The sequence below is a fragment of the Leuciscus leuciscus genome (assembly GCF_965113295.1).
Source record: "Leuciscus leuciscus genome assembly, chromosome: 10".
NCBI lineage: Eukaryota > Metazoa > Chordata > Actinopteri > Cypriniformes > Leuciscidae > Leuciscus > Leuciscus leuciscus.
This window is the reverse complement of record NC_138734.1, coordinates 3,982,117-4,054,205: the sequence shown is the minus strand read 5'-3', so window position 1 is coordinate 4,054,205 and position 72,089 is coordinate 3,982,117. Positions and strand designations below refer to the sequence as shown.

At 37.9% G+C, this 72,089-nt stretch overlaps 2 protein-coding genes and 1 long non-coding RNA gene across 6 annotated transcripts; 2 read left to right on the top strand and 1 right to left on the bottom strand.

Annotated features, from left to right (window-relative positions):
* Positions 1-22,011: 22,011 nt before the first annotated feature.
* Positions 22,012-55,564, top strand: fli1 (Fli-1 proto-oncogene, ETS transcription factor). Of its 3 annotated transcripts, none has more exons than XM_082182241.1 (10): positions 22,012-22,173; positions 24,473-24,587; positions 33,241-33,452; positions 33,597-33,748; positions 34,809-35,012; positions 43,104-43,172; positions 51,308-51,367; positions 51,656-51,718; positions 52,304-52,351; positions 53,318-55,564. In XM_082182241.1, exons 2-10 carry the CDS (start codon positions 24,516-24,518, stop codon positions 53,833-53,835), a joined length of 1,398 nt encoding a protein of 465 aa, XP_082038367.1. In that variant the 5' UTR covers positions 22,012-22,173; positions 24,473-24,515; the 3' UTR covers positions 53,836-55,564. The 3 variants fall into 3 exon arrangements, with proteins under 3 accessions (XP_082038367.1, XP_082038368.1, XP_082038369.1); XM_082182242.1 differs by having other exon boundaries at positions 22,015-22,173; positions 24,473-24,560; XM_082182243.1 differs by lacking the exons at positions 22,012-22,173; positions 24,473-24,587 and adding an exon at positions 28,262-29,230.
* On the top strand, positions 29,237-29,766 carry LOC309507881. The gene is made up of 2 exons (XR_014209276.1): positions 29,237-29,653; positions 29,684-29,766. It is a non-coding gene; the product is annotated as an uncharacterized lncRNA (long non-coding RNA).
* LOC309507828 (ATP-sensitive inward rectifier potassium channel 1-like) lies at positions 54,821-60,438 on the bottom strand. 2 transcript variants are annotated; one of them, XM_082182270.1, is made up of 2 exons: positions 60,233-60,438; positions 54,821-58,606 (listed from the first exon to the last, which is right to left on the bottom strand). In XM_082182270.1, the coding sequence occupies exon 2, from the start codon at positions 58,591-58,593 to the stop codon at positions 57,475-57,477; it is 1,119 nt and encodes a 372-aa protein (XP_082038396.1). In that variant the 5' UTR covers positions 58,594-58,606; positions 60,233-60,438; the 3' UTR covers positions 54,821-57,474. The 2 variants fall into 2 exon arrangements, with proteins under 2 accessions (XP_082038396.1, XP_082038397.1); XM_082182271.1 differs by having other exon boundaries at positions 54,821-58,602.
* Positions 60,439-72,089: the final 11,651 nt, after the last annotated feature.

Here is a 72,089-nt window from a genome sequence, read left to right as displayed (position 1 = left end):
AAAGTAGATGAGATTTTTCTTAGTTTTGACCCGTCTGTTTAGATCCGATCAGTTAGAAAAGTCTGACTGTCTGACCTGAGTTTGGTGGTTGTAGCTTTAAAGCTCTAGGAGGAGACTAAATTTAGACTAAAATTAGGCGCTGTTTATACAATATCAATTGTGAAACATTTTATGCGTTTTGTCCCTTCATTTACTCGACAACTCGTTTTGGGGGCCTGAAAACACAAACTTTTGAAAACAGGTTTATAAAGAGCAAGATTTTGAAAACTATAACATTATCATCTCCAAATTACTGAAAACGGTGATGTCATGCGCATGTGTGTTACATTCAGTCTATAGTCGTGTAGTTTATTTTTAAAGTGACTACACCACCTACTGGCCTGGCAGCAGAATACATCGATTTTAGTCGTTTTCGCGGATCTAAGCTAACATTGTTGTCTGTACACGAAAAATTTTAATGAAAAAGTTTTCAGTTTTTAGAACATCGTTGTTGTATAATTACCCTTTGTTTTAGAAGAAGAAGCAGAAGAAGAAGAAGAATGTGCTTAAAGGGGTGGTATAATGCCCTTTTCACAAGATGTAAAATAAGTCTTTGATGTCCCCAGAGTGTGTATGTGAAGTTTTAGCTCAAAATACCCCACAGATATTTTTATATAGCATGTTAAAATTGTCACTTTTTGAAGGTGAGCAAAAACGCACCGTTTTGTGTCTGTTCCTTGAAATGCAAATGAGCTGCTGCTCCCGGCACAGGGGGCGGAGCTTCAACAGCTTGCACTCACACAGACATGCACTGAAAATTTCAAAAACGTTTAGCCTTTTACGTTCAAACCGAAGTCAGACAATGATGGAGAGACTCGAGAAGAAGTGACAACATGTAGAAGCAACAGGACGTTTCTGAATGGTTAGTTGATGAATTTATGTATCTTATGTGCTGTTATATTCTAGTCATTGATTAGCATATTCTGTCTTGATAATCTATAAATCGTGTTCAGGGGGCGGGGTTTATGTAAATTCTAGGGTTGGTGATGTCACTAACCCGGGAGGAATGTGGTGTAGTCTCTACCGTTTGTTGTAGTCCTTAAAAAATGATTTCTTTAAAAGCAAATATCTCCCTTTGCTTTGAACTTTGAGCGTTGTAACTTTGCAGATGTTGTTTATGCTCAAACAGCAACATTACACACTAACTAAAGTTAGAAAAGTCAAATCATAATCAACCACCCCTTTAAATAGGATTTCAGTATGTTGGCTTGACAAATTGCTAAAATAAAATAAAATAACTAAACATTTTAATACTTTATTTTATTTCAGTTGACGTAAAAATAAAAAGTTTTTTAGTTAACTGTAACCCTGGTGAATACACAGCATAATTTCAATAAAATCATTTTTCAGACATTATTTTTTTCCACCAGCAAACTCAAACAGCCCACGAGTGTGCTGAGTTTTTATCAGCGGGCCATTCGCATCTCGTCTGAAACACCTTGCGGATGAGTGATAAGACCTCCACGGCTGCCCCACGCGCTCATTTGTTTGAATTAGAAAGTGCGTGGTCAAAGATCTTCCTTGAAAGTAAATCTGGAGGTGCTTTCAAGTCCAAGGTGAGAAGCGTGAAGAAGTGGCATGTCTCGGGGGGGGGGGGGGGGGGGGGGATCACTCTGAAGCTGCGGGGCAGAGCAATCCCAGAGGGCCGAGGAAGGGGCAACACATCAGGGGCAAAAGGGTAGATGCGTGACTGATGGCCATGTGCTGAGAGACAGGAGAATAGATGCACCCCTTCTGATGAGCCAAATTGAATAAAAGGCAGTGAATGTGATCCAGATCTTCCTCATGTGCCCACAATACTGTTTCAATTAACATGATGAGTGCTTCAAAAGATCTGCACACGACCCAGCTCTCCAAGCCTCACGCCTTCCTTATCACTCCATACCTTTCATCCAGCCTCCTCTCTTTCCCTCCGCACTATCTCCTCTGTTTGGGGGACGCTTTTGTTATATTTAAGGGAAATGTGTTATTGTTTAAAGTTACATTTGGCAGAATTTCACTCCCTGACTTATTAACTTCCTCTCTATGACAAATTTATTAAAAGTTTTAAAATCAGGAAACATTTATTTTTCATGAGACATTTTCAGACATTTCTTTGATGACTTAAGATAAAGAATGTGCTCCCAATCATTACTATCATGTTAAGCATTTTAGAGAAAAAGCATTAATTTTTTTTTTTTTTAAATAACACATTTTATTTTTGATCTGAGACATTCATATTAATAATTGTTTTTATTTGTTTATTTTTTATTATTTTGAGTTAATTGACTGCTAGCTACAAGCTAAAATGTTTTTTGGATGGATGGATGGATGGATGGATGGATGGATGGATGGATTTTCCATAGATATATACATAGATCTATAAATAGTACCCATGAAATCATTTCAGGAAATTGTTAAGGCGTTTTTTTTTTTTTTTTTTTTCATGCCTTTATCACTTTCCCGTTCCGTTGTTGCCATTCTCACGCTCTCTCTGTACTATTCTCGCTCTCGCTCTCGCTCTCCCTCTCTTTCTCTCTCCAGGTCACGCTATACATTAAACAGAGCACTTTTCCCTCGCCACCAGCCCTAAGCGTTCATCACTCTCTGCGTCTGACTGCTTTACTGCTCGTGTCCGTTCTGCTGTCGTCACGGAGCGTGCAAGTGCAAAGCTCTGTGTTAAACCAAATCTCACAGATCTGAAACCGTCCTGCACATTCAATCGCTCAGGAATCACCCCTCACACACACTGAACTGTTGCATAATTGGATTGCAAAGTCTTCCGGAGGCAAAAGGAATATGGTGTCAATTGAATAGTTGCTGTTAGACCTTATAAAATAATAAATCATGACAACATCAGTGCTTTATTATCTATCAGAGTCTGTCTATCAATCCTTACTGGGGATTCATAAACATTTTGCTTGCACAGTTTTAGTTTAGACAGGTGATATTAATGAGCTTTTGTTACGGTCATCCAGATTACTGCAGGTTTCTTCTAGCGATTTGAGGAGGGGAAGAGCGAGAGAAAGTCCTCCCACTCATCTCTCGCAGGAGATCTCTCGGTTCTTTGATTCACTGCCCGGATCTTTCCCTAAAGAAACTGCCCTACAGATGTTGCTCCAGCGACTACAAAGAAGGAGGACTTTATGAAGACAGAGTCTATTTTAGGCCACCGTGTTTCCGAGAGGTACGGGCCTGATATCTTTTCTGCTGAAGCCTTGTTTTTATTTCTTGCTGAGGTATTTTTAGATAAAAGCCATGGATATGATGACAAAAGAGAGCGCATAATTCTTCATGACAGTATCGACTCTTGATCACCCAAACCCAAGTATAGAACATTAAACAAAAAGCTCTACAACTGGAGCTCATGGGAATAAAAATAAATGCTGGTACTGTAAAGACATCGCATGTTTGGACCAAATGTGGACATATTATTTTGATGGTCCATTATAGACATTCTACTAAATATGAGAGTTAGTTGACATGTAGTTGCAAAGTTACTTTAGTTATTAGAATGTCTAAAGTGGACCATCGAAATAAAGTGTTACTGGATCTTTTACTAATGCTGACCGGGAGATTTCTCAAAGATGAATGCAGATGCCCCGTTCTTAAGGAGTAGCTTTAGCCCTTGATATTATCTTTAATTAAGTCACCAATCATTTGTACGAGGCCTGCTAAGTCATACAAACATCCCCAGTATGTGATGCCTTGGAAAATGTAGCTTTCTCCAGATGTTCAAGTTTCTCTAAGGTTCTAGCAACACAAAGGCCAGGCTAGGACTTCTGCCCTTCCACCGGGCTTCGCTGGGCCTCATACCTCCGATACGCTCCCTGGTCGGGACACTTGTGCCGGAACTCATTCTGAGGAGCTTTGTTTGTCCGAGGCAACCTGGGAGCAGGGAGTGTCGCTCGGCCGCTGTTGACCACAATCGGATACAGTTTTGCTCAATGGAGGTGTGAACCTTGGCCAACAGTGAGAAAAGGACTCAAGAACCCTGCATGGACTGACTACAGTGTTAAGAAGACACATGTTGCTGTATTACATAAACCAATTGATTTCCCTTAAAGGGATAGTTCCCCCAAAAATTAAAATTAGTGCATGATTTACTTGCCCTCAAGTCATCCTAGGTCTTATATGACATTCTTCTTTCAGACAAATACAATCGGAGTTATATTAAAACATGTCCTGGCTCTTCCAAGCTGTATAATGGCAGTGAATGGACATTTCTGTTTTGCAGTCCATAAAAGTGCATCTATCCATGATACAAGTGCATCTATCCATCATAAAAGTGCATCTATCCATGATACAAGTGCATCTATCCATCATAAAAGTGCATCTATCCATGATACAAGTGCATCTTATCCATCACAAAAGTGCATCTATCCATGATAAAAGGGCATCTATCCATCATAAAAGTGCATCTATCCATGATAAAAGTGCATCTATCCATCATAAAAGTGCATCTATCCATGATAAAAGTGTGTCTATCCATGATAAAAGGGCATCTATCCATCATAAGAGTGCATCTATCCATCATAAAAGTGCATCTATCCATCATAAAAGTGCATCTATCCATCATAAAAGTGTGTCTATCCATGATAAAAGGGCATCTATCCATCATAAGAGTGCATCTATCCATCATAAAAGTGCATCTATCCATCATAAAAGTGCATCTACCATCATAAAAGTGCATCTATCCATCATAAGAGTGCATCTATCCATCATAAAAGTGCATCTATCCATCATAAAAGTGCATGTATCCATCAAAAAAGTGCATCTACCATCATAAAAGTGCATCTATTCATCATAAAAGTGCATCCATCCATCATAAAAGTGCATCTATCATCATAAAAGTGCATCAATCCATCATAAAAGTGCATCTATTCATCATAAAAGTGCATCTGTCCATCATAAAAGTGCATCTATCCATCATAAAAGTGCATCTATCCATCATAAAAGTGCATCTATCCATCATAAAAGTGCATCTATCCATGATAAAAGTGCATCTATCCATCATAAAAGTGCATCTATCCATGATAAAAGTGTGTCTATCCATGATAAAAGGGCATCTATCCATCATAAGAGTGCATCTATCCATCATAAAAGTGCATCTATCCATCATAAAAGTGCATCTATCCATCATAAAAGTGTGTCTATCCATGATAAAAGGGCATCTATCCATCATAAGAGTGCATCTATCCATCATAAAAGTGCATCTATCCATCATAAAAGTGCATCTACCATCATAAAAGTGCATCTATCCATCATAAGAGTGCATCTATCCATCATAAAAGTGCATCTATCCATCATAAAAGTGCATGTATCCATCAAAAAAGTGCATCTACCATCATAAAAGTGCATCTATTCATCATAAAAGTGCATCCATCCATCATAAAAGTGCATCTATCATCATAAAAGTGCATCAATCCATCATAAAAGTGCATCTATTCATCATAAAAGTGCATCTGTCCATCATAAAAGTGCATCTATCCATCATAAAAGTGCATCTATCCATCATAAAAGTGCATCTATCCATCATAAAAGTGCATCTATCCATCATAAAAGTGCATCTATCCATCATAAAAGTGCATCTATCCATGATAAAAGTGCATCTATCCATCATAAAAGTGCATCTATCCATGATAAAAGTGTGTCTATCCATGATAAAAGGGCATCTATCCATCATAAGAGTGCATCTATCCATCATAAAAGTGCATCTATCCATCATAAAAGTGCATCTATCCATCATAAAAGTGTGTCTATCCATGATAAAAGTGCATCTATCCATCATAAAAGTGCATCTATCCATCATAAAAGTGTGTCTATCCATGATAAAAGTGCATCTATTCATCATAAAAGTGCATCTGTCCATCATAAAAGTGCATCCATCCATCATAAAAGTGCATCTATCCATCATAAAAGTGCATCTATCCCATCATAAAAGTGCATCTATCCATCATAAAGTGCATCTATCCATCATAAAGTGCATCTATCCATGATAAAAGTGCATCTATCCATGATAAAAGTGCATCTATCCATCATAAAAGTGCTCCACACTGCTCTGGTGTGTCTCTCTTAGCAGAGAGAGAGTGTAAAAAAACGAATTATTCAAACTGAGTATATCAAACCAAATAAATCTTCTCTTAGGTCTGCTATTGCAGGTGTTTCACCTCAGAGTGTGTCTTTATGGAGATGGATCACAGCACAGTTTAATGTGTGCCAGTGGAGCAGATTGTCTGTTTGGAAAGGAAGAAAAGAAGACTAAAAATAAGAGCAATCCAACGTTGGAGCAAAAATTAATTCTCAGTCTTGATAAGATTCTGGGATCAGTCCAAAACAAACAAGCCTCCACATCCAACAGCACAGAACTTCTCTTCATTAGTGCTCGGAAATCTGACATTTAAAGCACGCACACACACACACACACACACACACACACACACACACACACACACACACACACACACACACACACACACACACACACACACACACACACACACACACACACACACACACACACACATACTGCAATTAGGAGGGAAAAGTTGTGTGGATCACAGTTTTCCTCTGTTACTCCTCTTTTCACAAGAAAAAGTGCCAAACACAGATTAATACTAGTGCACCCCTGTGTGTGTTTGTGTGGGTTTTGGGAGAAATGTCCTTAAAATGGCCTGTTCTGTGTGTGTACTGATGGGCTATGGTAAGAGTTGAGTGACTCCAGCTGTCATGGTCTCTGTTTATAGCACAGCTTTCACGGCAAATTAGAAAACCACCAAAAGGATAAGGGATAAACTGTTCCAAAACTTACAACTGATTTAGACTGGTTTTTAACCAATCACTCAGCTTCATATCAATTCTGAATATCACAATTGGCATAAGCTATACATTTATAATATAAAAAAATTATAATATATATATATATATATATATATATTTTTTTTTTTTTTTTTTTTGAAACTTACCATAATTACGAGATGCGTGCTTGTAAAAACCGTTCACGTACTCGACTTAGAGCTCCAACTCTCATCTCGTTATTATGTTAATTCCATCATAACGTGAATGAGCCATTAGTTCCGGTCCTCAAATCTGATTGGTCGAGCAGCATTGTTCCAAAAGTCCAACAGCAATGGGACTTTTCACGGTTTGTATCACTCAGCTTGTCTGGTTTGTTCCAGACAGACTGTACTGTTGTTCGTGAACATGAAAAACATAATGATAGCCAAGCTGTATGATCAGAATTCAGAATTTTCAATAAAAATTACTTTAAAATTCAGCTCCGAATTACAGTTATTTTGAGCCCTGTCACTTATAGTAAAAGGTACAGTTTCCAAAAGAAATAGGCTGTAGGGATTATGACTGATGATTAAATTAGGGGCAAGGATATTTGTGACTCCTTCTGCATGTTATTGTTACGCCAGTAGGTGGCGAAAGTTTACTGACTTCATAAGTGAATCGCTGAGTCATTCATTCAAACGATTCATTCAGGAAGGAAACAAGTGGCTTAATGAGAGTGAGTCTTTGAATCATTCAACCGATTCATTCAAAAACACAGAATCATTCATAAACAAAACACCACAACTGTATGTTTCTGCCTAAGTCATACTGCCTAAGTTGTCATTGGTGAAGTTTGAAGATTTGGAAAGCCTACATCTTTTGAACTAATAATAGCAGATCTTGCAATAAAGAAGTTTCATACAAACACAACAGTGTCCGGACACTAATTGTTTACATATAGTCCATTTATCTGTTGTATAGCAATATCCACTCACCAGAGTGTGTTATGACCATATATCAGCATATATAATGAGTTAATGTGGCTATAACTTTTTTAAATAATAATCCTGTGGGCTGTTTACACGACACCGTTTTCAACAAAAAACGTAAAAGTTGTTATGCGTTTTGGCCGTTCGTTTACACGACAACAGCGTTTCAACCTTATGCGCCAGAGAAACGAGGGCGCCGCCATCTTTAGAATATTGTCTTTTAACTTCCATTTTTGCGGTCGCTCTGTATATCTCTATGGCGCTGCTGTCCAGGAGTAATTCGCTTTTGAAGTGGATTTACTTAATGTAAAGTTAACAAAAGTTATCATGAGGACTGTAATGTTTAAAGCAGATGACTAAACAAATGTCAGTCGACCGGGAAGATTTTAAAACGAGCCGTTCATTCATAAACACGCAAAATCGCTGTGAAAATACAGACCAGAAGTCAAAAGACAACGAGCGCAGCGCTGAAAAGGGGCGGAGCTACAGAAGGTCTATAGTGTTTCATCGCCATCTAATGGCCTGGCAGCAGAATACAGTGTTTTTAGTATTTTTTGCAGATCCGTGTAAATGGGGTTCGTTTTGACAGACAAAGAAAAACTTCTCTGTTTTAAGCATATCATTATCGTGTAAACACACCCAAACCTGGTCCCATATCTGTGATGTTTAATGTCCATTTAGTACATCCATCAAAACAGTTCCCACAATGGCTTTCAGGTGTTCCAGCTTATGTAAGGATGTAAGCAGAGTGTCATAACCTGCAGACCATCTTGAGGCTGTATTTGCTGTTTCCGGATGGAAATTGATGGCTGACCGTTGGGAGATGGAGAAGATCTGGGTTCAGCTGAAGGGTTTAGATTACAGACACATAAATAATCAGCCCTCGTTCCCATCAAACTTCACTCTAAAATGGAACAACTCCCGGATTCTCACAACACACACACACACACACACACACACACACACACACACACACACACACACACACTAAGGCTAGTGTGCGTATTATCTACAGCCAACCAGACAACAGTATGACCACATACACACAACAAGACTACACCAACCACAAAACAATAGGAGTATTTTTAGACGTGGTTTAAGGAAGTAGCGTCTATCCTGTAGTCTGATATTCAGTGAGGAAATGGATTGAGAAAACTTCTTTCTCTCCCCCTCTCTTTTTTCTTTGCTGGTGATTAAAACCCTTCTTTGCTCTTATCAGCAGTCTAGTGAATGTGGTTTGTTCCTGTCCTATATTTAATCTGAGCTCAAATCAGCGTCCCCATGCAAGCCTCTCGTCCCAAAGACTCCTTCACCTCTGCCCACATTATCTGCCTCCGTCTGTCTGCGTACGCTCACTTATTTTAAACTTAAAAAGATCAATTTACATGATAACTGAGGAAGATTGCAGCAGGGACGTCATAGGGTTTTTAGTAAACTGTAACTAAATCTGACGGCCAGTGATCGCCATGTATTTTTGTTTAGCTGTGACATTTTGTTAATCATTTTTCTTTGCATTTCATAAGAAAAAAGTTACCAAACAATATGAGTGAGTGAACAGTGAGTGAACGTTTAAAATCAGTTTGAGCAAGATTGATACTAGCAGACACATTGTATTGCAGATCCATGAAGTTCTGTGGATCTATACTGTAACACACAGATGTAAGGATGAAGATACAGGTGTTTGTGTGCGGGATGTGTGTCAGTGTGTGCATGTGATTGTGTGGGTGTAGAGCGCTTGTGTTCGTCTTTGCCTCTAGATGTATTTTTGTGAAGTTTGCTGTACATGTCTGTGTGTTTGTGCTTATGAGTTCCACTCCCTCAATTACAGATGTTGACAAGTGTGAGTCAGAGCTTGTGAAAAACACAGCAAGGAACTGAACATAACAGTGTCAAAGTAATGACATTTATTGGTTTATTTTTTTTATTTAATTTTTTTATTTTTATGAATGTTACAATAAATAAATAAATAAATAAATAAATATTTATATATGTAGTAATTAATTGGATCAGAGTTGCAACAAATTCACAAAACACAATTTTGGGATAATATATAGTCAACAACAATCTCACATTTTCAGTCATGATTTAATATTTTTTTTATTCTGTTATAGAAAAGCAAATATTTGTGTTCTATGTGTATAATATATATAGACACTGATGGTTATGTATATATTTTTTGGTCTCTTCCATAGCTCAACTCTGCCCTCTATCAGTCCATAGAAATTATTACAGTACTTTATGTATTCTGAAGTCTCTCTCTCTGGGTGTGTGTGTGTGTGTGTGTGTGTGTGTGTGTGTGTGTGTGTGTGTGTGTGTGTGTGTGTGTGTGTGTGTGTGTGTGTGTGTGTGTGTGTGTGTGTGTGTGTGTGTGTGTGTGTGTGTGTGTGTGTGTGTGTGTGTGTGTGTGTGTGTGTGTGTGTGTGTTTGGCACATAACCACAGAAAATGTGCTGTCTCTTTAAGGATGAGGAAGAATGCTGTGGTTTTTGCCAGGGCGTTTAGAGCAGTGCCCCTGCAGTCAGTCACACATGCACCGTTTTTAGGCTAGCTCCCTGTCTCTCCTTTGGGAAGTTTGCTTTCCAACTCCATCCTTTGAGACAGGCATCCCATGTCATGTGTCATCATTTATTCTTTAGGTAATTCTCTAACTAAATGATCAGCAAACCCCCTCACTCATCAGGCAAACGTAACATTTGTGCGTGGCTTGGTCTGTTTCCCAGTTTCATTGGTTTGTTTGTTGCCCCAGGGAACATGGGAGAAGGAGGGGTTCACTTTGTGCCTCCCAAAAAGGCCTGTCTGTGCATACAAACACATTAGGCTTTAAAGTGACTTGCAAAATGATAGTATGATTGATATGAAGGCTGAAAGTCTAGCAGCTGAGATATGGACAATTGTAAGCAGTTGCAGTGTCCGGATGAGTCCTTTCCTGCATCCCTGACATTGCTGATTAAGTAAATTTACTTAATAAAGAATGTGAGTGGAAAGTTTCACTGAATGTCCTTCTATGTCCTCTTATTCACATTTGATTAGTGACTTAAATGGTGCCCAATTTTAAATATTGTTTACTCATTTTATGTCACAACCTTTCTTTGCACAATTATGTCTCATGGTTCTCGCTTTCTTGCCTCAAAACTAGCTCAAAGAACCCCCTAGTGGTGAAGAACCACCACAGCATGTTTCAGTGAGACAAGGGATCAATAGTATCCTGCTTTATTGGATCCAGATTTGAGCGTCGGAGGCACAGATGAATGAGTTTTGTAGTCTGGTGAGCGGCTCACGTGGAGTTCAGGCTGTCAGACACGTCTGGTGGGGGTTTTGGGGAGCAGAGGGGGGCCCGAGAGCAAATGCCTGAGAAAAAGAGCATGGCACGGTAAACCTGAGAGTCCTGTCCCACTTCCCCAGGAACAACACGCTCTCTCACAGACCCGGGCTGTGGACAGAAATGAGAGGTGACAGCGTATTCATTTCAGTTGCTGCTTTCTTTAAGGGCCCGCTAAAAGCCTGTTGAATGATGAGTGGTCAGAGGATTTATTGAGGAGAGATGACTTTAAATTTTCTTAGACGAGGTGTGCAGTCATATGCCTTGACTTGCTGTTTTCCACCAAGGTATTTTTTTTCATCCACATGGCCCTGGCGAGTATTAAATGGTAATATTAATACCTGGTGTTTCATAGAAGGCCGATGAATTAAATAAGAACAGATATAATTAATAGCTGTGATTTGGTGCTATAGGTCTGGGTAAAAATATTGGTTTCAGATTAATGCAATCGTCATTTGAACAAACCTTACCCTGAAAACCTTTACAGCGCATCTCGTCCTGCTGAATTATAAACCTGTGTTCGCTAAGGAAGGGGTTCTCAAAAAACTCTGGGACAAGGACCCTCTCATAATTATAACAGTGATAAATATGGGTGGGAGTATGCTTGACTCCTTGGCGTAAATGGTCTCCATCTGTAAAAATGCACTTTTCAATAATGATACAGCATTTTCCGGAAAATAAGTTAAATACAGTTAAATAAAACATTTCTAAAAACGTATATAACAAACATTATGAACACATTATAAACATGTATTTTATTTTATAATAAACATAAATAGCCTGGTAGTGGCATTATGTAAAGCGAAACTGAAACTGGTGTTGGGCTCCTCTCTTATTCGGCAAAAGTCCAAAATTTCCATATTCACATGTACTTGGCTGCTAAACTATTATTTATTATGTAAACAAGGCCTTATACATCACTCTTATCCCAATATGCACGTAAAACAGCATACTTCACATGTGCAAAAATAGTTTGGAGTAACAGTGCAATGGTAGGACGGTCATGCCTCACTATTTAAATTGAGCCGAATAACTTTTTCTATATTTAGATGACAGATTTTTTTTTTGTTTGATGAATAGGCTGTGATATCAATTTAGAGATGCTAACTGAAATGTTATTTGTGAGCGCTTGAGCTGCTAGCGCAATCACTTTATTTTTTTCCGTATAGCAGCTGAAACAACTTAAAATAGTACTCCATCGTTTATGGTCATACAGATAAGAGTAAGACAACATTCAAAACTGTACATTCAAAATAACAACAAAACGTTTGCTTTTGTAAAATAAAGAAAACAAACAGGATGCTTTGTAATCTCGTAATTTCCATTGAAACAGGAAGCTAAGGCGGGACATATTGAATGGCTCCTCCCCCTTTTCAAATAGCGAATAGCGTTTAATTTCCCTCACAGACTGCAAGTAGAAGCACCATAGAAGCGAATCCGAGCGCTGATGATTCAATAGTAGAGGTGTGAATAAATTCTAGCCATTTCATTCTTAACCAGCGTACAGTTGGAACACGGAATAAAACTCGAGCGTTTGAGCAACCGAACACACTTCTCCAGCCCATATTGCTCTGTGACGTGTGCCACGTGGTGTTTATAACATAGGGGGCGGCGCTTCAGATTCTAGAGAGCATTTGATTGGACAGAAGATGTAATGAGAAGCTCTTATACAAATCTGTGATCCATTTTAGTGGAAGTGAGAGACTGTAGTTTTGAATGCTTATATCTCCTAAATGCGAATTTCGGAACACAACAGCTTATTCATAACCTTAAGGCTAACATATTCATACTAAAAGCAAAAAAAAAAAAAAAAAAAAAAAAAAAATTGATTTCAGGGGGCATTTAAGTGTCTATTTTTTGCTTATTTGACGTTAAATGCATATAAGTCACTTAGGAATATAAGTCACAGCACTTTTTAGATGATTACAAACATCCACTTTCCGCTCATGGAGTCAACTTTCCACGATACGGAGCAGAACTCGGAAACTGGAGTATATCCTATAGCCTACTTTCTACTGAACGCTCAGCTCGCACATGCGCCTTGCTTTATACATTGGGGAGTATGAATATGCTAATCATTCGCGTCTAAACTAAGTATATATAAGCCTATACAGTGGACTTAACTCAGCCATGTGTCGTAAAACAGGACGATGCAATACAAATAATGTGTACTGTGAAATAAATCAAAGAAAAGCATTTATTTTGAGTTGTTACGCAAACTGCACGTAACACACAGTGCTGTAGTGCTGAATGATTAGAATACAAATGGCTCTTATGAGTCCGTTCTTTTTTTTTGTGAATCAGCGCGACCAGTCGAGACACATTCCCGAAAATAACGTCACTTATGAATTTAAATGAGTAGGTCAAAAAGGCAAATTACATGTTTAAATCTCTATGAAATTAGGCTACTATAAAATGTACACTTCTGAAATTTACCAGAAAGTCCTTATAGATGGCATGTGATGAATGTGATTAACTAAATTAGTTGTCTAACTTTATAGTTTGCTATTTTGGAGGTATACACTAAAATCATTCTGAATGAAAGACAACTTGAGGTCCGATTAAACCAGATGTGTGACATTAGTGCGAGGTCATCTATTTCTTCGTTTGGATGGAGGGAACAGTCGTGATGATTGGAGTCTTATTAGGAAGTTCAGCACTTTCACTGCCACTGGTAAGGTCTTACCTTTTTACAAATGCTCTCTTATAAACCAACCACAGCGGTTTAATTTCCCTTTGCAAATTCTAATGACACGCATGAGTGGTCTGCTGTTTGCATACAGATACATTTCCAGATCCAGTATCACCTGTCTGTGAAATTCATATTACAAACCATGAATCTGAAGAGTTCGAACTCAACACATGAAATCCATGCGAGGCTTTGTGAATAAGGACAGGAAAAAGCGGACAGCCTTCTCCAGGTGTTCATAACTACTTGTAGTTTTATGAGGGCTAAGGGAGTAGAGAATAAGATTAAGTCACACGATTTTGCAGAACTTCTTCCAATCTCCAGAGCTGAAATTACTGACATTTAAGTACGAATGAGTCTGATTGGAGTTTAGTAAAGCCCTTGGGTTTATCCTGTTGCGTGTGGGCCTTGACGGGGTTAGCGTGAAAAGAGTTGCCCTGCCTTCACTGGTGCCGGCATCTCATTTTCCCGTTCCCCCTGAGAACATAGAGAGATGTGGAAAATGAGCTATCTTCATCTCTTTTGCTCTCTTGCTTCTCCAGTTAAATAAATAAGACATTACGCTGGAGGACCCAGGCCTTCATTACTACATACTCGATGTAATCAGACACGTCTGTATGTTTCTGCATATTTCTAAATAGACATATATTAGAGAGGTCCCAGGAGGTGGAGTTGGACCTTTGAGATAAGTCTCGGCTACAAACACCAGCCATGGGGGCTGATCATAGATGGGATGCAGGAATTCGTCTCTTCGTGAGAGACAGTCACATTTTTAACCGCTTTATGGAGACTGATCTGGTTCAAATATGCCCTTTTCTTGAGTGTAATCCTGATCCCCTTCAACTTTGTTTGGTTCTGAATAGTAATACCAAGTGATGCATAAAATATAAACTGTAATGTTCGAAAGCTGCCAGTTTTTTTAAGAAAAAAAATAAATAAATTGATTCTTCATGCATTCTTTTTCTATCAACACTTGAATGTGAGTAAGTTTCATAAAAAAAGCCATACTTTGAGCAAAAAGCTGATAAAAACACATTTTGTCAAAGACTATGAGCAGATCAGATTCAGAACGATGATCAGAAAACAGATGGAGTAGATCGAGTCCATCAACACCCTCAAAGCTTCACAGTCCTGAAGCTCGTCCTGGGTCAACATTTCCTTCAGTAACATTAGGCAGTTTTGATTTATATGCTATTTAATGTTGATGATCGTGTTATTTTACATATGCATCTGCTTACATATGATATCGCTTGTTTCTGCTTATTCTTCACATTTCTTTTGATCAGGAGATTCAGTACTCTTTCAGAAGATGTGTAATAGCGCCCCCTACCCTATAACAGTGAAAACACAGACAGCCAGAAATTTCTGTAAATGGGAAAGAGTTCAAATGTACCACTAGGTTTGGGACATTTAGGGTATGTTTACATGACAATGATGTACTTAAAATGGAAAAGGTTTTCCTTTGCATTTTTGAAAAGTTTTGCGTACAGATGACAACTTTGTCAGAATGATCCCTGTACACACGGAAACGACGAAAATCGCTGTACTCTTCTGCCAGGCCAGTAGATGGCGATGTCACTTTGTAAAGAAACACTACGCTAAAGGCCATTGCACACTGAGTCCGAAATTCCAACGCATTCTCATCCTTGGGCGTCATAATACTGACGCTTTTGACATTTCGTCTACATCGAACGCACATGGCACCCTTTAGCGTCAATATGAGACGCACAGAGCTTTGTTCGGTGATGGGTAGGTTTAGGTGTAGTGTAGGGATAGGGTTAGACCGCTAGGAGGCGCCTTCTGGCCCATTTCTATCTGCGTCTCATATTGACGCTAAAGGGTGCCATGTGCGTTCGATGTAGACGAAATGTCAAAAGCGTCAATATATGACGCCTTGGGATGAGAACGGGCTGGAAATTCGCATCCGAAATTTTCGCACGTTAAAAAAAAAATTCGCCCTCACGTTATGTGAATCACGCTTGCACACTGTCTACGAAACTTTCGTCCGTAATAAAAAAATTCGGATCGGGTTCGATTTTCTGCGTTTTTCGCATCCACAGCCAGTATTTTGAGAGTTTTTTTCACAATTCAGAGCCACCGTGTAAGCGAACGACAAAATCCACAATGGATTTAGCAGCCAATTCGATCACTAATCATGTATTATTTGGGTATAAAATATAACCTGTATACAGCTGTTCTGTCTGCCCAGCGCTTCCGCCGGCCGTCTGCGTATGTGTGTGTGTGTGTGTGTGTGTCTGTGTGTGTGCGCGCGCGCGCCCATACCTTAGACATACTGCCAGTCTCTGTTCAGGATCGATTGGTTCACGGAAATTGGTGGTCTTCTTTTTAATATGTGGCTCCAGGATCGCTAGCAAAGCATCAAACTGTTCCACTGACATTCTGAGGTAAATTTTGAATCGCTCGGGATAATTTCGCAACTCCTTGATAAGGAGGTGAAACTCTCCTTCCTCTCGGCGCAATCTCAGTAGGCCTATTGGGTGGACCCAATATTTCCTTTCTTTTTCTCTTTTTAAGAAGAAAGAGGGCAACTAAATCATCCTCACTGCTACCCTTGACGAATCCATTTTGTATTTTTTGCGTTTTTTTCTGCAAAGGTTTAATAAATACGCATCGGACTCAGTGTGCAAGGTTTCTGTGCGTGACGAATTTTAAGGCTGACGAACACGAAAAAACGCATACGAAAATTTCGGACTCAGTGTGCAATGGCCTTAAGACTGAACACTTAATATGCATGAGCATGTTGTCACCGTTTTCATGAATTCACGTTTTTGTAATTTACATGATAACGATCAAGCGTATCGGCAGGTCACGTTAGTCAAGCTCGCATCAGCTGACTCTCAGCTGATCCACGTCTACCAATAAGAATACGACGCCTATCACTGTATACATATATAAGCTCCTTCAGTATTACCAGCAGCTATCGCGTTTCTCAGGAGCTAATTAAATGGCGAAATTCGGCAGGCAAACCGCATCATCTCACAAGGAATTGTACAATTGGGAATTTAGCGAGAGGATTTCGTTTCCCACAAGGATTTCACCTCAGATTCATTTAAGTTCGTGAACTTGAACATGAGATTCGCCGCACTGATCATAAGCTGCCTGATTGAAAGTGACCTCAGTCTGCATCGCTGCTTATTTACAACAGGACTCGACGTGGTTCACTCTCCATTCATCTCTGAAAGTCTTCACGGAGCTAAGCTAAGTTCCTTTTTAATGCTCATTGCTAAAAGCTAACGCAGTATTGGCAACATGCTTGTTGCTAATGCTATCCGTGTGGTTGGGCTTATCTAGTCGTTTTCATAAAAATGCTCTTCCTAGGCTTATGCGATCATATTGGCAATGTGTGTTACTTATCTGTTGTCACTGCTTGCTCTAAAAGCTGTTAGTTGCTATTGGGAACATGTTTTTTTTTTTTTTACTTTTAAAGGGTACATAACATACACAGTTTCACCTAATCTCATGTTAATCTTGAGTACCTATAGAGTAGTAGTGCATCCTTCATATCTCCAAAAAGTCTTTAGTTTTATCATATTTATTAAAGAAAAATACAGCTTTCCGATTCTCTTTCCGAGCGCGCTATGACCAGAACACACAACCGCACTTGCTACACTCCGTTGCTGCCCCGGAAAAACAAACTGCATCCACTGTTCCTGTAACGCTGGGTTATTTGGGAAGCTGAACACGGTAAGCTTTCCCTCACATCCAAAAACACACTTTTTTGGAGACATTCTTGAACAAATCCTATGCAGCGCTGCCGATGATTTCCTGTTGAAGCACGTTGATGTGCGCGGTCTCGCTCTCCTCTGGTCGACGTGTGCGCGGGCGCGCTTTTATGAGAGAAATGCTCATATAAGGAGTTCCACTCTCGTCTACGTCATTAGATCCACGATCGGAAAAAAACAGCTGAAACTTGTACCAACCCGGAAGTAAGGTTTTCGGCACAGAAATTCTCTGTTATTCGTCCAAAATATTTTTTTTAAACTTTGGTCATGTTTAGCATGAGAATCCATCTCTTTAACACTGTAAACAACTCTGAATACATGAAACACCATTGTACCCACCTTTAAGGTTATTTAGCCCAGTCGTTATTTGGAGCATAGCTGTGTTTTAGGCTTATATCTGGTGTCATTATCACATGCTGTGCTAAGCTTATCAGGTATCAGCAATATGCTGTCATTCAGCAACATTGCTATCAGTACTTTATGGTGGTTGCTAGCGCAAATGTTATCAAATATATGCTTGTTACTTAGGCTTCTAAGTAACAATAACAATAACTTCATAGCACATACTGTCCGAAGCAACATGCTGTGGTAATCAAGCGTTGTTTTAGGCTTATCTGGTTGCATTGGAAAAATGCTTGTTCTTTATTATATCTGATTATTGCAACATGCTGTGTTAAAGTTAGCACATGCTTGTGGCTAAAGCTATCTAGATTATCGGTAACATACTTATGCAAAATACACAGTAGGTACATTCAACGCAGAGGTCTGTTATTCACCACTAACAACATCGTAGATGGAATCAGTACGAAGGGAGCAGAAATCATGTTCATGACTGAGGAAGCACACTGTATTCATAGCTTAGCTGCTAACTGCATCTGACTCAGAGCTACAGGGTTTATGCGTCGCCTGCCAAACTGCACTAGTTTTAATAATAGTCCTATGGTTATACAAACATGATGGTTGTATCAGATTGTGTTGTCGCTAGTCTGAGCTAGTGCTGCATGGTGTACTGTATGCTTCCCCAACCAAACTACACTAGTTTTAGCATTAGTTCCGTGATTATGCAACATGCTTGTTGTATCAGATTTTGCTGCCGCTAGGGGTGTAAGCTTCCCCCAATAGATCCCATACAATTTTTAAATTGGCTACAGCAACACGCTTGTTGCAATGTGTCCTTGCTTGCTCCAGCTGGGGTGATGCTTCCCCCATAAGATTGGATCTGCAGTGCTCAACATATGACGCTAACATCAGGATGTATTAACCATTCTATCAGCCTCAGTCAGGTTCGAGGTAGTGTGTAATTTTATTTTATTTTTTAAATAAATAAATATTGGTTTCTACAGAAATAAACTACAAGCAAGTATAACAAGTGCATGACATCATTGACAGGTGTCAGTGTATGCAGTTTTTGCAAACCTACATATTTGTGCTTAAATATGTATCAGAATCACGCTTGTTGCATTAAACCGTCCAGCTGTATTAATGACATGTTGCTTAATTCTGCGTAAACTGGAAGTTTTCACCAACATTACTCAGTATTGTGACGTATTTCTAATGAAAAGGATCATTGAAAAGGAAATCTCCATCTCTCATCTATAGCTTACAAGCGTCTCTCAAAAGAAACTGGATTTAGACTGCAGATATACAACCACAAGCAAGCATCTGATTAATTTTGATATCTCAGTTTTCACTTCTTCATTTCAGACGGCATGTCATTCATGGCAATATGCATGTTTACTGCTTAAGCATCTCGGGTATTGACAACATGCGTGTTGCCATGGCTGATGCGGGTATTGGCGACATCCTCATTTAGGTCATCCAGGTAAGGGCAACATACTTGTTGCTTAAGGCTTTCCGGTATTGTTGGTAACATGCTGTTGCTCAAGCTTTTCAGGTATTGGCAACATGCTTATTGCCTTGGCTCACTCAGGTAACTGCAAAAGCAGTTGGGTTTGGGGGATATTGGCATATGGTTTTGTTTTGGGGGGTTATTGCTGTTCTCCCTGCTATTATTCATGCTAGGCTGCATGGATGTGCAGGGAGTTCTCGCCCAGTATAGAACCATACCGCCAATCCAAACTGTATGCTAATTGTCAATCGTATTTGACGATAATGGTCCTGACAGAAGTATAGTCTTCAAAAACTTGCTCTTTGAAATCCGTTTTCAAAAGTTTGCATTTTCAGGCCCCCAAAATGCCGTTGTTGTGTAAATAAATAACCAAAATACAGAAAAAGTTTTCAGTTTTTAGTTGAAAATGGTGTTGTGTAAACGGTCTAAGTTTGTCAAGAGAAGACATAGGCCATTTCTATTGAGAACAGTTGTTTGAATATCTTTGTATTTTCATTCCTTTAACATTTATATTCCTGTTCCGTATTGCTGATCTTAATATTTGTAGCTACAGTAACGGTTTTAAAGCAACAAGACAATGGAATGGAAAAAACAAACATTTTCTGAGAACTAACACTAGCAATGTTTATTGTTCTTTACTCCTGTCATAAGGCATTTGGATGGAAGTGCGTCATCCAGCCATTGATGTGTTCTCAATCCCGACATCTGTAAAATTCCAGGAGTTACTTAGACAGGATATATTGAGAAATAAATAAATAAATAAATAATACTGCATATAGAGGTGAAGAAAATAAAACTTTTCTATGTTGGTTAAAGATTGCAAGAATTTAGCATTTTACATGTTGTAAATGACAGTCAGATACTGCAAGTAAAGTGACGGTTGCCTTCAGATATGTTTCCCGTCTGGCTGAGGTGGCAATTTCCTGCTATTGTTCAAAAGAATGTATGTGATCTTACGAGAACGTGGCGTGCTATTCCAAATGCTGTTTATCTCAGAGTTTACGGGTCTACCTAAATCAGTCAGGTAAATTTAGACTCATGGGAAAAACTTCTTTTTTTTTCTTTTTTTTATACTATTTTATTACTAGTTAGTTATTAGTAACAATCTAGTTTTGGGACCATGAGCTCAAACTAAATTATTACAAAAATCCTTTAGCAACAACACGTATAATCCTTATGCAATATATATTTACATTGTGTAATAATTGTTTACAAAAGCAAGCAATTTGCATGGTAACACTTTATTTTAAGGTGACATTACACGTTACTACATTTACTTATTACTATAGTAATAACAATAAATGATGCATAATTAACTAACCCTAAACCAAACCCTAACCCTATTGTAAGTACATGTATTAAATTAATATTACTTATACATACAACGTAACAACGTCCCCTTAAAATAAAGGGTAACACTTTATTTAGTGTCGGTGTTACATGTTACATGTACTTATCATAGTAATAACAGTAAATGATGCATAATTAGATGCAACTAACCCTAAACCAAACCCTAACCCTATAGTAATGCTAATTAATATTGCCCAGTACTTAAATATATAATAACACTGTAACAATGACACCTTAAAATAAAGTGTAACCAAATAGTGCAACCACAAGCAACTCCACAATATCTGGCTACATATTAAGTGTTGTTAATTTGTAAACTACTCAGTAGCCTATATGCTTAAATCTAACTCTTGTAACGATGATAAGTGTCATCAAGCTTTCAAATCAACAGCTTTTAAAAACTGTCAGGCCTAATGTGAGAACTGCCCTCAGTTCAGATCAATGAGGGGTCTATATTAAGTGTTTGGTTCCCTGCTGATATTCAAACGTCACGTATCAGTAGATTTCCCCACTGTAAACCTGCCGCTGAGTTTTCTGGTGGAGGAAATGGAGTTAGTGAAGTGAACAGGGTCAACCTAACAGGAAAGAGACGCTTACGGGTGACGCGTGGATGGGACATGATCCTCACGAGACAGACGGGGATTCTGGGAGACATCGTTAAAAAAAGAATAAACTAAACATATCGCATTAGCCAAAACATACACGCTGTTTATTATTTTAAATGCTTTTTTTTTTTGTCTTGTAAAAAAAATATCACGAAGCTCAAACATAAAAATGTTATGTATTTTTTTATTATAAAGTTTTTTTTTTTTAAATGGTGTGAAATAAATAGTACGGAGCACCTAAAGGGACATTGTGGTGGGGGAAATAAATATGAGATGGGAAAAATAATAAGTCAATGTTGTTGCGTTCTTTCACAAAGCTCAAGTTTCTCGGGGAAAGCAAAACATTTGCGAGGGAACTCAAAAGCATTGACAAATATTTTTTTCCCTCCATCTCATGTTTTTTCCTTCACTATGTCCCTTAGGGGCTCCGTAACTGAATCAGCAAATGTATTGAATGAATGAAATTTGAAAACTTCGAATGTTTTTAAATGTTAATATAGGCCTATGTCTGCAGAAGATATTCGGATGTCCTCCAGTAAGCTTAACGCTTTCCCCCCTCTCTCTCTCTCTCTCCTTCTTCTCTTTTATGGTCTTGCGCTCATTTCAGTCAGATTTCCCTTATTTCACGGTTCAGTGGATGTGCAGGGGTGAGCTCGCGCTTTCTCATTGGTCAGCGAGCCGCCTCTCTCCCATCTCTCTTTCCCCATTCATACATCCCTCCTCTCCTCCTCAACATTACTCACACGTATCCATGACAATCACTTTCTCATAGACGGGACTAATTATTTAAGACTGGAAACGAGTTCAAAGTTACCGAGAGACAGAGTCCAGACAGGTGAGTTTGTACGCGGTGTTTGAGGTTCAGAAGCTGAGCTTGTGTTCTTTCTGTATTTAGTTTGACCCGCAGTAGTTCAGTCGCTCTGCAGTGGTCTTGAATAAAAACACATGCACGTGGAGCTACTTTTTTATTTTGAATTCCTTGTGCATTTTGTTTTGTCGCTTCTTTGCTCTTTTCCAATGTGTTGACAGTCGAGAGAAAAGCTATTTGATGGATAACAAGCACACGCTTTAAATGCAACACTAGACGCTCTTCGGGGGAGAGACGATGCAGTTACTTAACAGTCCTGTTGAGCCTCCAGTCACTTAATTGGCCACAGATGCGGAATTCTATGCTCTTTTACCGTTTAGAAATTGGATGCATTTGGGAAAGTTTATGAGGCGAGCCCAGCCCTCGCCCGCAGGAGCCCGGGGTCTGACGCTGCGAATATAAATCGAGCGAATTATAAGACTCCTGATTTATTCATTACGGTCAGTATGTTCAGGTATCGAAATGTCAACATCTCGTTTCTTATCGCGATGACAGGCAACTGACGAATGCATTTTAATTTCCATAATTATCGTGTTGCATATTTCGTTTATTGTTGCATCATTTGAACTGTAAAATGTGTAAACCCGTGGCATTGATGCTTTATGCACAAATTGATTTCAAAGAAATGTTGTTTCAGTAGTCAAGTGTAAGCTATGAAATTACAACTAGAACTTAAAATACAAGGTGAATTTTCGCCTTTTTTTTTCGTAAATACAAAGTGACAACCTGCAGTCATAAATTTTAATTAGCCTACTTTAAATTACGGTTGATGAAGAAAGTCGCTTTGACGCTCTGAAAAACAGAAATACATTAATGACTTTAATAAGTTTAGTGGATTGAAACAGCTGATGAATATACGCAATGAGTGAATATAAAATAATGACTGTTTTTTACACTGATGGTTCGGGAAAGTGACCTAACCTGGTTATCAAGAAAGGGCAAAAAAAAAAAAAAATTGTATTTATTATTATAGGCTACCGATGCAACTCATCACCGTGTTATTATTCAAACAAAATCACCATTAAATAATTAAAGCCTCTAAAGAAGGATAAATACTCTTTTTAATTTTAAGGTTTGCGTTATTTCTCTTGTGTTCTGATATGGCCATCGGTTATTTTGATTGTGTTGCTGAACTGCTGAGGAATGTTGAATAATTCTAGTGCCAGTCTGCTCTGTAATTGCACGCCGAGGGAAAGGCAAAAGACACCGTCCCCGAGGTGCCCTTTCACCCGAGACTCTGTAAGCTACACTTATTAAAACGAAAAGTGTTTCAATGTGTGTCTGCTGTGGAAGTGAAGGGGCTGGGCCTATATACTGCACTAATTGACTTATCTCATATAACACATATATAAACACTATCAAAAACGAAAGAAGAACGGGAAAGAAAAGAAAAAGCATGATATAGATTAAACGGATACATTGTTTATATATTTATAACGATGCAAAAAAAAAGTCATTATTATTATTATTATTATTATTAGCCTATTATTATTATTATTATTATTAATGATGGCTTCACTGCCACCTTAGCCAAAATAGCCTACTTCATGAAACAGAGGCTTGTTTAGTTAATAAAAAATAAAAAAAATGTTTTGAACCTCTGGAGGGATGAAAGGTAAAAGCTACAATTCTTAAAGGAATAAATGCAGCTCTGTTTCACTGTGCTCCAGTCTTGCCTCTCATAAGCTCATGAACCAGATCTGACCTCTCTGTTTAGATTGGCTGGATGTGGTTTTACGGGCTGGAAACAAGGTGCCCAAATATACACAATAACTGCTGCGTTGCAAATGATTTTACCATTTATACCCGATGCAGGTATACAGAAAATGCAGATGCATGAGTTTTATCTAGGCCTATGAAAACATCTCTGTAGTGGATGAAGAAATGTATTTCTTAGAATCTGAGACGCAAATCAATTTTGAGAGGAAATGGCTTAGCTAAAGGAAAAATATGCTTGTGGAGGAGAATTCGTTTAATTCAGAGAAATAAATGAAATAAGTGCAGATTTGTGAGAGATAGGAACTAATGAATGACTATAATGAATGAATTTCAGTAGACTAATCAAGTTAATTTTTAGACCTTAAGACAATTTTCTTGGTGTGGGGATCAGAATTAAGTCAGAATTTAGGCACAAATGGGCTTTTTGTCTAATTATTATTATTATTATTATTATTATTATAGACTTGTTGTATTTGTTCATTTGTTAGATTTGCACTGGACAAACTCTAGTTTCCTCTAAGATGACATGTGGACTTGTTTTTTGAAGGGGCCGTGAAGTGAACATCACACATTTCCGGGCTCTCTGTCCAATGAAAATGTTTCAGACCGTCCCCGACACTTCGTCTTACGTCAAGGTAAGACAACATCGTCACTACGAGCAGGTAATGTTGGAGGAAACACACTGGAACTTCTAAATTGCCTTTTTCCTCTTACAAGTTGCATGGTGATGATGACTGACGTAAAATGGTTTGTAAAAACGCAGATTCACCCCTCGTCATATTTGCCATAAAATGAACGTTTAGTTTGACGACTGGGTTCATTTGTTTACAACACATCTCTCTAACTTGATCTGAACATTGAATGAAGGGACAAGCCAAGTGACTTTCAAAAATGTTACTTATATTGTACATTATTGCATTTGACATGGTGCCCTTTTTTCCTCTCTCTACATGCTTTTAAAGAATGTAAACATTGCAAATGGCAGACATCTGTTTTTGCATGAACTAGGTTCGACCAAGCAGGGAAGTTTCCATTTATTATTCAAACTCGAGCTGTTTAAGGAATCTCTGATGGGTTTGAGTCCACTGTATAAGCCACTGAACACATTCAGACTGACATTGATTATGCCCACTTCTACTGAATTGCTCTCTTTCTGATACAAACATGGTTAAACCTCTCTATGAAGGGTATTATCACTGTTCATTGTTTTAGAGGCTGAAATTGGCATATTTTGATGGTTATTTATGGCAAAGTGCCACAGCAATAACTTTAATGTATCAGAAGGCTTAGTGCACAGCATACAGACAGAGCCATGAAAATGAAGTATTGTGCCTGCTAAAGTCATTCATTATATCTTTACAATCAGCATACTTTCCAGAGCCGAGTTGTTATGTTATGGAGACTTATTGCCCCCCTGCATAAGGGAGCTTTTCATGCAGACGCTATAGTTTGTGTTCCTCCACAGAGGGCTGCGTTTCACAGTCCCACGAACAGTCCTCGATTTGTTTCGAGACATTAGCAGCGCAGGAATGTTGAGGGAAAACCTTCTCTTTGAAATCCAGCTTTCTCTCCACAGACTGAATAATAAATAGTACAGTGCATGGCTGTGGAGTTGGGCTGCGTACAAACAACAATTAAATGGAGCAAGAAAGAGTATTTGAGAAGATTATTATTATTATTTTATGTTTGTATTTTTTTCATTTAGCATTTATTCTTATTTTTTAACAAGTGAACAAGTGTCTGTGTTAAGACAGTCTTCTCACAAAACCAAAACTAAGTTTTTGTTTTGGTCAAAATTGACAAATATTTAACAAATGTGTTCCAGAAGTAACCCATTTCCTTCACATTTCCGGGTTTCTCAGAAGCGGAAGTCGTAGTTTGGGAAACTTCTATAGCGGTGAATGAGAGACTATGTTAAAAAGTGTTCCCATTTGCTCAAATAGCAAAATAAAAACTTTTCACAACTTTCAAAAAGAGGGGGGGGAAATAGAGAGAGACTGAGCACCCTCAGCAGCATTAACTAATTTTTTTTTTTTTTTTTGTCATTTGATGCAGCAAAGGTAATATAATACAAAGTAGTGTTATAAATGTAGGCTACATACTTAAAAAAATAATAAATAAATAAATATATATGTATAAACTTTGCAGGATTTATGATTTATGACCGTTAAAACGCGTCACCACAGTCTGTGAAAAGGGTCAGCCAGTTAAACGCTCAGAATTTTGAATGTTGTTGCTGCTGGGCAGAATTTGAGCGGGAAATGGATTTACCTCAGCACGCCTCAAGAAAGGCAAGTTTCAGAGAAATATTCAGCCTCATTCAGGCGAAGCCATGGGTTAAGGTTTTTGTTTGGTTAAGGCCGGGCGAGACTGGAGCTTTCCAATAAAAATAAATCTCAAATTAATTATGGCCCGGGGCTGGAGGCCAGACAGTTTGGTGTTGTGTGCTGCAGTCTCTATTTTTTCGATGTGCGTGTCATTCTCAGCGCGTAAGAGGAAAATGGGCTCGTGACGGTCTCGAGCAACCTGAGAAGCACCACTCTATTACCGGTACTATGTGTCGAATATTTGTCTAAAAATCGTAAGATAGATAGATAGATAGACAGATATGGTATATTGGCTACTTGTAGATCAACCTTTAGTTATGTAATTGTATGGTCGAAAGTCCGTTTACCACCAGAGGAAGCCTCTGGCCTCACTTGGTTAGTCTTACTCAGGCACTTCAGGGTTTTTCCAGTAGCGTTGGGCCACTGGCTTCCCACAGGTCGTGGTTGGGAGAAATGCCTGGCTGTCAAGCACAAGCGTCGAGCCAGATGTTCTGTGGCTCACTACATAAACCAACATGCATTTGTTTATTGGCCTTCCAAAATGTTTGTTACCGCTGGACTCATAATGACCTGGGCAAGTGCCACGCGGGAAAAGAGACTGATTTTTATTTTATTTTAGGTTTAATGATGCACCTCTTGGATATGTTTGCTCCATAAATAAAAAATAATTTATTTTGGACTTGTTATCATTACATCTTGAAAGTTGAAAACACACTGTATCTGGAAAGAACCATGGTTTAGATAAGCAGATGATGTCTAAATTGTGGATTTCTAGAGCACGATAAGACTGTCCTCATCAAACGATCTACAAAATGTTAGCTCACTACAAACGCGGTTCGTAACTTTGAATGAAACGACTGTGTTCGCTATTTATCTGATATATAGTTTAGCTTCGAGTAAAGAGACGTCTCATTTATAATAATCGAAATAGAGACCATAAAACATAATTATACTGTCATTAGTGACCCCTCTCCGCCAGATCTCCGTCTCGTCATGCGCTCAGAGATAATGGTGTTTTAATTAAAAGAATTGTGGAGTCTAAGCGGCCCCTCTAGGGAAACATATGTTTCAGCTATCAAGTCCCACGCTCTGTGAAAATGATGTCCACCCTTCCACTACAACGCGCATACACATCCCAAAACCTGATATGATGATCCAAATCTGCATTACTCAACCATAATAGCCTATGTAAGGTTAGTTCCGACTTAAACCAAATTAATCTCCTTCTGCTTTGTCAGATCCCTCTACTTGTCTTATATCCCCCACTCAATCAAGAATGCAGAACACAGAAATTGATAAATATATGCCAACACCGTTTATTTGAATAAAAGAAAAATCAGGGTTGTTTTGTGCAGGAGAGAGGCACAGACTCGAAATGGTTAAACAAGGTGTCTCCGTTAATTACTGCGCAGGCCTCAGGCAGGAGAAGCCTTGACCCCTAGCAGGATCCAGATGTGGAGCTCTCGAGGGGGCCTCCCCGCCCCCCGACCCCCTCCCAGACCCCCATGTCGCAAACAGTGCAAGTCAGCCGGCGCAGACTCAGTCTCGCTCCCCGAGGCTTGGCCCTCTCGGTCAGGGGGTCTCAGGATCCGGGGGTCTGGCTGCGCGTCCAGAGTGTGCTCGGTAATACGTTATAAAAAAAAAAGTAAAAAAATTTTTTTTAGAGAAAGGTATAGCCTACAAAAAAAAAAAAAAAAAAAAAAAAAACCGCTGGGTTGTTTTAACATATTTGGGTCACATGTGGACAACCCCATCCGTTGGTTTACTTTTTCTTTTCTTTTTTCTCTCTTTTTTGGTTGGTTGGTTTGATTTTTAAAAATGTTTTTAACCCAATGGTTGGTTTAAATGTTTTAATCTGTTAAACCCAACGGTTGGTTTATTTATTTATTTAATTATTTTCCAAATTTAAACCCAACCGTTGGGTTTTGTCCATATTTGACCTAAACATGGGTTGAAACAACCCAGCATTTTTTTTATTTTTTTATAATTTTTGACACAATATATGTTTAAATCGTGATAAATAATGCGTATTTCAATCTTTTCCTGAACGAAAGTAAATATTTACTGTATAAATATTGTCTAGAATAGAGACTGTTCCCCTCATTGCACATGAAGACATAAAAAAAAAAAAAAAGTGAGGCCATGTGCTATTGATTTGGAGAAATGTTGAACAGCAAGCACTCGAGAGGTATCAGCCTCTCTATATGATCCATATACAGCCAGTGTTTCTGGAGAAATGCTATGCGTGTGCATTCAGAAGCGCGCACACGTGTGGAGCAGACAGACTCGACGCTGCGGGCTTCGCTTTTATTAATGGAAACCCATATTAGCAGCGAAAGAAGTTCGGACAGACATTCTTCACTTCACATGGGTACATCCAACTCGCATTTTCGTTTATAGCGGAATTACGACCATAATATTATCCCGTTATGCATTCGAACCTGTATGACAATAACCATCTGCATTAATGGTCAAAAGATTTATAAAGTTAATATTTTTATTATAATATTTTTTTCTATCAGCTTAGTGTTTATATTTTTTTCTTTTTAGAGTTTTATTGTTAATTATTTTCTTTAACATACAGTGTTTCTACCAAATCGATGTCTATTTTAATGTTGGAAAAAGCGCAACAAACGTAAAGAGCTGGCATGCATTCTGTAAATATTTCCAGGCAAAAACATGTAAAGGAAAGAAACACTATTGTTTTGGTGTCTTATCTTCGCGGGACAAATATCCTGCTTTCTGTGCCGTAATGAAGGCAGGGCCAGTGACACACACACACACACACACACGCACGCACGGCTTCCTTCTCAAGCGCAGTGACTTCACTTCCCAAATTTAGAGGAAAAAAACCATCCGGCGAAACTGTCTCTGTCTCTCCGCCACATATCGGGGCTGGAATTAATTCAGACGCGTGTCATGTTTGGAATATTGTCGGGCTCCACTGAAAATTGCGCAAAATGGACGGAACTATTAAGGTAAGAGCGGAGGAGAGGGATCTTTCTGAGATGGACAGAGTTTGGGAGCTTGTAGTCTGGGACTTTTCAGCCGCTATGAGTTGCGCTTTTCCTCTTCTCTCTCTCTCCCTCTCTCTCTCTCTCTCTCTCTCCAAGTTTCCTTTTCCTTTTCGTCGAAACTTTGTTGAAAGTTGAAAACTGTAGCGGAGGATACGAGCGTTCAGACGGACTCGACGCGCACTCTTGGACGCTCGTCAAAACGCACGGGCTGTTTGTGATGGAGTAAAGATGTTTCGTCAAGAAAAAAGAAAAGAAAAAAATCATAGCCTAAGTTTCGTTTTAAAGATTAGAATAGCGAACGTCCGGTGCTCGACCAGGCTGCTTTGAGTTTTCAGTATATCGTGGTGCGTGTGTGTGTGTGTGTGTGTGTGTGTGTGTGTGTGTGTGTGTGTGTGTGTGTGTGTGTGAATGCAGTGCAGTGGTTTATATAAATCATAAAGCTTTAGGCTGGAGATGTGGCTGCGCAATTGGAGTGGCACCGTGCCGAGGTTTTCCAACCATTCATATAGTTCAAAAGCCGAGCCCACCCACAGTAAAATATTACTCCACGTTCATTCCCTTCTTCTGATAATTGATAATAATTGCTATAATGCGCTCTTGAATGGGTTGTGTTTACACAAAGACTACAGTCCACAAAGTAAAAAAAAAAAAAAACAACAACAACAACAACAACAAAAAAACCTTGCGCTCTACTTGGAATAATAAGTGATGTGTGGTCCACGCCGCTGCTCTGTGCATTTCGATATTTAGAATAATCTAGCATGCATTTTTATATTTGTATATTTTTTAAATGAATAATCCCCATATACAATCTCTGATTAAAAACAACTATCAGTATTTGAATTAAAATGGTATGAGCATCAAATAAGGTAATGATCACTGATTAATTGTTGACTCTCCTCTGGAGGGGAGGGCTGCACATTCAAACACTCCTTTTTTTTGCGGTCATATAAGTGGTTTTGGGTGTGGTATATGTTTGGGGCCGTACACATTATGCTTGTTTTAGATTGTATCATGTTAAATAACTGTTTCGATTGCAGTGGGGTGACTGAGGACAGATGGAGGATGATTTTAATGCAGCCTTATAGTTCAAAAGGCATACAATTATTGTTGTAAATTGTATAGCATTGAGAAAAGTGTATGTTATTGTATGATAATTGTTGCCATTACTTGTTAAAATAGCGTATTATTATTATTATTATTATTATTATTATTAATATTATTATTATTATTACAACAATTTCAACATATAATTAATTTCTATGTACTTTAAAATTGTAGCTACTTATCTTTGGAAATAATAACATGCTAATAAGTTCTGATGAACACTAATTCTATGTAAGTTTATATATATATATATATATATATATATATATATATATATATATATATATACATATATATATATATATATATATATATATATATATATATATATATATCACTGGTCAAAAGTTTGGAAACATTACTATTTTTAAGGTTTTTGAAAGAAGTCTCTTATGCTCATCAAGATCAAAAATACAGAAAAACAGTAATATTATTGATTTAAAATAATGTTTTTTCCTGTAATATACTTAAAAATATAATTTATTTATCTGATGCAAAGCTGAATTTTCATACTCCAGTCTTCAGTGTCAAATCATTGCATGAACAACCCTCATATATATATATATATATATATACACAACATATTTAATTGAAGTCTTGCAATGACACTAACCATAACACTAACCCCAACCTTTCGACTTTAAATGAAAGTACATAGTGTATAAAATACAACTAATATAATGTGTGACCTGTAATTATCTTGAAATGTAGTCATCAATTATTCGTTTTTATAATTGCATCTTCTTTAGCATGAATTTGTGTGTTAGTCCTTTGGAATTTGACTCCGATAGCTCTCTTGATTGATTTTTAACTGTTCGCTTTAGTCGACAATGAGGAGGGTGTCTCAATCCATGGGTATTTCCTGCTCCACACAATCTGGTTTCCTGTCAGGTTTCCTCTTCCTCCTTAAACAAAAGACAGGAATGGCCTCTGTATAAAATAGCACTGTGCTTTTAATGTGTCTGCACATCCCAACCTAATGACGCATCTTGTGGGACAAGCAGTGATGATTGTGGCTGTTCAATTTCTCATATGCAAATGTTCAAAATAGCTTTTTCTCGAGATAACTTCTAATATAATACGGCTCACTATAAATCTACAACACCGAACCAGTGTAACCCTGTGGTTCTGGATGGTTTGAGCGAGCCGTGCAGACACGGCCAATTTATGGCTCAAGGAAATTGGCACCTTTGTGAGTATTTTAACCTCATTGTCAGAAGAAGCTTGCACTTGTGCGCTGACCATTGCTTAGCACTCGATTTCACAGAGATGAAGGAATTTCGCCTTTTGACAGGCCTGTCTGTACGTATGTACGAGCGTGAGTGTGGAATTAGATTTTCCTATTTTTACAGCCCTCTGTAATCTTGGGAAAGACTGACTGCCAATCATGAATTATATGGTGGAGGCTGATATGTCTGCGTGTAAGTAACGTGTAACAGTCATAATAGCAGCTCTGGCCTTATCTGGCAGCATGAAGGCATTCCTTAACTCTGCCATACTTATCATGCCACCGGCCTGCTGCTGTGGGTCGCCCCGATACTGTCCGCGGGACACTGATCAAATTGATGACGACTGTCAGCAAAGTTCGAAAAAAACAAAGAGGGAAAATTAATAACTGCTGATAGAGTGTCCCAAGATCCCCTTAGCCAGAGACGGAATGGTTAATTGTAAAGCATACATGCTTTATGGGATGAATGTTTCATTAAAAGCATTATTTTGTTATCGAACAGTATCAAAGCCTTAATCTCCAAAATCAGCCTCTGATTCTACAATGCAGTGCATATGTCAGACTCTTTTAGCCTAAATGTGTTTTTTTAATGGTGAATTTTCACATTTTTTGAGTGTAAAGTTCAGTGAAAGTTAAGAGTTTTGCAGGTGTTTGTGACTGAAATAACAGAGGGAAATCTAGGCGACTGATTGGAGATAGTCTTCATAAAACTGAAAGAAAGCTTTGAGTGAAAAGTGAATGGAGACGATCACGTGCACGTGTAGACGCGGATCTCTCCAGAGGAGCCTGTCTGCCGCGTTTGTTTTCTTTAATAAAACTACATCACCCCAGCTGAGCGCCTGCAACGAGAGCAAATGTAGAAGTGACCTTGCCTCTGTTCCGTCTCTCATATGAGTCATGAGCAAGACATCTTCTGCTTATTGAAAGTCACATTTTAAAATTCTTCCCGAAAACAAAAGGTTTAAAAGTCAATGTTAAGTTTTTCGGTTGTGTTTTTTTTTAATGATAACTCTGAAGTAAATGGCTGAATTTTATTATTATTTTTATTATTATTACTGTGGTTATTTTATTTCTATTCACCCATAAAACTGTGGTCAACATGAAATCAAAATATGCGACCTTGTTTACTTTTCCAATCCACATTCCTGATTTAAGTGTCCACAATTCATGGTGCACATTATTCCAAGAAAACAATATTTGATCAAAACACAATAAATTTCTCCATTTCTGAAACATGACATTACAAATCCCTCTTTTTTTTCTTTTTTTTTTGAACTCCTCCCCTTTAAACACCTGACTTCAGTCTGGTATGTAATTCCTACTCTTCACAATCCCATCAATGCCCAGTGGTCCTTTTTTACATTTTTTTTTTATTTTTTTTTATTGAATATGTCAGTTTGTCATACTTTATGTCAAATAAAGTACAACTGTGTTTCATGTTGACTTCACATATTAAATATATGAAAGCAATCAATTGCACTGCTTCATTTGCACTCAGCATCTGTGTTTCTAATGCCCTTCAGCAAGAAACAATTTAGAAATGTGTGTTGCTTGATTACACACGATGAACTGGAAGTCATTTGTCATGTGCTTTAATGAGAAACAGTGATATAGCTTTGGCTCTACAATCCTCCAGGAGGCGCTGTCAGTGGTGAGTGAAGACCAGTCTCTGTTTGAGCCTCCATACGCTTCTGCTGCTCCTTTACCCAAGACAGATATGACTGCGTCCGGCACACAGGATTACGCTCAGACACACAAGATCAACCCTATTCCTCCCCAGCAGGAGTGGATCAGCCAGCCTGTGCGAGTTAATGTCAAACGAGAATATGACCACATCAACGGATCCAGGTGCCTCATTTGTTAAGACCACTATTCTGTGTTTGTGAGAGTTGTTCTGTCTGAGATGAGCATCAGTAAGCTATAACCTCTCTCTCTCTCTCTCTCTCTCTCTCTCTCTCTCTCTCTCTCTCTCTCTCTCTCTCACCCTGGCAGAGAGTCCCCGGTGGACTGTAGTGTGGGTAAATGCAATAAAATGGTGGGTGGGACCGACACATCTCAGATGAACTATACTGGCTACATGGATGAGAAGTGTGCTCCGCCTCCAAACATGACAACCAATGAGAGAAGAGTTATCGTCCCAGCAGGTATTCATTGTTCGTCAGCATTAGGGGTGTAACGATACCCTCATGTCACGATTCGATACATATCACGATACTGAACTCACGATATGATATTATTTTGAGACTCCAAGACTTAAAAGGTTAACAAAACATGTACTATTGATTTAAAATGCTAAATTTGGTTTTACATTGTGTGTGTAAATGAACAGGCTTGGACTTGGAGCTGAAATCCAAAGCACAGGACAATAGAGACACCAGAATAACAATATTCATGATCCTGAAGCTGAAAATACACTATTATTTTAGACGAATATGCTTGCACTCTATCATTGACTAGATATATTTAAACTAATGTAGGCCACTTTTTACTGGTAACAGACATTTGGCATTATCAAGACCCACAAATATTCCCCCATTGCACTATTATACATTATATTATTATTTTTTCCTCACACAGGAATTTTTATTTTGAGTGAACTATCCACGATACATTTTGTTGCAAATTTTGTATTGCAATATATTGTGACATGATATATTGTTACAACCCTAGTCAACATAAATACACAAAATATTGAATGCTGCATCAGGGGTGTAACATTAATTCCAAAAAGATATTAAAATAAAATAGTTGAATATTAAATGTTCAGTTCTATTAAAGGTGTGTAAGTTGCACCAAACTGACATTATGTTTCCAAACATAAGGAAGCCAGCAGTGGCCATGCATTATTGATATTATTATTATTATTATTATTATTATTATTATGTTCTTGTTTTCTTGAGATTGTGATTGATTTTCTTTATAATCCCAATGATTGTTATATCTGGAGAAAATAAGATAATGATGCATGACCTTTGGATGTTTGGAGTCATAACTTTTGCATTTCTGTTTGGTGCCACTAATGTTGCAGAAATTATTACTTAGTTTATCTGAAAATGTTTCTGTACAACAAGACTCTGCTTTAGTGCTCGCTTTAAAACAGTTACTGTCTTTTCACACGGAAACCAATGAAAGCTGCTTGTAAGCTATATCTAAACCTTGAGTCTCCAGCTAATTTGTGGCTTTATTTTGTGTTTGTCATTTCAGACCCTTCTCTCTGGTCTCCGGACCATGTGCGGCAATGGTTAGACTGGGCCATTAAAGAGTATGGTCTTCAGGAGATCGACACAGCCATGTTCCACAACACAGATGGAAAAGAGCTTTGCAAGATGAGCAAAGAGGACTTCCTGAGACTTACCAGCGTTTATAACACGGAGGTCCTGCTCTCACATCTCAATTACCTCAGGGAAAGTAAGTCCACCCGGTTTATTGTATTCGATTGAGATTGGCTAGTTTGGGTCTTTCACTTTTGCTGCATTTCTCTTAGTGGGTTTGTGTGCCTTGTGTTAACTTGTTTTATTCTATGGCTTGCTTTATGATGTCAATATGTATATTGCAACATATCTCAACCACAATATTATAATATTGTTGTCAGAAAAAAATAAAATAAAATGGTTGTACCATTTCAAAAATTGTAGGGAATAATAGGGAATTTTGCTCTAGTTATGGGAACTAACCACTAGGGCGTTCGCCAGAGAACTAAATGTTCCCCTAGTGCCATTTTCCTGGTTGCATTCACACTGACAGTAGGAACAGTGATGTGAAGTATCATAAGCCTAAGTTGATCGTAGAACAATCGCCACTAATGGTCTCTACGACCAACTTAGGCTCACAATGCTTTTGGAAAACGCAGCCCTGGATGTTGTGCGGGACTTTTATTTTGACGGCGCTGAGGTCGCCAGAGCACACAATTCTCCGTCTTCATTAGTTTACGATATTTTTAACAGTCCTATCTAATATGCTATTGGATAGAACTGTTAAACAAAGAAAGTAAACGGTATAGGAAACAAGTATTATAGCGTTTGCCGTGTGGTTGATGACCGATGGCACTAGCTGAGCAGAAATACATTATCATGTTTCGCTTGGTCCCTTCAAAGTTGCGTTGAACTTCCTCCGTAGGGTAAAGGTTGAGAAGTGCCTGGACTTCGACATCGGCCCATCTATCGCTGTTTTCCATGTGTGTGTGGAGTAAATGTATACCGTAGGGAATAAACTGTGTTTACACTGCTTTTTAAAAATCATCGTACACTTCCTAAAAAAGGTGTTCCTAAAATCGTTCCCAGTTCCTGCATCCCAAAAAACGCCGGTACTTCCACCAGTAGTTAAAGGAACTATGAAAATGTTCCTCCAGTGCCCCTAACATGTGCCTTTAAGGTACTAATATGCACCCTTTAGGGGTAAATAAGGAACAAAACTGTACCTTTTGAAAGGGTACTGCCCCAGTGACAGCTTTTGTAATTTTTTTAAAATCTCACACTACTTGAAATGGTCTGACTATCTTTGGTGACAGATTGCATTAATAACTAAACAAAACAAAACCAGATTAATTGCAATTTCACTGAACATCACTCCAAAGCCTTTTTAGAGCAGCGTTTATATTTTGTTTATGACTATTTATGAAGTGCCAAGCAACTGACCAATAAATTGTTTCCAAACTAGTTTGAAAAAGCTTGTATTAATTGTACCACAACAGTAAAAAGTTTGGAAGTGATTGTAACTGTTTAATGCATGACTATCCATGCGACAGATGGAGCCAAAGTGGTCTAGTTTATTCCACATGGTTGCTGTCATTGTTTTTGACCACGCCGTGGCACAGTCACTCAAACCACACTGAGATCAAGTTAACAACAATATTTTATAAGATAGTTTGCACATTACGCTCGCTTTTATTCCACATGAGCGTTTTAGTAGGGAGAGCTCCTGTCTCGCTCCACCTGCTTGACTTTTACTGGACGCATTTGGTTTGGCAGAGTCGCAGTGATTATGAATTTCAGCAAGCATCCCATCCCGAGCATCTCCCCCTGAGTGCTTTGGGCCTCAGACTTCGAGAGATGAAGCCCAGGTGCATGGCCTCAGGAGACGAGGCCCATGCATGCACGCTGTTGCACGGGAAAGTTTATCCCTAATTTACAACAGAGGCATCTTGCCCCATTTCTCTTCCAAGGGATTTCTTATGTTATTTCCCTTCGTTTCTTTGGCAAGAATCCCGTGGCTTTGGCGAAAACTAAGTCCACTCATCCACTTGAATACTTCAGTGCCATCTATAAGCGAGATGTCGGGAGGATACGCCGCATCTGTGCGGGGATCGTGGCTTTGTTTGCACGAGAACTGCGTCGGTAAACAGAAGCTACGCGTTCTCTGAAGGGCCGCGTTTAGATGCAGTTTGCTGGGATGGTGAGAGCAGCTGGCCCGTCCAAACATTATGACAGCAGCTCGCCTCTGAGGTGGGTGGAGTCCCAACAGGGCCGAGTGCTTAAAAACGGCCCTTAAAAAACAGTGATGGATTCTGCTGTGAGGTAATGGGAACTTTATTCCGTGGGTGTCAACGGTTTTGTGCTGGTGGCCAGGCTGTGGGCCTGCATACAGACTCGCAGTTTAACAGAGAGCCATTGTGAGTTGTAGGGCAGATCCCGGCCTGTCTGCGAGCTGTCAGGTGTTTTTTTTTTTTTTGAGAACTGGGTTTTTGAGTTTTCATTAGGGACGATTGCCTCGGGACTGAGCCAGAGCTTACGCGCCGGGCATTGTGGATCTGCCTTCTGCTGTTTCTTTGATTTAGCCTGTGTGTTTTGGAAACAGAAGAAAAAGTTCGTAATCCTCCACTCCACCATTTGTATTGCCTTGGAAGGCGTCCCGAGTGAAAATCAAATAATAATAAGAGAGATGGTCTTGTCCCATCTACCAGAGGCTATACTTGCTCTCCGCCAAAAGATATTTGAGTTGCTTTTACCTGTTTGTGACTTTATAAGGGTTAGTTCATCCCCCAAATTTAAAATTCTGTCATCATTTACTCCCCCTCATTTCATTCCAAACCTGTTTTTTTTTTTTTTTTTCTGAACACAAAAAGATATAAAATACAATTGATGTCAGTGTTCCCCTAAGCAACCCATTGGACCCCATTGACTTCTGTATGGAAAAAAAAACTAAACAGTATCCCCTCGAAAATATTCCTTTTGTGTTCCAGAGAAGAACAATACAAACTCACATAATCTGATATTCATGGTAAATAGTAAAAAGGAAGATGTGGCTGCTTTACTGTAAAAATACACAGAAAATGTATGTCAGTTTGTGTTTTTGTTCGCTGTAAATTATAAGATGACTTGTTCTTTTTCACTTCCAAAAACTGTTCATTTAACACTGTGTCTCATTGGATATATTACAGTTCTCATCGTATAGAATAAGGCAACTTCACAGAAATCATTTTTACAGTCTTTTACCATTAAGAGTTGAAACATTCTTCAAAATATATACAGGTCAGAGAGTAAATGATGACAGAATGTTCATTTTTTGGTGACCTATCCCTTTAAGAGTACCATGTGTTATGTAGTTTACATGTGGGAATGTGTGTACATGTATGTAGGACCATATGTTTAACTTTCTTTTGAGCCCCGGGGCTGAAACCAGAGATGATCATGTTCCTCTTGTAACACAAACAAACACAATCACAGCCCTCCACAATAAAGCTCTCTGGTTCTGCTCACACACTCGGTCTGGATCCGCAAACGCACGCACACACACCCTGTTTCCCTCGGCCTGCTGCGTGTTTCCGCTCCCCGCTGTCCGCGAATGTGACAGTCCGCAGTGTAATGGTTTCATACACGTATGTAGATGCTGTGGTGAGTCTGATTAACATTCCTGTGTGTTATTAAGTCTATACACAGCGGAGCAGGGCAGGGTCGGGCACCGCCTCTGGTCAAACTGCAGGCAAACTCTGACTCATACAACACACACACACACACACACACACACACACACACACACACACACACACACACACACACACACACACACACACACACACACACACACACATGCATCATAACCAGCCGAAGATGCAGATCTGGTGAATATGCTCTGTGTTTGATGTGCAATATGCATTGTGTTTGGTGATGCTGAAGCTCAATGGTGATGATATCTGTAGGAGGTTTTGTTTTGACTTCGCAGTTGGTCAGTTATTCAGATTTTATTAGCGATTGCCGCCCCCTCACCAATGTGCTTTCAATTTGGCTGCAATTTGAGAATTTGTTGGAATTTCATTGCAGGAGGGGAGCGGTGCTGAACTGCTGCCTTTAGCTCAACTTACACACTGTACAGACTGGAAAGGTGTGTGTGTGTGTGTGTGTGTGTGTGTGTGTGTGTGTGTGTGTGTGTGTGTGTGTGTGTGTGTGTGTGTGTGTGTGTGTGTGTGTGTGTGTGTGTGTGTGTGTGTGTGTGTGTGTGTGTGTGTGTGTGTGTGTGTGTGTGTGTGTGTGTGTTAGAATGCTTCCAGGAGTAAGATTATGTATGCACAGAAATACACACTTATGCTCACAAAGATGTGATGCTCTTGTTGAATCACTTGCAGCTCTTCTGTGTTTTCAGTGACTGAATTCAGTTTATTTTGTGTAATTAAAATAAAAAAGGGGAACTTTCTGGTAGTTGTATTAAGGAAAGAAGCCTAATCAATTATAATGCTGAAATAGTAGTAGTTTAGCACAATCTTTTAAAAAGAATATCATTAAAATTGTGTTTTTAATATCATGGAAACTTCCACAGTTTACATGATATTAATCACAGGCTTGTTTGACATTTAGAACTGAATTGATTAAAACTAATTCAATTCCTACATTTTATTACATTTTTTTTAATTTATTTTTATTGCTTACACACTAAAAGTGGTACTTGAGGTCCATCTACTCATATATCTAATCTTCAGACCAAGTCTGCAAAATTACAAGCATATCTGCTATAACTTTTTGCAATATGCTAAACAGTTCTCTACATTAGACACATCATTCAAAACTAACAGCTCTTGTGTTTCATTTAGCAAACACTGCCATAGATAGATAGATAGATAGATAGATAGATAGATAGATAGATAGATAGATAGATAGATAGATAGATAGATAGATAGATAGATAGATAGATAGATAGATAGATAGATAGATAGATAGACATGATTTGTGAATCAGAAATGTATATGTAAATGTAATTTGTCAATTGAAAAAAAAAATTAAACTGATTTTGAGATACTCAGTTAAAATGAAAGGGAAATATTTCAGTAGTTTTTACCTACTGGTTATTCCACATGACAATTTCATAATCATTAAATGAATGGTAGTGTTGAAAATGTTATAAACCTTTTTTTTTCTTGAATTTGAAGTTTAAGTACTTGGCACACTGAACTTTTTTTTTTTTTTCTCTCTCTCTCTCTCTCTCTCTCTCTCTCTCTCTCTCTCTCTCTCTCTCTCTCTCTGGTCTGGCTGTAGTTATGAGACAGACTGGTCACAGTGATAATTCAGAGTGGGAAATTCAGAGACCGTTGATGGTTTACACAGACCATAAACATATGAACAGCCTATTCTCTCTCTCTCTGTTTCTCTCTAGCTCTCTCTCCCTTTCCCACAAGCTTTTATTGATCTGTCCTCCATTTGTGGTGGATTATCGCTTATGTTGGATGTTTCAGCACCTTCCTAAATACTGTCGTGGGATTGTGTGCATCTCTGGATCTACGTTTCTACTGTCCAGTTTCTGGAAGATTGAGTCATAACTTATAAAGCAGCGCAAAAGTCTGGGATTAAAGCTGAGCTCTGTTGTTGGCTCACATCGGCTGTTCTTCTGTTTTCTGTGCTGATGAGTTTGCGCTCTATGTTATATGTGTTGTGTGATGAACACTAATGCAATGATCCTAATTTTGATCATGCAATGAATAAAAAATTTGATTTTAATTTGAATTGAGTTAGCAAAGAGGATACAGAATTGAAATTCGATTGTGAATGTAAAAAAGATGTAAAGTGAATTGGAAGGGATGGATGGATGGATGGATGGATAGAGAGATAGATGGATGGAGGGAGGGAGGGATGGATGGATAGATGGATAGATGGATAGATAGATGGATGGAGGGAGGGATGGAGGGATGGATAGATGGATGGAGGGAGGGATGGATAGATGGAGGGATGGATGGATGGATAGAGAGATAGATGGATGGAGGGAGGGAGGGATGGAGGGATGGATGGATGGATGGAGGGAGGGATGGATAGATGGATGGAGGGATGGAGGGATGGATGGATGGATGGATAGAGAGATAGATGGATGGCGGGAGGGATGGAGGGATGGATGGATGGATGGATGGATGGATGGATGGATGGATGGATGGATGGATGGATGGATGGAGAGAGATAGATGCATGGAGGGAGGGATGGAGGGATGGATGGATGGATGGATAGATGGATGTATGGAGGGAGGGATGGATGGAGGGATGGATGGATGGAGGGAAGGATGGATGGATGGATGGATAGATGGATGTATGGAGGGAGGGATGGATGGAGGGATGGATGGATGGAGGGAAGGATGGATGGATGGAGGGATGGATGATGGATGGAGGGATGGAGGGATGGATGGATGGATGGATGGATGGATGGATGGATGGATGGATGGATGGAGGGATGGTTGGATGGAGGTAGGGATGGATGGAGGGATGGAGGGATGGAGGGATGGATGTAGGGATGGATGGATGGAGGGATGGAGGGATGGATGGATAGATGGATGTATGGAGGGAAGGAGGGATGGATGGAGGGATGGATGGATGGAGGTAGGGATGGATGGAGGGATGGATGGATGGAGGGATGTAGGGATGGATGGATGGATGGATGGAGGGATGATTGGAGGGATGGATGGATGGAGGGATGTAGGGATGGATGGATGGATGGATGGATGGATGGATGGATGGATGGATGGAGGGATGATTGGAGGGATGGATGGATGGAGGGATGTAGGGATGGATGGATGGATAGATGGAGGGATGATTGGAGGGATGGATGGATGGATGGAGGGAGGGATAAATACTGCAACAGACTGAACACAAAAACAGTGCTTGTAAAACTCAGCTGCTGCTTAACAAAGATGTTGTAGGGAAGAACGTTTGTCTTTATTTTTCATGCTGGTTTTCCTATAAAAGTTTTTCTCTCTTTCTTTCATGGATTTGTGGGGGGATATTATAGCATAGGAACAGCAGTCTTTGATTGCCATGTGCGGATCGCACCCCACACAAAGCCTGCCCTGTTCTGTGGCCCCAACAGCAGCGCTCAGGGGGGTTTAGGGGCCTGGAGGTTAAAATATGTCTTCAATGCGCTCTCCTCCCCCGTAAAAACACACTTACACACACTCACACGTATATTAAAACACCCTACCATCTTCTCTGAGCTGATCAAAGACAAACGACAAATATCACCCCTTCCTTTTCTTCATTCAGAAAAAATAATGAATCCCTCCTTTTGCATCTGCTGAAATCCCAGCGCTTGAACCTTCAGCCCTCCGTCCGGAGAAGGAAGACTCGTGTTTTGCCAGTGCACTTTTCCTTCTGTTTTCCTTTGCGCTGATTTATGAGTTAAAGCAGCTAAAATTAAGAGAGCGCTTCAGGGACGGCTCACTGGAAACACTCTCAGACTGCACATGAATGCCTCTCTCTGTGCGAAGTGTAGATTGTGTTTGGATTGTAATGACAAAACCGAGGAGCTTGTGTGAAGAGAAATGAATGTTGGGAATCAATGATAGATGTGTGATGCTTGATTAAGTGCCTTGATATATAATATGCAATTAGATAACTCGTTACAATGTAATTACATAGTTATTACATGTTTATACACTTCAAAAACTAAGACATAAGCTTAATAGGTACAATTTTCATGGCCAACATTTTTTTTCAAATGCTACATTTATGCAAAAGCATAACATTAAATTTATGCAAAAGCGTAACATTATATATATATAAATTTTGCATTTGTAAAAAAAAAATAAATATATATATCCTGTAAAAAAAAAAAAAATAATAAAAAAAAAAAAAAAATATATATATATATATATATATATTCTTTTTTCTTTTTTTTTCATAGAATGTAACTGCATTTGATTTAATGTTGGCTGATTTTTTTAACCTCACTAAATTAAATAATAATACTTTAATATTTAAGAGTGGAATTATTTGTATTATTAAATTGTGTTTATTATATAATTGTATAATATAATATAAAAGATGTTTATTATAGTATAATAGATATATAATATAATGTTTATTTATATTATTATATTGTGTTATATAATAATATATAATACATTTTATATATTATACTATTATATACATTATAGTAAACATATTACAGATAATGTTAATTACTGTATATAAAGCTACATTAGGTCTTGTCAGAGAATCTATATTGAAAGTAAGTGTATCTGATTTTTAGCCTCAGTGAATGTATTACTCTAACATCTTTATCATTCTAAAATCTATGTATGTTTTGTGTGTTGCAGGCAGCTCATCAATATCATACAACACACCATCTCATGCCGACCAGTCTCCTCGCCTGGCTGCCAAAGACGGTATGTTTCACTGATTGTCAACGATAATTTTCATTTCGTTCTACATATACATTTGCAATAATACGATTTCCACTGGTAATCCTCATTCCTCATCCACGGGTTACTGATTCTGAGGCACAGAAGGCACATAGGTGAACAATGCATATGGAAATGACATGAGGAAGTCTTGGCATCACAGAGTGTTTTGTTGGCCCCGTCCCCTCTCTCGATGTGTATCAGAGCAGGGCTCCAGGGCCCAGCAGGTGCTGTCTTTGTGTGGCGCAAATCAAAAGCATCAAGCATTCAGTTTTGCACCTGAACACGGACGGCAGAGGGCTCTCAGAGCACAGAGAACATTAGCAAGACAAAAGCCACGTGGCCACACTGGACTAAACCTGCAGGAATGAGAGACACAGGGACACACAGACAGAGAAAGGGTAGAGACAGGTGTCTCTGTGGACAATACAGCAGGACTGAACTCAGACGCCTACAAATCGTGTTAATGGAAGACACGTGTACAACAATAACAGTGATTTAGGGGTGTATTGTGCATGAGGACTTGATCTAAACTGATTTTAAAGCATTGAAACATCATAAATACAGTGCAATATTTTTGTTAGTCTACTATAATATCAATATCTGCTCCAAAATGACTTGTTGCTTGCGATAATAGAAACAATCTGGCATTGATGTAAAATTAGACAGTCATATATATATATATATATATATATATATATATATATATATATATATATATATATTATATATTATTATAATCTTTTATTGTTTTTATTATTATTTATTTTTTTACATTTTTTATTTTTTTATTTTTTTTATTATTAATAGTAGTATTGCTTTTTTTGTGTGCATTTTTTCCCATTTTGGATTATTTTTTCATTTGCATTAACAGCTACACATAAAGCCAGTCAACAACGCAGGGGTAATAGAAACAATCTGGCATAGAGTATTGATGTAAAATTAGACAGTCAGATATATATATATATATATATATATATATATATATATATATATATATATATATATATATATATATACTGTATATATATATATATATATATATATATAAAATGTTTTACAAATTATTTTTTTACATATTTTTTACATATGTTTTATAATTATTATTTTTTATTATTAGTAGTAGTATTGCTTTTTTTTTGTGTGCATTTTTCCCCATTTTGGATTATTTTTCCATTTGCATTAACAGCTGCACATAAAGCCAGTCAACAACGCAGGGGTTGCTAAATAATGTATTTTTTTCTAACAGAAATAGTACGTTTTCGGGCAGCGTTGGGCTTTGGATTTTTGTGGATTATTGTTGAATTGTCTGCTGGGACTTCGAAATCAAAATATGTTTTAATTAAATGTATTATTTAATATTATATTATATTATATTATATTATATTATATTATATTATATTATATTATATTATATTATATTATATTATATTATATTATATCTAAAAGAATATAAAATAAATCCATGCTGTTGAATCTTCAGTATAAGCTGCAGTCCTTATAGTGTATTATCTCAGCAAATCATGTAGGTCTACTGGGTAAATTGAATATTAAACACATGACACCAATTGATCAATATTTATGTGAAAAGCTGCTAAGTTTTAAAATTGTTCCCCCTCCCCCAAAGTTATTAGATTGTTCATGCGGACATGACCACAGAGATGATAGACAACGATTGCTGTGACTCATTTACGTAATTTACTTGTGTACTTTCCAATGATAACACAAGATACGCATCCAAATTAAATCAGCCTCTCAAACTCATCAAGGAAATCAGTTTCCATAAACCATTTAAGTAAATGTTTGACTGTCTCTCTGGAGAACGGAGCACTTTGGCCATTCCCACTTTGGCCATTCCCACTTCAGAAAGCACAAGACTGCAATAACAATGATAGTCCTGAGCTCCTGAGAGTAGTGCTATCTGGGTAAGACCAGAGGACCGGCTATCCTGATAAAAGCCAGAAGTCCGACCACCTGTTCTGAACCCTGAGCCAACAGACACATATTAGGGTCATTAGTACAGTGAACTTGAAGATAAGATAATGCTGAGAAGGTTGTAAGACCTTTGACCCTCTTCTCACAGCTGTCAATCAAAGTAGAGCACTAAGAGCAAATGCTGCGATGGACAGACTGATAGCAGTGTGTTTCATGAGAAAACTTCTTAAGCATCCTTTGTATAACGCGTCAGTACTGAAATTTACTTTAGCTAGTGATCTAATCAAAGGCATACAAATGCTAAAACTCCTCAAAAAAAAAGTGGCCATTTAACAGCTCGTCATTTATCAGCAGAAGATTAAACTCTTGATAGCAAGACTTATGGGCTGGATTTATTTTCACTTACCCTTTCATCTCTGGCCATTTATTTCTGGCCAATTTCACACGGGTAGTTAAAGATTAATACAGATTAATCCTCCACTTAGAACAATAAATAGCATATTATACTGATCTTAACAACTGATCTTCTGTTTAGTATTCTGAATGGCTCTGTTTCAAAACCCAGATTGCATTTTATCATCACTGCAGAAAACTGTTCCACAAAGTAATCAGTCAGCATGGATATGTTGCCTACTGAGACCCCTTCTTTTGGCCAAATTGTTAAGCAGTTAGTTTGTTACTTTATATATATTTTATTTCATATTTAGTGTAATAAAATATGTGTGTAATATGTGTGTGTAATAGGTGTATATGTGTGTGTGTGTGTGTGTGTGTGTGTGTGTGTGTGTGTGTGTGTGTGTGTGTGTGTGTGTGTGTGTGTGTGTGTGTGTGTGTGTGTGTGTGTGTGTGTGTGTGTGTGTGTGTGTGTGTGTGTGTGTGTGTTTGTGTACTACACTCCTGTACTAAGAAGTGTGCTACTAAACAACCAATAAGCGACTAGAACAAAGTAGAAGATGATATGGATGGAGAGTAGATAGATAGATACAGTGCTATGCATAAGTTTAGACACCCATGCTAAAGTTGACTAAAAAGAGGAATAAAAAATCATCTTTTGGAAATTGAACTTAATGCCTTAATTAAAAAAATTAGGAAAAATCCAACCTTTAAGGAAACCAATTTTCTTTGTGAATGAATAATGTATCGTAAATAAATAAATGTTCTTCCTTAAAATACAGTCTGGACACCCCTATGTTAAATTCACAAAGAGGCCGGCAGATTTTTATTTTTAAAGGCCAGTTACTTCATGGATCCAGGATACTATGCATCCTGATAAAGTTCCCTTGGCCTTTGGAATTAAAATAGCCCCACATCATCACATAGCCTTCACCATACCTAGAGATTGGCATGGAGTACTTTCCATAAGATCATCTCTCAATGCAAATCAAACCAGCTATTAGGCTAACTGAAATAAAACCATGCCAATCTCTAGGTATGGTGAAGGGTGTGTGATGATGTGGGGCTATTTTAATTCCAAAGGCCAAGGGAACTTTATCAGGATGCATAGTATCCTGGATCCATGAAGTAACTGGCCTTTAAAAATAAAAATCTGCCTGCCTCTATGGGAATTTAACATAGGGGTGTCCAGACTTATGCACCCTGTATTTTAAGGAAGAACATTCATTTATTTACGATACATTATTCATTCACAAAGAAAATTGGTGTCCTTAAAGGTTGGATGTTTCCTAATTTTTTAAATTAAGGCATTAAGTTCAATTTCCAAAAGATGATTTTTTATTCCTCTTTTTAGTCAACTTTAGCATGGGTGTCTAAACTTATGCATAGCACTGTATATAGATAGACAGATGGATGGATGGATAGATACTATTTTGCCCTATATTTTGTGTGTGTTGTTGTTTGTTTTATACTCATTTTTCTTATTGCAGCATTACACTGCGAGTTGCTGCTTTAATCTCTCACTCATGTTATGAGTCTTCGTTTCAGTCCGGCTCGCCAACAGCAGGGAAACACTCCAGATTTCAGAGCCTTTAAGTCAAACCGCGTGCTTTTGCACTGTTTCGAGCGCATGAGTGCGTCCCGTATAAACGGCCACTCGGACAAAAATTTGAACCTCACTCTAAGCATTGGTTTGCTTAAAAATGCCCATATACCTTGAACTTTTTTACGTCCCGTTTAAAAACTGAGCCAGTCTAGACGTCTGGCTGGGCGAGAAACTTGTTTTGACTCTGAGAGCAGAAGCCTGGTCTCTTGAGGAGACACCACACCCAAACACACACACACACACACACACAGCACACTAACAACACAACATGCTGGAGACTGCCTGGTAGGCCCTGTGATATAGAGCATTCCCTTTTATTCATGGCGGAGAATAGCACGCATTAGTGAAAGTGAAGCAAATCTAAATTTATGGCCCCTGATTCAGAACAGGAGACATTTTTAAAAAGCATCCGATCCCAGATGCACATCTGTCTGTTGTTTCGCAGTCGAGTTCTGACGTGATTGAATTAGGAATACGGGCCTCGCCGAGAAGATCTGCTGGTGGGATCCGTCAGTGTTCGTTCCTCGTCGAGTTCCTCGTCTCTATCAGACAGTAGCGACGGCCACCGACTCTGTTTTCTTTGCAAATTCCGATGATGTGTAGCGTCTGCTCTCCATCTCTCTCTCTCTCTCTCTCTGTCTTTCTCTGTTCTCCCCATCGGTTTCTGACCCCTCTTCTCCTCCTGGCTGATGTGTGTTTTTTCATGGTGGAGGGGGATGAAAAAACGAGGGAAAAAAAGGCCAGTAAAACAAAGAGAGGTTGTGTGAGCAGACTCGGCAGGCAGGAAACGTAACTCTCTCAGGACTCTCTCTCTCTTTCTCTCTCTCTCTCTCTTTCTCTCTTTCTCTCTCTTTCTCTCTTTCTCTTTTTCTCTTCTCTCCGGCCCTGCTCCAGATCAGATCTGACAGACACTGAGAGAGTGAAGGATGGAAGATCGTTAGAGGGAAAGAGTGAGTGCTTGAGGACAAAGAATGATAGAAGGCCTAAAATAGAGGAACATTAAATGAAAAGCAACTTTTCCCAGAAATTACTCGGATCCAGTGTCTGGATGTGTAGTGCAGTTCATGCAGTTTCAATATTTATAGTTAAAAAATATGCGTCTTGAGTTGCCTTGAAGGAATGGTTCATCCAAATGAAATAGAAATTTAAATTAGTTATTTTCTCATTATGTTTTGTTACAAACCCAAATGCATTTTTCCCGATGGGACACAATAAGAGATTTTTTTAAGAATCTTATGCTTAAGTTTAGAGGTCAGTAAAAAGAAATGCCATTGGTTCTTGCATGTGTATTGATCTTGATGACAAAGCAATTGTATGACTTTTCTGAAGACATGAAATATAATGCAAGAGTTCTTTAGACAAATTTTAATGATGCTTTTAATATGTTTATTTGGTAATACTTTACAACAAGGTCTCATTTGTTAGCATTAGTTAATGCATTAGCTAACATGAACTGGCAATGAGGAATATATTTTAAGCATTTATTCATCTTTGCCAATGGTAGGAAAATATCACTGTTAAAAATCTCATCACTAATATTACAACTTTTCATTTTGATAGTGCATTAACTAAATGTTAACATTGATAACTAAGATTAATGAATAAGAATTGTTCATTGTTAGTTCATGTTAAGTAGTGAACTAATGTTAACAAATGAAACCTTATTGTAAAGTGTTACCGTTTATTTTTACCTTTGATAATGTCATTAAAAAATGTCGTTTCGTTGAAACTTCTATTTGGAATTTTCTTAAAAGTTTAAAGAGAAACATAAATTTTTTTGGTGATTTATTCCTTTAATCTAAGGCTCAGAACAGATCACAGATTTAGCAAATGTGCTGTGTGTTTAATAATGCACTGCGTGTGTCTTCTCAGTCAAGTTCAGCTGTGGATTTCACGATAACCAGGAGCAATGAAAGCCTTGCACTTTCTCACTGAAGGAGATGCTTTTAGAGATTAGCGTGCGTCTTCCTTTTTCTTGGATTCAGCTTTTGCTGAGAAACGCTGGCTGGAGATACTGCTTTGCTTTTGAAACGTGGGCCATGTACTTTTATCAGCACTTTCCAAACTAAACATTTTTCTTTGTCTTCAGAGGATAATGTCTCTAAGTTCCACCCAAACTTGGAAGAGATTTCTAACGCAGTGACCAGAAGAGGGCAGTGTTTTATCAATCACAACTGCAAGTGTCTTGAGCTCAGTTCAGGTGGAGTCGTGCACTAAAGTTCGAGCCGTCAAGACAGTCATACCACAACGGTTACTTTCAAAGACATAATTCCAGTATACTAACATTGGGCCAACATTTTTTGGCCGTCTCTGGCAGTTTCATCCATAGGGTCATACATAGAGCCCATCTAAGCCCTAGAGGAAGCACTCGCTCTGGAACCAAGGCCAAAAAGCCCATCTAGGGCATGTAGAAACTTGATTAGTGCCAGTCATTGGTTCATTTCCGTTCAGGAAAAAGGGATCACTCCAGTGCTGCAAGGCATGATGGGAATGTTTTAAGAGTACGTTTGAGAATGAAGGAGAATCTGGCCATTTTCCGAGGAGACGATGCAGTGTTGCCATGCGAGAATAAAAACCTGTGTTTCCTGAGATCACTCTTACAGTGAAAACACATGCTTCTTAGACTGAGTTATTAAACTTTTTGGAAATGTGTTCAATAGGTTTCATCCATCCATCCATCCATCCATCCATCCATCTTAATAAATCAACTAAGCCTTGTTTTACAGAAAATTTAGAACTTCAAAATGCAACTCTGTGGCAAAACTTGTATTAAAACTATAGGCTATAAAAAAAAAGGTAACACTTTATTAAAGGGTCCAATTTTGACTATTAACAAGTTGCTTATTAGCTTGCATATTACTAGGATATTGGCTGTTTATTAGTACTTATAAAGCACATATTAATGCCTTATTCTGCATTATCATATTCTACATTCCTTAATCCTACCTAAAACTTAACAACTACCTTATCAACTATTAATAAGCAGTAATTTTTTGAGGCAAATGTCATAGTTAATAGTTAGTTAATAGTGAGAATTGGACCCTAATCTAAAGTGTGACCAAATAAATTGTTCATTTAGTTTTAGCTATTGATAATAACCCTGCTCTGTCCCACAATGGAATTACTTAATAAGAAATAAGCACATTACAGACTCCAGTGTAGATGCAGAAGTGTGTGAAGATCCGGGATCTTCCACTGCGGCTTGAATGCGTCAGCGGGACTTTTCTCTTCCTTCAAAGTCCCAATGCTCTCTATAGCCAGTCCATCCCTATCAGCACAAATATGATTTATATTCCATGCATTAAAAATAAATGCACTCTGTGAGGAAAGGCCAGAGAAACGAGTGCAGTAATGATTTGAAAGTGAAATGAGTTTGAGTTTTTAGGAGTTTCTTCATGTATTACAAATATGCATGCACTTTCAAAATGTTCACAATTCTATTGGAAAGCTTTTGGAATCATGTTTTTTTAGTTTTGCTAATAAAACATGTTATGGGAGGAAATATTTCATTGTTAGAGCATAACGCATACCACTGAAGCCTGGGAGACGGATATAACTTATTTCTTTGGCTCTAAACTCAAGTCACAGTCTGCTATGTACCTAAGTGCTCAAAATGTGTGTGCAATTTGTGGTTCTGTGAGATCTCTAAAAACAAGACAAGCTGATGCTCATGATGTTCTTACCAAACAGATTCTAACTGCAATCCTGACAGCGTTATTATTGGCTTCTCCGTGTGATTGCATGAGTATGTGAGTGTGTTGTGAGTTTGTCAGATAAAACCAAACAGCTTGTTGTGTCTTCATGATTTATGGGGACTTTCCATAGACATGATGATTTGTATACGGTATAAACTGTATATTCTCTCCCCTTACACTAACTCTACCCCTAAACCTACCCATCACACTAAACTTTTTGCATTTTTACATTTTCAAAAAAACATCACTTAGTACGATTTTCCTCGCAGGAACCAAAATATGTCCGTATTTCGTATATTGACAACTTTGTGGGGAAAGGTTGTCCTCATGATGTAGGGTTTACCAGTTCTCCCATTGGATATAAACTGCTATAATCAATCCAAATAAATTTCTGCAGGAACATTAAAAGATTTTCCAAAGCCGTACTGAGCTTTTGGACAAGCAATAGCAGGTTACAAAAATACCTTTAAATTCTTTTCTCTGTTCTCCAGATGCGTCTTACGATGCTGTCCGGAGATCAGGCTGGTCAAACAACATGCACAGCGGCAAAGGTCAGTGTCAACAGTCCACCTCGATTCATTGCCAGACATCGTTCTTGGTGTGCGGCGTTCTTGATCTGTGCTTTCCCCTGGACAGGAGAGTCAGCAGATGACCAGGCTTTAGTTTAGGGACACTGGGAGCTGAAGAGGCTCATTAAGTGCTTAGCAGTTCGGCCAGCGTTTGCCCTTGTTTTCTTTGGACCGAGACGTGAGCGTCTGCTCGCCCAGACGAATGTGCTGAACTTTTTTTTTTCTCTCTTTCTTTCTTGCTGTCGCGCTTTCTTCCTTTCCATTTCTCAGGCTCTCCTACAGTGGTCTCTCAGAACGTGTCCAAGAACACTGAGCCGGCTCGGCCTCAGCCAGGTAAGCGTTCGAATATATTTCACATTTACAGGTGAAACTCGAAAAATTTGAATATCGTGCAAAAGTTAATTTATTTCAGTAATTCAACTTAAAAGATGAAACTAATATATTATATAGACTCATTACATGCAAAGTGATATTTCAAGCCTTTATTTGTTATAAGTTGGATGATTTTGGCTTACAGCTTATGAAAACCCCAAATTCAAAATCTCAGAAATGTTGGAAATGTTCAGAAGCTGTAAGCCATAATAACCATCAAAATTATAACAAATAAAGGCTTGAAATATCTCACTTTGCATGTCATTTTCTATATATTAATTTCACCTTTTAAGTTGAATTACTGAAATAAATGAACTTTTGCACGATATTCAAATTTTTCGAGTTTCACCTGTATGTATTTAGCAGGTGACAGCCAAAATGTGCATTTGGGAGTATATATTCATTTTCTGGAAATTAAAGTCATGTCCCTTTTGTTGCTAGTACTATTCTTCTTCAGTTCAGCTACTGGATATCCAATAAAATTGTGGAATTTTTCAACTATTAAGTTCAAAGGTCACATCCAGATTAATTTCTCTTTCCTTTCAGACCCTTACCAGATATTAGGACCCACCAGCAGTCGACTTGCCAACCCAGGTAACAACAGGAAAACTTACTGTACTTTTTTTTTACGTTGTACTTTTTAGAAAAACATTTAATTGCATTAAAATATTAATGTTTTATAAAAATTCTGTCCAGTACAGATTATTTTCTTGTTACGGCTAGTAATTAAGAAACGTTGATTCTGTACTATTTCTCTGCTTTTCTGAAATTCTGTACTATTTGGTCTAAATAAATTTAAAACTAAAACTAAAATAATAAAATAATTTTGGTAACACTTTACAAAAAAGGCCTAACTAACATGATCAAACGGTGAGCAATAATATTATATTATATTATATTATATTATATTATATTATATTATATTATATTATATTATATTATATTATATTATATTATATTATATCATTTACATTTACATGATTTAAAACAGCGTTAACTGTTAAAAATGTTAACTGAAATAAAATAATAAATTAATATTATTTCAGCTATTTGCCGAAGCATCATTTCCCATTTTTTAGTTTAACTTAAACTGAAAATGTAAATAAAAGAAAGATTTAAGATTTAAGAAAGATAAAAGAGAGAACTATACATACATAGGTAAAAAGTAAAAAAAAAAATACAAATACACAACAAAATTACTAAATCTACGATTAAAATTTAAATATAAAAATGTATTTCATAATATTAAAAGCTATAATAGCAAATCAGTGATAGTAAAAACAACCGTGCTTAAAAATTGCTAGTAAATTTCTGAAATAATTTCATTATTTTAATAATTAATTAAATGTGAAATTTAGAAAGTAGTAAAATTGTATTTTCTACTAAAACGTACTCGAATAATCTTTGCTTTATTGACAATTAATTTAATTGCGTTTATCTATATCTATATATTTCTCTCTCTCTCTCTCTATATATATATATATATATACAACACCCATAACAGTAGTGATATTATCACATGCATGTCTGGTAAAATTCCCTCTTGGTGTGGTTGTCCAGGTTCGGGTCAGATCCAGCTGTGGCAGTTCCTGCTCGAGCTTCTCTCTGACAGCGCCAACGCCGGCTGCATCACCTGGGAGGGAACCAACGGAGAGTTCAAGATGACGGACCCCGACGAAGTGGCGCGTCGCTGGGGGGAGCGCAAGAGTAAACCCAACATGAACTACGACAAACTCAGCCGAGCCCTGCGCTACTACTACGACAAGAACATCATGACCAAAGTGCACGGCAAGCGTTACGCCTACAAGTTTGACTTCCACGGCATCGCTCAGGCCTTGCAGCCCCATCCCACCGAGACCACCATGTACAAGTACCCCACCGACCTGCCCTACGTGCCCAGCTACCACGCTCACCAGCAGAAGGTCAACTTCGTTTCGCCCCATCCTCCGTCCATGCCCGTCACGTCCTCCAATTTCTTCGGGCCCACCACCCCGTACTGGAGCTCTCCGACAGGTGGGATTTATCCCAATCCCGGCATGCCACGTCATACCAATTCTCACCTAGGCAGTTACTACTAAAGCCCCTCACCTCTCACCCGCTCCCGAATGCCAAAACTTGAACTGCACTCGGAGTGAAGACAAACAAGGAAGCTGGAAAGGGAGGGATTTGGCCGAAGCGTTTGTACAAGGAAGCAGAAGTTGAAAGACAGAGAAGGTAAAGACAAAATGGACCAAAAGTGGCTGATCCTCTTCAAAATGGAGTACTACTTATTCAAAGGACTTGGGTTGGTGTTTGTTTTGGAGAGTTTGCGCATGTTTCCCGTGCCTTTCCACACCCGAAAGCTGCACCGATGGGCCAGAGTCCCTTTCGACCAAATAAAGACCACCTCTATTATGTATAAGTCGTCGAACGATCGACCGACCGAAAAAACCAATCACTGTAAACTCACCCTGTGTGTTAATGCAATTGTGAACCGAGTGTTTATATTTTTGGACCTAGTCCCTGCTTCCCTTTTGGATTTTATCTAAACCCAACTTGGTTACATGAATTTATCTTTTTGTAAGTTGTGACTGAAACTCTCTTTTCTAAAGCAAATCTGGCAACTGGAACAAATATTGGCATTCAGCCGCCATTTATCCTCCTCGCCGGAGGACGTGGCGCCTGATTGTTTTTTAGGAGCTTCTCAGGCTAGCTGGCTCAAGCTAAACTCACTTACTCATCTTTAGCACTCCTCTATGCTGATGAAGAAGACGGTGTTGATGTGAAATGGATCGAAACCTGCTTTACATTTCTGATGTCCCCGTGTGAATCTCACTGCCTTCTCAGTGAAAATCCACTCGTTTTCATCTCAAAACAGCCAAAGTGTTAAACTCACATGAGATTTGTTTGCATTCCTATATGTCTTAAAAGTCCTGACTAGATTCTTGGATCGCTGAATGTGGGCATCATGCAAAGTACCTCTTTGAAAGAAAAGAAAACGAAATAACAGTTAAAACAGCAGCACAAGACGTTGAAACCAGAGATTCGCGAACGCTGTGCGTTTGTCAGACCTATTTGCTAGTATTTCTTTTTTTTTTTTGATCAAAGGTCAACTAGGCATTAAAAGCATCTTACTGTATAAATTATGCAGAGCTATTTTCATATGTGACAGTGTTAAGAATCATACGTTAATACGAGTTGACCTCGGTCAAAATGCAAACTTTTTTTATCAGTTACTGAAGGTAGTTTGAACTACGTAGGTGTTTTGTATCTGTACATATGGGCAATAAGTTTATGAATGTTCTCTTGTATTTTTCAGAAAATGCATTTTCTAAAGTTCTTGGTGTGCTGCCATGACAATAAGAAAGTTATTTTGATATGTAGTTAATATTTTTATTCACTAGAAGCAAATGCCTTACCAAAACATGCTTGGAGACAATCCGAAGTGCCATAATAAACCCTCAATGCCAAATCGTATTACTGGCAAACGTATGTGCCTAAAAAAAAAAAGTGTTCAGACAGTGTTAGTTTCACACAAGCGTTTCCTCTTGTGTATTGTGTAGCATTAAGACAAAAGATGATCGGAAATTCCCAACTGTTCATCACTCTCAGATATGAAGGAATTGTGCTATTTTATATATGCAAGTATTTGGATATTAAATTTATTGCTATATAAATATATATATATGAAATATTGCAATTAATCTTTTTTTTTGTTAATTTTGTTGTTTCTGCAATTTATTAAGTATTACCTTTTGTAAAAGGGTCTGTTGAATAGGTAAAATGTGACAAAATAAATGTTTTTACATTAAAAATCTCTCCATATAACTTTGTGTGTGTCATTTGACCAATGCATCAGTTGAAATAAAAAAATAGGGTATTATTTAAGGTGATTTTAAGGTGACGTAGTTACACATTACTACATGTGCTTACCATAGTAATAACAGTAAATTATGCATAATTACAAATAACTAACCCCAAACCAAACACTAACCGTAACTCTACAGTAAGTACATACTTATTCAAATAAGTACTGAGTAATTTAATTTAGTACAATGAAACTACGTCACCTTAAAATAAAATGTAACCAAATATAGTGATATTTTGATTGAATTTGTCAAAAGGGTGATGTTCTAAACCGCTGAACTAAACATGTACTGGCTTACACTGAATTTATATGATCACATGAATAATAGTCATATTTTTCTCAACCGTATTTAATCAAATATTAAATCACCCTTGCAAACGGACCAATAGGAAAATCTGTGTCTGACTGCTGTTCATGAATCAATCTTAAGGTCTAGACCACATGATATTTCATCTAATCCAGTACTGAGTGATCATAAACCATCATGAGCACATCTGGTGACCATGATTGCACATTAAATCTGCTGAGTATTAATGATTTTTATTAGAAAATTACGTGAGGAACACGTGAGAAGGCCCACATACGCACATAGCCGACTCACCTGTGTTCCAGCATCCCTCCGTGACCCCGAATCCTTACTCTCGTTTGGTTCCTATCCCAGCCAGGGATTCGAGGGAAGTACTCTGGGTCCGGACCAAATTCCTCCCCTCGGAGAGCATGCCAAATACTTATACTCTATTACTCTATCTGATGTAATATCAGTGCTAAAGGATTGCACACACATATGGATAGTCTAAGGTAAGATATATTAATTCTAAGTGTTTGGCAGTGAACGCTCTTCAGGGTATTATCTTCATCCCACATCTAATATATTTTAAAGGCTCTTTATTATTTGATGTGTCATGTAGTGAGTCAGTGGGCCACAGCTTCAGACAACAGAGATCTATCACGCACCACCCTTTCTTACGCACAACACTACATGCTTATGCTTTATGAGCTATACAAATTTCCAAGTACTCATCGCTGCTTAGGGCAAAGCTGTGACACGACTGCTTTGTTTGGCTGTGTTTGACGCACATCAGGGCACTGTTATCTAGGAGCCTGGGACTGAGAATGGATATCATGTTGATCCAGCACTGTGGATTCAAAAGACCAAGAGTCGTCAACCATAGCTTTGTCTTGTACGCCCCCATGTGGTTAGTTTTAGCAGAAAAATGTAGATTGGTTTTAATGACATTTGAATGAATTAACACACCAACTCCAATTAATATTAATTTTTTTTATTATAAAAAATATATATATTTACAAAGTACAAATGGCATTTACAAATTCAATAATACAATATTAACAATATCTATTAATTTACAAAGGAACACACCATCCCAGAGTGATTCAGAGCATACATGCATCTGCTGGTTAATTGGTATTTGAAATCAGTTCATCTTAAGACTTTTATACACAGAGAGGAATAATAAAAGTCAATCTCGTATTAATGAACTTGCAGTTAATACTCTCATTCCCGAGACTGACCCTGTAACAGAAACATTCACACTTTTATATTTTGGATATTGTCAGAACAAAGATACAAAAATATTGTTTGCTTGATGCGGTTTTGAATGCCAGTCGCTCTAAAAATAAGCAATAAAATAATCATAAAAGAAATGGACTGCAATTACTCTTGTCAAGACATCATTTTGCAGTTTTTCTTCAAATAAGGGGTATGTCAAGAGATAAAAACACTCGTCTTGCTTCTTGTCCTCGCTATGAGAGACAAAAATCTTTTGTGTCCAGTGCCTCTTGTATAGTGCAAGATGCTGACCTCGCAATGTTGCTCTGTGCAATACATACAGTACAAGTCAGTCAAACAGTTTTACATTTTGGTGCTGCTGGGCGGCTCAATTTCAATGACCTCAAAGCCCTGGTTATCGATGCCGTTTATGGAGTGGTGATGGTGTCCTGCCTCATTGTGGTAGCAGTAGGCGCAATGAGCCGTCGGTACGGGCACCATTTTGGTGAAGTTGGAAAAGTCCACCCGGTATTTTCCCTCTTTGCTGCGGGAAATGATAGGGAGAAAGTCGTATCCCCACATGATCTCCTGTGGGATGTATGAAGTCCTGACCTGGCAGGAGGAGCTGGTGGACTCGGCCGTGCCGTCGAAAAACACCACGAGCTCGAACTCCTGCTGATGCAGAGTGTCTACGGCCATGTCGAAGAACGGGCTGGTTTTATCGATGACGTGGTAGAGCGTTAAAGGGCAGACGAAAAACAGGTTGTCCTTGCCGGCGTCCACCATGAAGTCGATGTTGACCTGGTCCATGATGATGGTCTCACCTTCAGGGGTGATCGTGGTCCTCAACAGCTTGCCGTAGACCTGACTGCCGATCATCAGGGTCTTGCGCAGGTTGGCCACGCGGATCTGGAGGCAAAGAGTGCCTTTTTTAGGGCAGATAACTGCGGATTCGCTGAACGTTATGGTCTTGGCTCTCTTCTTTGGGAGGGCGATTTTTGTCATAACCACACCGCACCAGAAGCAGTTGATTATGGCACCCATAAGACTCTGAATTATAATCAGAGCCACGGCTCCTGTGCAGGCGTTGGTCACGTACAGATTGCCATAGCCGATGGTGGTTTGGGTCTCCAGCGAGAAGAGGAAAGCGTAAGTCAGGTCGGTCACACTATAGACGCATGGCGTGTGGTTACTGGCTGGATTCTGCCAAGTTAGATCACCGTTGTCTCTGGCGATCCAGTACCAGATGAGGCCGAAGATGAACCAGCTGAGGGTGAAGGACGCCACGAAGTGCAAGATGACGAAGCGCCATCGGGTTTCAACGAAGGTGGTCCATATGTCGAGCACATAGGCGAAGCGGTTTCTGTGCATCACGTTGCCAAACTCGATGTTGCAGCGGCCATCTTTGGTCACCAGGCGATATTTGCGAACCCTCCGCTCCGACATGTACTCTTTCAACACCTCTCTCACGGAGCGAGTCATTTTCAGGATCTGTCTGGGAAGAGAATCAAGCGATATTTGTTACTAGAATCAAACCAAGATTTGATGCAAAACAGCAGAACTGTGGCTTCATTGTGATCCTCTCCAGTCTTTCTGTTGCTACAGCGTTTCAAAGAGGACAGAGAACGTGTTGTCCAACAGACTGGAGTATTTAGGGATAAACACTTGCTATTGTTATGCATGAGATAAGATGTCCCAATCCGTCCACATACTGTACACACACACACACACACACACACCGTCCAGATACTGTACTGTATACATGCATGTGAATACCTGAGGTGATTTCATATTTTGCAAACAGTAAAGAATTGTTTTTAATCTGGGCCATTTCAAATAACATTCCCAAGAACACCTTTCAGTTGCATTGTTATTATCAGCTGATGCTCTTTTTGCATTTTGTGATTTTTTTTTTTTCTCCAGGACATTAAGGCCTGGTTTCACAAACAGATCTTAGGTTAAGCCAGGATTAGGTTTTAGTTCAATTAGGACATTTAAGTTGCTTTTATAAACGTGCCATAGAAGAAAATCAAGCAATACTGATGTGCATCTTGAGATAAAACAATGGCACTGACATATTTTAAGATATTTCAATGCAAGTTGCGTTCAGTTAAAACACCTCAAACATGTATGTTAGTCTTTAGTCCAGGCTTAAGCCTTGTCTTTGAAACCGGGGGTATTAGAGTTCATTTGAAACTAGCTATAATTTCCCAGGCTGTGCTTAGTGCAAGAAGCAAAGCATGAGTGAGCGTGTTCTCATTAATTAGCCGAAAGCCAATCTCTGAACTCTATGCAGAATGAAATCAACACTGCTGAAGTGTTTTGAGTTCATAACATAGTAATTTGTAAGGAACCGCTCGGAAATAAGTCTTAATTGATTATCTGCTACTGTAATCATAGTTTCATTTAAGTGTTCATTTCAGCAGCCTATGTTTAGGTACGTTTTTCCAAAGTCACTTTTTTCCATTGAATGCTGTTTAAAAGGCACACTTGCAAACCGGTGTTCGAAGATCCTCTTAAAATATGAGCACAATTAAAAAAAGATGAACTATGCATACAAGTGCAAATTAGTTGAATAAATAAGCGAATCCAAGCACTCAAGCAAGAATTTTGTCTCACACCTGACTGTGTTTCGCCGCAGGCTTTGATTCACGATCATTTTACTCCCCTTGACACATTCTGAATGTTTCTTTGTACTTAATTACAACAAAAGCGTTGATAAACGCAGGCGTCGCATGGCAGCGTGTTCAGGGCAGTTAGCTACGGGTAATCTCCGCTTATCTGTCGTTTATGAGCGACTGAGTGCTGCTCGGTTTGCTCCAGATCCATTTGTTCCATCTCCGGAGTGTGCTTAATGTTTAATGCAGAGTCTATTAGAATACACATCAACTCTGTGCCGAAGCTCAATTACAGCACAGAATAGCAAGTGTTCAGCCCAGCCAGAGGAACCCGCAGTTCCCGTCCACCACCAATCATCTGCTGTGCAGATTTATGAATTTAATGTTCCCAAAATACCATGAGGAATATCGGAGCTGATGACTGAACCAGACCGCACATCAGATGAGCAGAGATGTACATTACAGACCAGACACACGTACTGGAAGAAAAATGTTCAGCTTACCTAGAGAAGTCTGACCAGGTGCGAATCACAAACTTCTTCAGTCACTCAGCGCCTCTCTTGCTTGTTGTCCTCTCTTTTAAATGTGAGCTAAAGCAGGAAATTGGAAATGAACATGTGTGTTACTCATTAATAAGCTGTGTCCCTCCTCAACTGTTTCACACTCCGCTACTCTCTCTTTCTCTTTCTTTCCAGCCAGGTGTCTGTGACAACTCATGCCCAACTCTTCCCTTTTCTAGACTTCCCTCCTACTCACACAGTCATCCATGTTTATGTATACACAAGTCGACGAGTGTATACACACAGATGCTTTACACAAGGGAAGCATGAGGGGGGAACTTACTTTCGCATACTCGAGACCGAAGTACGCATCAACACACGTACACACTCCCTCACGCTTGATCGAGACGCCCTGATACCCCTACAAAATCACTACTTTTTGCTTTACCATAAATATTCATCAGCAGCGATGGTCATGTTTAATTAAGCGATGCATGCAGTGATAAATCAGGATTCTGGGAATGTTTCAGGTCACCAGTCGGCTGCAAATCATAAAGGTCACAGGTCACGCTTTGCTGCAACTAAAGAGGATTTGATTTCGGGGATATATAGATGAATATCTGATGTGTGTATTTGCATTTTTGTACATTTGGATAGACACCAAAAGAGTGAAACTTACAAAACCATTATGAGGGACTCTCATTTGTTAGCAAATGATGTTGAAATGGGTTTTTTTTATGTGCATTTTAGTGTCTATCTGAACATGCAAAACTATATGTGCGCTAGAAACACCCTTTACTTGTGAATTTTGACAAATATTAATCCCGTTTGTATTGAACATCGGATCTGATTCAAAGTCTAGAACAAATAATAATCATTCCATTCGAGTTTAATCAAGTCTCTCGGATATTCAGAATCACACTCTTTCGTCTAGCAGAGCAAATCTGATCCGAAATGTGATTCTCTGATCTTTTGTTCTTTGGACAGAGAGTAAAACATGACAGTGGTTTCAACCTGAGAACTCAAAGCATTTCCACAGAGACTGAAGTCTGCTGACATTGATACTGTCCTTTGACATTGAAATGAGAGACTGATGGTGAAATCGCTTCCTAGAAGTCTTCACTTGTTGTTTAATACAATCAAATCATACGATTAAGAGTGACATATTGTATTATGTTATACAAAAGTTAGTTCCTGCACTTAAATCTGATTCTAAATTGAATATCGCCCTTTCACGCCTACCTTGTTTGGTCCGGATTTTCGGACTTTTCAGCTTGATCCGAATCAAAAACAATGCTTTCTTATTGTGGGAATGAAAGATAGTCTTGATATATACTTGCATTTCTTTTTCAAGAACCAAAAACAGAGGTTGGGTTTTATTGTACTTACATTTATGTATATGGAATTTAGCAAAAAAAATAAAAAAAAAAATAAAAATATAATATAGTATTCTTTCCTTTTATTTGAGGGGATTATTATGAAAACCAAATATAACGTTTTCTAAACACAAAGAAAAAGTGGGGTCAATTCTTATGAGCATTTCAGCCAATATATTGCAAAAAGAACAGTTCAGATCATTATAATTTTTAACTTTAACAAGAACATTATTTACTGGGTACCTGTGTAAGATTTTGAAACTTATTTCCTTTATTTTATTTACCAATAAATATTTGTTTGGTAAAGTCCAGATGGTCTTCCATAACAAACCTTCAACCAGTCTATTCCAACAACACAAACAATACAGTTTGGCCTGCAATTACTTTTTGAAGTAATGAACGAATAGTTGTATTAACATTGAAGACTCCGGGGGCAAAACAAATGTTTCCAATTGCAGTATCAAATAAATCAAAGGAAGAAAGGGGCGCAATACTGGTTTGGGTATTAGCTCTGAATAATGCCAAGACCCCTGAGGGAATCGCATCCATGACAATAGAAAGTTACCCGCCGAAATCGACAACTCTCTGACGTCAGATACACGTCCGTTTACAAACCAATCAATGTCAAGATGCAGCCCACATAGATGATGACGACAGGACGCAAGCACGTCATGTAACGTTCGCATAATTGCAATGTGAAACCAAACCAAAACTTACCGAATGTATAAAATGCATCAAAACGTGAACTTTGGTTCGGACCTTCAGGTGTGAAAAGACACGCGAAAGTTGTTCCTCCATTGTTTGTAGCTAAATAGACAAAATAACTTGCAATATTGTTTTTAAAATGTAAGTTTTATAAGAAATGAAAATATGAAATGTTTTTTAAATTTATGTTACAATAATATTAGACTCACAATTGTGATTAACAGTGATATTCAGTTAAAACTAAATATTAAAGATAGTTCACCCAAAAATTCCATCATCTAACGAATTTCGAAGAATGTTTTGGTGACCATTGACTTTCATGGTAGATATATATAAAAAATTTATTTCTCAAAGTACCTCTTTTGTGTACCACACACAAGAATAAAGAAAAGCCATACAGGATTGGAAAGACACGGTAAGCCATGCCTTTAATCATAAAACTAGCAAAGAACGATATTCAAAGCAATGCAAAAATGCTTTGATTACTATAATGTGAGTTTCCATATATCATCACAGCTCATTTCATGATTGGATTTCAAATTGGCCTTGTGTTTTCTAGTTAACTGAATCCATTTAAAGCAATGGTTATTTAGATTTCAGAGAGCCTCCAGCATAAACACAGATACATGTTTCTGAAGTATTACCACACTTCTGGTTGTTTTTACATCAGAATTCTGTCTCGTTACAAGGATTACTTTGGGAAGAACTGGGAGAATTTTCCCTTCCGGCAGTGACCAAATGACAAAATATTATTTAGCCTAAAAGATAATTCATTGGATGTTCACAGCTGTTGTTTAAATCATTATTCTGGAGTGTGTTTCCCGTATAATGACGTAACCCGCTGCTTAGTACGATACATCGCTGTAAGAAATCAAATAGCTGGTCACGACCGCTTCACGAAACCGTATTCTCCTGTCAGTCATTCGGCTATAATCTTCATTCAGTTCAATACCTTTGTGAGCTTTGACATGCCGAAGACCAAATTTACCTCAGCAAAGCTTTCAATGGAAAATCCATAATAAACTTTTCAATAATACCAAACCACAACATGTTGCCTTAGGCCGCCATTCAAGATCACTGATCCAAGAAAGACGTTTTTCCACACGGACTTTTCTGCTGAACTTATTGGTGTAAACAGCAACAGCTGAAGAAAGTTTCAAATCCATTTTTATACAACAATACGCATATTTAGAAAATGCTGAGTTTCTATGGCCTGGATGTTTAACTTCACAAATTATTTTGAAATGCATTTCTTTTCATGCATGAATATTGCCATCAGGACTGAGCAGAACACGTTTTCATGAAAACCTCCCAGCTTATAAAATGTTACCAATAAGCACTGAAAGGACTGTAAACTCTAAACTGACTTTTTGAACTTTTCCCTCATTGGAATAATTCACAGAAGCATTGCCCTCTGAGTCGAGGTGGCAAAGTAAAGTTTCTCTTCACCCTTCTGTGCTCATAATGATATAATCACCTGTGCCAGGTGGCTGAGGGGGTATTTCACTATTGAAGTGTGAACGTTAATGACCAACTTAGTTCCATTGAACGACTCGAGTGAGTCACACGCTCCAGGCGACGCTCCCACTCATATTTTCTTCTTTTGTTGCCTGTTTTTTTTTTTTTTTTTACTCCTAAATAGTTATTGTAGCTTTTCGAGCCGTCCGGTGGATAATTTGAGCGCTCGGTCGGTGGTCGAAAATGAGAGCCAGAAGTCATAAGCATTATTTGTTAAACTAAAATCTATTTAATAAGTTTTTTATTAAAAATTTTAATAATATGTTTTGTATATCATTTACTTCAAGTCCTGGAAATCATTATCATTCATGGCCAATGCATCATTCGTTGTAAAGTCATGGTTTCTATTGGTACATGGTTCGCTCTAATACCGGCAAAAACCTGAATTACTCCATAAAACCAACCTTGACCTGACATGGGGATCCAAGGAAACAAGTCATGCCTTTAACTGTCATTGAATGATAATGCCTTCATTTATTCTGGTGTTTTGCTAGTGGACTTAAAGGGATAGTTCACCCAAAAATTCAAATGGTTTACGGGTGACTAAATTATAGGATAATTAAATGTTTTGGTGAACTATCCCTTTAAACAAATGACTGTTTAAAATGCAGTTGTGCCAAATTAAAGTTGATTGTTCTCCACTGCTACAGTATTGTGTCGTGAAGGGCCTTTAGCTGTGGGGTGGAAAGGGTGGGAGGAATCATGCATGAGTCAAACTTTGTGTCATCAAGAACTCATTTCATACCGAACACACTTCCAGATTTAAGAATTGATCCATCCTGGACTATGCTGTGGACCAACAAATTGTTTCACTACATAACACTGACAGATTTAGGAGACACATTTATCTAAAGCAACGTTCAAGGTGTACATTTCATCAGTTCATGCCTTTCCGGGGAATCGAACCCATGACTTTGTCTTTGTCAGCAGCATTTATCAATGTTTGAGCTTCAGATCCAGAGAAAATGAACATCAAATGTGTGATTGTGCATAAATATTTTTGTGTGAATTTGTAGAGAAAACCTAATGTATTTTCACAAATGTCTTAATAAAACATGCACACAGCTTTGAAACTTAGTCTCTTTTACAATTTAATTGATAAAAAAATGATTCAGATTAATTTGGAGCAGCACTCGTTAGATTTGTTTATTTAAAAATATATGTAGTTTGATGATGTTTGTTTTTGTGCCCAATAATTATTATTTTTTAACTGAAGATATTTCATTTTAAATAACAATGCAGTTCTTTTGTTAGAATAGCTTGTAATGCATTCGCTTGAGTTTAGCTGAACTACTTTAAATTGCTTTTTGTCCCGACTTAGTTTTACCAAATCTGGCATTTCATCTGTGGATAGAAAAATTAGAGGTAAAAACTGCAACTCACCTTCCTTTAGTGTGGAGAAAACAGACCTCAGTCAGTCAACACAGGGTCCACTGGCACTTCCTTATTATACATTGCGCTGATTCTGCATTTCAAACCTCTTTTTATATTAATACTCAGTTTCTGAGAGTACAAAGAGTTCATAAAATAGATACATAGTACTTTATAATGTGCCAGAACCTGTTCAGATCCGTGGTTGGCTTGATAAACTACAGCAGTCAGAGCTGGTGTCTGGCCAGCAGAAAGCTGTCAGTATAAGCAAGGCCAAGGACGCTTGGCAAACACTGGCTGTATATTTGCCAACAGCTCCTTGTTTAATTCAAGAAAGGAAAGCATCTGAGAAAAAGACGGATTTTCTGCTCTATGTCTTGCATGAAACATCACCTCTTAAGAATATTTATGGCACCTGCAAATGGAACCATTGCAATTCCGGTACTTTCTGAAAGGTGTCACTGCTGAGCAAACACACACGACTGATGCTGGCTATTGTTCTCATGAATAATCAGCTTCAAGACTTCAGAGTTGCACATGAAACCTCAGTCCTGAATGTAACTGTAATATCTGGATTCTCTGCTGAACACACCGCTAATGCGACAAACTAATCCTCTCTTCTGATAACATGACAAGCGTTCACGTTATACTCTCTTATGTGGGCGCTGAACAGCACTTCAGGCTAAAATGAAACAGTCCAGTGTGATTTATTATCAAACTCAGCTCAGAGGGGGAGTAAAGCGCACTGGATTATTGAACACTATAGTCTGACAATATTCATTAGTAATGTTGTCACCTACAGTAAAGTGAAGAAAATATCTTAAAGTGATATAGTTTAACCAAAAATGAGAACTCTGTCATCATTTACTCGGCCTGTATGAATTAACAGTTTTGGTGACCATTGACTTCCGTTGTATAGACAGAAAAAAAAGTTGTCAAAATATAATCTTCCACATTACATATATATGTTTGATTCATGCTCCACGGAAGAAAGAAACTTTGGTTTGGAACGACGTGAGTTTATTTTTGTTATCTAAAACTAAAACCATTAAAAAAACAAAAAAACATTTTCATTATATTAACTGGTCTCATTCCATTTTCGTTACAAGCTGTTCACACATTGGTTATAAAAAAAAAAAAAAGTGATGAATACATTAAAATGATTACCCCCTTCAAGCTGAAGTAGGCAACTAAAATAATAATAAATAAATAAATAAATAATACTAAAATAATAAATAATAATAATGTCAAAACAGAAAACAAAATTACTAAAAAATTATAATTAAAATGAAAAATATAAGTAAAAAATATAATCAAAATATTAACAAAAACTATAACAGCATAAAACAGCACTATAGGGTGAGCAAATCATGACTGGATATTCATTTTTGGGGTGAATTATCCTTTTAAAGCCTGACATGGTTCACAAAAGGCATTCAGCGTCAATATAATTGTCCTTGTTTTAAGTAATAGTCTCTGAACAAAGCAAAATACAGAGAATAAAGTGTTTTCTGTATGATAGAACATTTCCATGTTTAGTAAAATGTAGTATTATACAGAGGAAGATGGCAATGCGTATTTATATGCAAAATTATTCATGAAGTTCCTAGTTGTAATTATGATTTGAAGGGATGTTCAGGTGCAACTTTAAAGTTTGCAACTGATAATTATGATATTCTGACAGCATGGAAGCAGCATTAGCCTCCTCGATATAGGACTGTTGGGAACATACTGAAAGCACCAGTGATGCACTAGAGATAATCCTGTGTTTAACAATGTTTGTTTTTACAGAAAAGCAAATGAATAGCAAACCAGTTGAAATGGTAGAGAAATGATGATTACATAAACACTGAAAACTAGCTCAATGCAAAAGACGTCTGCAGTGAACACATCACAAAATTTCAAGGGCATGTTGTAACATAAAATATGACGCATATTTTCGTACTGACGAAGACAAAAATTGGTTGAAAAAAAAAACACCCAAACCACAAAGTTGTGTTATCACATCAACTATGATGCACATTTCCCTGTTAAGAGAATAAAAGAGATCAAATATGCCATGTCATTCTGGTGACAATAACACTTGCTTCACACGGACAACAAATGTAACCGAGCCTCAAAGACTGTGGCATTTGCAAATGAACTGTAACACAAGAGATCATAAAAAAAATTATAATAATAAGTATTCATCCCTATAAGTCAGGGAACTATAGAACCACCTTGGGATGCAATTACAGCTGCAGTTTTTGGGGGTATCATGTCAGTTTTAAACATCTGAATCATGCATTTTGTACTCATTCCTCTTGGCAAAACTGCTATTTAATTAAAGTTGCTCAAGAAATAAATTGTCCAAGCTCTGCCAGTTCACATATAGGGACCGTTAGTGAATGCTAGTTTTTAAGTCTTGCCATCAGATTGAGGTCTGGCTTTCGACATATGCTTGTTGGTTTTAAGTAGCTTTAGAAGCATCATGCATGTATTAGGGACCGTTCACACAACATCGTTTCAAAGTAAAAACTGAAAACTTTTTATGTGTTTGGTTTTACACAACAACAGCGTTTTAGCGGCTTGAAAACGCGAACATTTGAAAACAGGTTTCAAAGTGCAAGTATTCGAAACCGCTGCCGTTATCTTCTCCCCGTAAATTACAAAAACATGAATATGTGAGAATGGTTTCATCATGCATAAGCGTATTACGTGTTCAGTTTATAGGCAGCAGAATACAGCGGTTTTAGCCGGTTTCGGATCTGTGTGAACGGGAATAGCTTTGACGGAGGAAGGATTTTGAAGGATTTCTGTTTTTAGTACATCATTGTCATGTAAACATACCCTAAATGTCATTGTCCTGACATTGTAACTTCCACACCAGTCTCAAGTCTTCTGCAGACTGACAGGTGTTCTCAAGAATTGGCCATTTGCCTTCATCCATCTTGCCCTCAGTGACTATCCTGTTTGAGTGTGGGAATAAAGTGTTTTATGCATTTGGGAAATGCTTTTATCTAAAGTAACTTTCTGAACATTGCATTCAAATTAGATATTTATAATTTCATGTACGCCTTAATATTATTAATTCATCATTGACATTAGGATACATATCAAAAACTTTTAAGCTGGCTGTTTATTAAACCTCTTGATCCTGGAGAATTAGTTCATTACACACTGATATTGAATCTTCCTTTTCTGTCAAAAATACTAGAAAAGGCAGTATCCGCACAACTGTGTTCCTTCTTAGAAAGAAATGGTATCGGCGAGGATTTCCCATCAGGATTCAGACCGTATCGTAGTATCACAGCTCTCATTAGAGTCACAAATGATTTGGTCTTATCATCCGATCGAGGTTGTATCTCTCTATTAGTGTTCCTGGATCTTAGTGCTTTAACCCTCTGGGGTCTGAGGTGTTTTTGGGGCCCTTGAGATGTTCTGACATGCCCTGACATTTATGCTTTTTACAGTTGCTTATAAACATATTAATGGCAAAGGTGTAATTACACTCTATTTATCACAAATGATATTATCACTACCATTATATGTGAGCAACATGTATGTAAATGTTTGTATTTTTGAGAGAATAATGTTTATGCATGGTTATTGAAAAAACAAAAAAAATATGTTTCTGAAATAAGGCCACAAAACACAAACTAAATATGTGTCCACTAGACTTTTGACTAATGGATGTTGTCACATAGAGTTTTTGCTTCAAAATGATGTGAAAATCATCCTACCTAATCACTCATATAAAACAATACATTGATTTAAATTTTGTAACACACTTTTTGTTTAGAAAGGTTATATGCGTGGGGGCGTGAATGATCATGAATAATGATGTGATTCACACCTGAAGGTGATGATACACAGGGCAACTTTTTGAGCAATATTGCTGGGCAATGTTGCCGTCAACGGGCAACCAGACGAGACACAGGGCCCACGACAGATCTAAATTATCCAGATGGAAATATGGATTTATTTCCCATTTTCAATGGGAAAGTGCCGAAGTAACAATCGCTCGGCAACATTGCCCAGCAACATTGCTCAAAAAGTTGCCCTGTGTATCATCACCTTGAGAAGACAATGACCCGCATAATGAGCTGCATTATGAGCCTTTCGGTCAGGTATGTCACTGAGATGGAACTACTAGAAAGAATGCGAGGACAAAAGAAATATATATATATATATTGAATGCCTTCTCGACATGACAGCCATCAGCACAGATCCTCAGCACAGAACACAAGAAGCACACACGTCCTCTGCACACATCGTCTCCACACCAGCGTGATGAATCCGATGTTCAAGCAGAAGGAACTGGACGAAATATGTTGAATGCTACCGATCCACAATCTGTCTTGTGATGCAGCCTGAATCATAATCACAGCATGTCCGTTCGTTGGCCAGAGGAGAACTGGCCCTCAACTGAGTCTGGTTTCTCCCAAGGTTTTTGTTCTCTATTTCTGTCACTGATAGAGTTTGGGATCTTTGCCACTGTCGCCTCTGGCTTGCTTAGTTAGAGACACTTAATATTCAGCAATATTACTGACACCATTGTATGAGAACTGGACTGAGATGGACAATGACATCCCTGTTTTCTACAGAATTGCTTTATGTTATTGATGTACTTGATGTACACAGTTATTGAACTGAAATGAATAAACACTGAACTGATTTCAAGTGAATGATGACTTTACTATTGTATATTGTTTTTAGAGCTGCTTTACAGCAGAATTGAATTCTATTTGCATCATTGAATCTTTATTTTCCAGTTTATCACTGTAAAGCTGCTTTGAAACAATCTGTAGTGTATAGAAATAAAGGTGACTTGACTATTCCATTCAAAACCATGACTTCACCATCACTTTTTTTTTTAAATGAACAAAGAAAGATGTAAATGCCTTTGTTAGTTGGTACTGTACCTTACAATGTCAATAGGAAAATGAACTTTGTATTTGATGTTATAACATTCCCCAGGGCCGGTTTATTTATTTATTTTTCCCCTTCGTGCACTTCAATAGGAAAATATGCATCATAGTTTATGTCAAACATTTGAAATCCTTTCCTCAAGGGTGTTTGCCTGCAGACTATTTTTAGTGATGTATTATTTTTGTGTTTATTTTAATCGCCATAAATTTTTTCTTCTGAAGTATTGTTTTTATATCTGTTTGCCATGGAATGAAAAAATACTTTTGATGTCAGTGTAATGACTTGTTGCACAATTTATTTATAGTTTTTCTTTGCAATAACGTACCAGTGAATCATTTAAAATAAGACCAGGAAAGTGCATTAAGTAAATAGGGTCAATTTGAATGCAATATGTTCTCTTTGAATTCATGTGTTGTCAAATGGCATTATTCGATTTAATGTTAATGTTACAATTAACTGTTTCATATTAAAAGAGAGAAGTGACAAAAATGAGAAAAAAAAGAAAAGAAAAAAAAACCTGACAAATAACACTCAATTGCTGCACTAGATCTAATAAGACGTGGCCAAAGTAAAATTAAACACGTTTTTAACAATTTAGTAGGTCTATATAAATGTGTTTCATTGTGTTCCTGTGATGGCTGAATTTTCAGCAGCCAAAAGAAGAAAAAAAACTTCAAAAAACTTTCTCATCCCAAACTTTTGAACAGTAGTGTAGTGTAGAGATGTCTCACAACCTCATGATAAATTGATTTCTTTGCAAACCTACAGTTGCTCAACTTGAGGTAAATCCAATCAACTTTTAGGACCATATGAAGGACCTTTAGAAATGTTCCAGAATCACCAGTGATGCACTGGGGGACAATCTGTGCTGTTTTTATCCCACAGCAAAAAAAACTTCAGAAAGAAAATGGTAAATATTGCAATAAACAGTGCTGCAAATGACCGCTGACAAAAACACTAAACAATAGGGTTTGAAGGGTATGTTATAACAGCAAATATGATATTTTCCTTTTTGAGGAAGAAAAAAGGAAAATATATATATATTTAGCATGACCCAAACGAGTATGTTATAACATCAAATATGAAGCAAACTTTCCTAGTGATGATGCATGGAGAAAAAAAAAACCTAACCAAGAGATTAATGTCCTTGGTCCATAATAAAAAAAAATTTTTTTTTTTTAAACTTGAAATAAATAAATGTTACTAAACAGTACTAAAATATAAAATAACATAAAAAAATAAAAATAAATAGTTTACCTAGTTGCCAAAGTTGCCAACATTTCTCATTTTCTTTGATTTAGCTTGATGTGCAAAAATAACTTAAACTATAGACATAAAAATTAAAAAAACGAACAAAAACATAACAAAATAACTAAAAATATATATATATACACACACACATATTATTACGCATAATTGAGCTATCAAAAATGTATTTAGCTTGGCTAATTGCTCATAAAATATTAAATGTGAGTATAATCTGGTATTATTCTAAGTGTTATAATTAATGACAGAATTTTCATTTTTGGGTGAATAACCCTTTAAGAGAAACTCCTTTAAACTTTAGGAAAAGTTAAACAGAATAGTTGGCATTAGAAAAGCCTGTCATCTTATACTGCACTATTGAATTACAAAGGTGGTCAATCCATGAAATCCCATTTAGCAATTTTATTTGACATTATTTTCTTAATTTTCTAGAAACTCTAGAAAATTTTCTAACTTTTTAAAAGTATGTATTCGTGCTGCCTTGAAATGTTAAGTTTAGTCAACTTAAAATGTGTGTAAAAACTGACAACTTGGATATTTGAGTTGACAAAACTTAAAATTGTTTTTAAACTTAAAAACTTTTGAAACAACATTTTATTTTGACAGTATACTACAATTTTCACCCTTCACTCGGCTCCAGCTGCAAAACGGGGAGCATGTGAACTTGTTTTACTTTCCAAACTAAAGGAAAACACATTCTTTACTTATCTTAA

Bases quoted from the DNA above. Each gene is read 5' to 3' on its own strand.
- fli1 (XM_082182241.1), top strand. From the start codon at position 24,516: ATGAAAATGTTTCAGACCGTCCCCGACACTTCGTCTTACGTCAAGGTA. The intron at 33,453-33,596 runs GTGCCTCATTTG...TCACCCTGGCAG, and splicing joins GACCACATCAACGGATCCAG to AGAGTCCCCGGTGGACTGTA. The intron at 43,173-51,307 runs GTATGTTTCACT...TCTGTTCTCCAG, and splicing joins TCGCCTGGCTGCCAAAGACG to ATGCGTCTTACGATGCTGTC.
- LOC309507828 (XM_082182270.1), bottom strand. From the start codon at position 58,593: ATGACTCGCTCCGTGAGAGAGGTGTTGAAAGAGTACATGTCGGAGCGG.